Source organism: Phascolarctos cinereus, unplaced genomic scaffold, assembly GCF_003287225.1.
Source record: "Phascolarctos cinereus isolate Bilbo 61053 unplaced genomic scaffold, phaCin_HiC Scaffold_5;HRSCAF=322, whole genome shotgun sequence".
Classification (NCBI taxonomy): domain Eukaryota; kingdom Metazoa; phylum Chordata; class Mammalia; order Diprotodontia; family Phascolarctidae; genus Phascolarctos; species Phascolarctos cinereus.
Genome location: NW_027555958.1, coordinates 466148590 through 466220678, shown reverse-complemented (window position 1 = coordinate 466220678; position 72089 = coordinate 466148590). Strand labels below are relative to the sequence as shown.

The following is a 72089-nucleotide window of genomic DNA, read 5'->3' as shown; positions in this document are numbered from 1 at the left end:
CACCTGGAGCGGTACACACACGCGCGCGCGCGCGCATACACACACACACATCCTTCCTTTGGAGTTGGGTCTCATCCTCTTTTGTTTTTCTCTGTTCCTGGTCATGAGACCCGGAAGTTTAGGGTTTTTTTCCCCCTTCTCCTCCTCCTCCCCTGTTCTTTCTCTTTTTTCCTCCCCCTAAGTCTATCACATGGCCGAGATATAATAAAAACAGAAAAATGGCGACGGTCACGTTGTGGCGAGCTTTGCTGCGTCATTAGATAATCTTCGTGCAAATATCGGGAAGAACAAAGGGAGAGGGGGGCCCGGAGCCCTCGGGGGGCGCAGGTGGGTTAGGGGCAGTCGGTCGGGGACTTGGCCCGGGGCTCAGTGGGCCAGGGGCAGTGTGTGCGGGGCTCAGCTTGTGCCCGCGCGCGCCTAGTTTTGTGTGTGTGTGTGTGCGTGTGTATGCACGCGCGCGCGTGGGGCTCGCCAGCCGTTGCGCTCCAGCGGGGTCTGGGCCCGGGTGCCGCCAGTCCGCCAACCCGCGCCCTGGCCACCTTGGGCATAGCGGCTGTAGGGTCGGGCCAGCGCGGGCCAGCGCAGCCCAGCTCACTCTGCGCCCGGAGCCGGGTCACTCCGTGCGCGCGCTCACGCACACAGACACACCCCCCCCCGGGGCGGCTGCGCTGGGGGCGGGGACGTGTGTGTAGTGTGGTGTTGTGTTGCGTTGTGATGTGGTGGCCACTGCCCTGGCTGTACACCCGGCCAGGGTACACTTCATCACGCCGCCCCCCCCCCCGCATAAAGAACCGGCAGTCGTCCTGCACGCAGGGGCCACCCCCGCACTCTGCCCCCCCCCCGCCCCGGGCTGGGGCGGGCGGGGCAGTCCAAGCGACTCCCCTAGACCCCCAGCTCCGGACCATGCTTCCTGGCCGAGGGGCGCCCGCCCGCTCGCCGCCACTCAGCCTGGCCCGCTGGCACTGCCCCCGGTGCCTAGGAGCGCCCCCCCGGGGCTCCAGCGGGCAGGGCGCGGCGACTAGCGGGCAAACGTGCGCGGGGGGCGGTTGGGGGCAGCACCGCTCCCTCCCCAGGATCGAGCCCCGGCTCGTGCCCACGGGTGGGGGGGGGCGCGGAGGGGGCCCCAGCGGGGGGCTGCGTGGGGCTCAGCGTTGCGCACTCGCTTTCGTTCCCCCCAACCCCCTCCCCCGCCTCCCCGGGGTGCTGGCTGGGCTTCCTCGCTGTCCGCCGGCGGCGGCGGCGGCGGCAGCGACTGTAAATAGAGCCTGCCTGCATGTTGTTTACATGAAGGATCCGGCGGGAGGAGTCTTCGAGGAGGGGCCGAGGAGGAGGAGGAGGAGAAGGAGGAGGAGGAGGAGCGGGGGGCAAGGAGAAGGAAGACAGGAGTGAGTCCCCCGCGGCCACCAGCACTGCCACCGCTGCCGTCGCCACCGCGTACCTGGGCTCCGCGCCAGACTGACGAGACGAGATCTCGCCCCGCACGGACGGACGGACGGACGGACGGAGCGGAGCGGACAGGGCTGGGCCCCAGGGTAGGAAGGAGGGAGAATGGGGGCGGGGTAGGGGAGGAAGAGGAGGGGGAGGGCCAGCCTGACATCTTCAGCCCGGGACCTGCCACGCAGCTTCTCTTGGGGGACGAGGGGGCGCTTGGAAAGAAACGCGAGGGAAACCAGAGACTTCTCTGTGGGTCCGGGAAGCCCCCCTCGACCCTCCCCAACCCCACCCCTCCTCCCTGCTTTCTCCTCTAAGGGATAACCTGTTTATTTCTATTCAGAAGCTCTTGGCAGGCACTGGGGGCTAGTTGTTTTATCCGGATAATTATTTGTGTCTTTAATACTGTGATCCTTGATTGAGTTTTAAGATAGGAGTGGGGAGGGAAGCTGAGGGAGGTCCCCTGCACTTGGTCATTGCTGACCCCTAACTAAGTCCCCTGTGGCTCTTTTCCTGGTGGGGAGTTCACCTCTTTCCTCTCACTCCTGCCCCCCCCCACTGATCTTTTGCTTCCTTTTTCTGTCTTACCAAGGACCACACCTATGCCCCCACTTCCCGGGTCTTAAGTGGGCTGAGAAATACAGGATTCTGGGTCCCCTAGCCCTCCTTCCCAACTGTCCCCATCTTTTTACAGCCAGCAGAAGCCCATTCCTCCTGCTGTTTTGGCCTTCTGGCAGCTTTAACGCTATAAATTTGAGTTGAAGACATAGGTAATATGTGCACATATGTGTAACTGTTGTCCTGTCAGCTAATGAATGGCAGGTGCTCTTAAGGAGGAGGGAGAAATGAAGAATACACTCTTCCCTTACTTTCTCTATGCTGACATCCTAGGGGGTATCCCCAGAGTGTCTAGAGAAGCCCCCTCTTTAAAAGCCCAAACTTCCCCTCCAAGCCACCACCACCATCAGACTTTAACCCATCCTGTCTATCAGACTTTAGCTCTAGAACAGGGAAGGAGCCTCGGAATAGGAGGGTCTTAGGAGCCTGGTGCCTTATCCTGATGGACTTCAAAGTCAGAGAAAAGAGGGTCAGACAGGTAGAAAAGGGAGTTAGCTATAGCATCTGTTGCTGAGCTTATCGGGGAGAGGAAGAAGAAAAACCACATTCTGTGCCTTATTCAGGGAAGGTTCCTGGGGGATGCACTTGGGTACCAAGACCATTGAATGATTGATGTGGTGGTCTAGAGATGTATTGATTGAATTATTCATGTGTTTGGATCTAACAACAGACAGCACTTTGGGGGCTGGATTGGAGAGGCCATTCAGAACATCTTTTCTGAGTCCTGTTATCATTAGAGAGGCATGAAAGAGACTAAAAGAAGCAGTGAGAGGTAGTAGGGGGGTGAGCGTGGCAACTGGTCATCTTTAAGTGAAGCTGTTAAATATAGCTTTCCCAAGATGACTAGGCAAATCTGGAGCCATGTCACTGACTCAGGGATTGCCCAACTTGGTCACCGAAATCTGATCCACATTTTTGGACTTGGATTTCTTGCTCCCTTCCCAGCTGAACAATGCAGAGTGCTCCTCCCTACCAGTAGGCCTGTTAGTATTAATAAATCTTCCTCTAGATCTCTATCATCATTTTCCATCCTGGAGGTACCGAAAAGTAAAGCATTATAAATAAGACAACACCTATTAGCACAATGCTTGACACCGTGGGAGTGCTTGTAAGATATCAGTTGATTGAAATAGGCTGCGCTTGTACTGGACAGTAGAGACTTTGTTTTTAACCATCTGCTGGCTGCCACCGGGCTGAAATGGAAGGCAGTGGCGCCTTGGAATAATTATTATTTCATGTGTATAGCCACCCCTGGTGTGTCCACTGCTGTGTTCTTTATAGATGGATCTTTTTCCATGCTACAATTCAGGGAGCTAGGGAGCTTACCGCCTATTAGGCACACCTTCTGTTTTCCACAAGCCACATTTCTATAGGGCTGCTGTCCTGGCCAGACAGATCGACAAGAAGTGCAGGAAAGGTACCCTTTGGACGGGAGGAGGTCTGGATCTGTGGCTTCCTATAAGTTCTTTGAAGGCAGGGATCATAAAATCAGAGAACTGAAGCGGGAAGGAAACTCAGACGCCATTGAATTAGTGGCATCACCTTCTTTTACATGGAAGCTAGGTTGGGCAGTGGATAGAATGCCAGGCCTGGGGTCAGGAAGACCTCAGTTCAAATCCAGCCTCAGACACTAGCCGTGTCACCCTGGACAAGTCACTTAGCTCTATTTGCCTCACTTTCCTCATCTGCAAAGCGAACGGGAGAAGGAGATGGCAAAGCACTCCAGTATCTTTGCAGAGAAAACCTCAAATGGGCTCTCGAAGTGTTGCATATGACTCAACAACAACTTTTACAGATGAGGAAGTTGAGGCCCACAGAGATTGTGTGATTTGCCCAGTCACACAGGTGATAAATATGAGGGGCAGAATTTGAATTCTTGTGCACCAACTCAGCAATCTCTCCACAGTGCCACGCTATCCTCTTTCTTCCTCCCCCCCTCAGAAAACAAGGATTATTTTTTTGTCTTCGCATACGCAGTACCTGGGACATATAGTCACTGGATAAATTCCCTCCTGCTGAGGAGGAACAGCGCCTTAGCTCTACTGCACAGTCTTGGAGAGGTACCTGGGATGCTGAGAGGTTAGACGATTTGTCGAGGGTTCCCCATCCCCCTAAAGGGTATCATTTCATTGGATCCTTACAGTATTCCTGAGAGGACAGTACTACAGGTGTTGAGATCCTCCCTTTACAGATCAGAGCATTGTAGATTTTGTGTTTGAAGGAACCTTAAAGAGGCAATCAGCTGGTTTAGGGAACAGAGAATTATTCAGGAAGAACCAGGTTGTGGCTCTGGGAAAGTCACTTTTGGTAGCCTGAATTCTCATCTCTAATAGGACCTAGGTCACAGGGTTTTTGTGAGGAAAAAATAAGGATGTAGTCATGTGTGTGTGTACACATATCTACACACATATACATATATACATTTTAAACTTTAAAATGCTGTGCTGATGTTAATTCAAAGGTTGTTTGGCCATTGCCTACATTTTACAGATGGGGAAACTGAGACCCAGAGTACTTAAGTCATGTGTCCAGAGTAACGCCAGGGCTGGAATTTCATAGATTTTGAGATTTTGACATCACTGGGAGTTGGGCTGAATGACGAGGGCTAAGCCCATAAAGTTCAGCCAGTTCATCTCTTCATGTTACAGGTCTGGAGGGAAAAATGGTTTGCCTTAGGACATGTAGTCATTATGTAATTAAGTAGGATTTGAACCAGGGGCCTTAGATTCCAAATCCATCACTCTTTCCACTGAAGATACTGAGGCTTCTTCACACAGTGCTTGACACATTGTAGACACTTAAAGAATGCATGTTCAGTAAATGTCTGCATGTCCCACAGCCAGTCAGTTCCAGAAGCAAAATTCAAACCCAGGTCTTCTTGACTGCAAGGCTGGTCCTCTGCTCACTATCCCATCTTCTCTATTTGGCATTGATCCCTATTTCACTTCTCTCTCTTTCCTCTTTTCTTCACTCTACTTTTTTTGGCCCTCTCACCTCCTTTTTGTCCTGCTTTCCATTCCCATCCTTTTTTTCTTGACCTTTTATTTCCATCTCTCCTTGCTGATGTCGTTGTCGGACTGGGGTTGGGGGGTATCTGGGGCTAGAAATGTTCGGTCCTCTACCACTGTTAGGACCAGACCCTCCCCAGCCATTTAATTCACTTGACCAAGAATGGCCACGAGCTGAAAGATGAAGTAGGGCTGGCAGTAGCTCAGCAGGGACCTCCCCTTGGGACTCTTGCACTTGGGGAGGTTCAGTCTAATCCAAGTGGGGAACAACGGAGGGAACTTGAGCTACAATTTCATAGATGACCACAGCAGAAAAGGACCTTATTGACCATCTAATATGCATTCGTAACCTGGGGTCCACGAATTTTAAACACAAATAAATATAAATATATAAATAACTGTATTTCAGTATAACTGAATTATTTTTTAATCCTATCCATTTAATTTTATGTATTTAAGAACAGGATTCTTAGAAGGAGCCATGGGTTTCACAAGACTGCCAACAAAGGGGTCCAGGACACACACACACACACACACACACACACACACACACACACACACACACACACAGTCTCTCTCTCTCTCTCTCTCTCTCTCTCTCTCTCTCTCTCTCTTCTCTCTCTCTCTCAAAAGATTAAGAAGAGATTAGATCTAATCCAATTCTCTTTCCTAACCCCCTCCTTTCATTTCATAGAAACAAATAAACAAACAAAAAAACAACCCACAAACACTTTATTTGAACCCCAGCATGATCCTGTGAAGTATCATTATGCTCATTTTAATGATTACATTACGGTAGACTTAGAAGTCTAAATGGGACCTCAGACATCACCCATTCCCCGCCCCCCATTTTATAAGTAGAGATGCTAAAGTCAGAAAAAGTAAATGACCTGCCTAAGTTGACATTGATTGACTCATTTGGAATCATTATTTAGGGCAGGTAGCCTTGGATTAGGAAGAGCTGAGTTCAAATTCAGATTCAAGATACTAGCTATGTGATCCTGGGCAAGTCATTCAACCCTGTTTGCCTCAGTTTCCTCATCTGTAAAATGAGCTGGAGAAAGAAATGGCAAACCACTCCAGTATCTTTGCCAAGAAAACCCCAAATGGGCTGACGAAGAGATGGACATGACGGAAAAATGACTCAACAGCGAAGGATAGCACCCCTTTGAACCTCCCCTCCGCAAGAATCCCCTCCACACCATACCTGACAAAGAGACATCTTAGTGATGATCTCTATACTTTCCTTACATGTGTATTGCCCATGTTTTAAGAGTAGAGAAATTGAGGCTCAGAGAATGTATGGCCCAACTCTCCACAGAAACCAGGTGTCCTGAGTTCAAGGTCAGTGAATCTCAGTGAATTTGCCAGTACCCACCATGACTCTCCATTAGGGGCTGGCTGTGAATGCCAGAGCCTTTGTACGCAGTAGTCTTCCAGTGCTGGGGAAGTGACTGGTAATTGAAGACAGGCTTGGCTGTATTAACTAAGGATGGGTCATTTTGAAATGGAGCCTGAAGAGCCCTTAAGCAGCCCCTTCCAGAAGATTACTACCCAGAAGGGAAATAAGAATAAGAGGGACAGATGAGCGGCCCAAAAACTGGACTTTGGAGGAAAAAAAAAAGAATGAAACTTGGGTGTGGTAGAAAGCTGAACTAAAAATATTCCAACTAAATACTTCTATGTTTAAATGAGGTAGGGAAAAAATACTGTGTTATATAATGAAGTAAATTTGGCCCAGTCCTCTGTTTTGAGCACATTTTTAGCTTTATTAGAGATATTTTGTTTGACCTCAGATCCCAAAGTCCTGTCCAGCATTGAAGGAGAAGTTTATTTCCCATTCTCTCCTGCTGTACTGAAATAACAATAACATTTACTATAGATTTCTTTTTAGCACTACCATTTATGTAACCCTTTTTTAAAGTTTGCAGAGCATTGTATATACATGTAATATATTATACATGTATAATATATATAACTATATTTATATGTTACTAATATATAAAACATATTACATATATAAATATACATGCATTTTATAATATATTTAAGCATATTTTAATAAAGTATGTTCTATATATACATGTATGTATGAAATCTCACTTGAGCCTCAGAACGCTGTAAAGTCAGTACAAAGGTAATATTATCCCTATTTAAAAAAAAAAACAGAGGCTCAGAGATGTTAAATTCTATACCTCACCTCACCCAACTACTAAGCTTCAGAAGTAGGATTTGAATTTGGGGCTCCCTGCCTTAAAGTGCCAGCACTCAAGCCAGGGCATCCACACACCCTTGCAGGAGGGACAGGCTTGTTATCTGAGCTCACCACTTGTCCACGATCAGCTCTTTTTTCAGGATAAGAGTAATCAGGATCTTCAGATAAGATACTCTCTATACAGACTTGTGTTTGAGGTGAGGACCTGACAGGACAATTCAGCCCTTGAGCCTTTGAAGCTCACATTTCTTTTCTGGGCCTGAGAATTGTCTCCTAAAGGGGAGCTGTCCTGGGAGATCTTGGGATCATGGATTCAGAATTGGAAGGAACTTAATCCACCCTCCCTTGGGCAGAAACAGGACAATGTGGCCCATGATCACAGGGGAAGAGGGGCAGAACTGGCCTCTGAACTCTGGTCCATCTAGCTCCAGCCTGCCCCTCTTGGGCAGGTCCCTTTCCTCTTGTCTCTTTAGATGACAAGCTGCTTGGAACCCTGGTTAGGTTTCCTCCTGGCCCCTGTCCTGCACTGTTCCCTTCCCCATTCCCCATACCTTCTTAGCCCTGGGAGGGCTCGGGCTCTGTTAACCTTAGGGAGCAGGAGTGGGATTTTGGTGCCCTGGTGTTTGCAGTGCTGATTTACATTGGCATGCTTTGCATGATTTATTTAATTGGCATAGGTATGCAGATGAGCCTTGTTTGGCTTGGGTCTCTGATTTTTAGGTTGAAAAATAACAATGGCAAAGAATTTGGCTTAAAAAAAAACTCCACCTTGTTACATAAGATCATCCTAAGCAGTTAGTTTAATGGAAATATTTTGCTTAAGCTCAGGTCAGAAAGCACTGTTCCACGTGGAAGTAGTTATTCCGCTTTCTCTCCTAATAAATGTAGAGCAGGTAGGAACGTTGACTATAACTCCCTCATTTTACACAGGATGAAAGTGAGGCACAGAGGTGACTTGCCGGGGATCCCACAGCCAGTCTGCTTCTGAGGCTGGATTTGTACTCAGATCTTCCAGACTTTTTAATCCAGCACTCTGTCTGCTGCTCCCACCCACTTCTGCTTGAAGGTGAACTGGCTTTCTGAGGGCAGTGGAGTTGAGTTTTGTTCAGGGTAGGAATTGCTTGCTCCTAGGACGAGTGGATTAGGTGTGGACAATTTGTTAATTGCTACCTGGTTACCTCTTCCTCAATCTCTACTTCTTTGAACTCCCAGAATCCTTCCAGCATCCCTTCCCACATAAAATTCAGGGGCCTCTGTATTGCCTAAGGGTTACAGACATTGTTTATATATTGTATCTACTTAATGTATACATGTTGGCTCCCTGTTACAATGTATGATCCTTGAAATCAGGACTGTTTCCCTTTTGTCTTTGTATGAGACAGAGTAGGTGCTTAGTAAGTGTTTATTGATTGTGAAGATGCTACTTTGTAATCTATAAAACTATGAGCAACTATTAACATAAGTGATAGGTAGGAACTTGGAAAGTGTTTTCTTGTGGGGCTGGTGTTAGAAGATGATAAGAGCTAGGGTTAGAAGGGCCCTCTAGTCCAATCTCTTCATTTTACAGATAAGTAAACTGAGGCGCAGAGCGAGAGATGACATGCCCAAAATCACTGGTGTAGCAAGCAGCAGAATTAAGATTTAATTCCCAATTCATTCATTTCAATTCAACAAGCATTTATTAAGTGTTTATTCTGTTAGGCCTCGGGGGTACAGAGTCCAAAATGAAATAGCCCCTACCCTCCTCAAGCTTACATCCAAGCAGAGTGGGAGGAGGGCCATAACATGTCACAGCTAAGCCAATAAAAATGTATTTAAAAGAGGTTTTTTTGGTTTGGTTTGTTTTTGACAGCTTGGGCCATTCATTAGCAAACTCTCCAAAGTTTCTGAACATGAGTTTCTTACTAACAGTGCTGTAGAAGCAGTCTCCCTCAGGTCACTTCTTCTATTGAACAATAATAACAGTTTCCATTTCTACAGTGCATTGAGCTTCACAAAGCGTTTGTTTTTTTTTCATGGAAGTTCTGTGAGATAAGGAGTACAAGCATTACCTCCACTCTGTAGATAGGGAAACAGGATCAACTTAAATGGACTTGCCCAAGGTTTCATGGCTAATTGGGGTGCCAGGATTTCAGAACAGGTTATCAAATGCTTGACCACCACACTCTAGAACAGTTCCCCCCACCCCAACATTGCAACCCCACCAGCAGAAGCAGGGGCAGGGAGGGTGGTGGGAACAGGGTTGGGATGGGGGCTCTGGAGTTGAGTCAGGGTCAAGGAAAGGGGACAGAGGAGGAGGTGAGGAGAGCGGTGGGCAGTGGAACACTAAATAGGGGTCTAGTACTTCCTGGGCTGGAGACCAGATTCAAATATTTGAAGGGCCCTCAGGTAGAGAGCTTGATCCCAGAGTGCAGCGAGTAGAAATTGCAGGGAGGCAGATTTTAGCTTGATGTCAGGAAAAGCTTCCTAATGTGATAGTGAGGAGACTATTAGACTTGGAGTGAGGAAGACCTGGGTTCAGATCCTGCTTCACACACTAATTGTGTGACCCTGGGCAAGTCACCTAAGGCTGTAAGGCAAAGCAAGGTAAGAAGCATTTATGAAATACTTACTGTGTACCAGGCACTGTGCTAAGTGAGGTACCTTTTACCCTCTGAACTGAGTTAACCTCTGTTGACCTTAGTTCCTCATGTGTAGAATGAGTGGTTGGCCTAGAAGGCCTGAGGTCACTTCCAGCCCTAAAACCCTGATCCTGTGGCCCCTTTATGAGTCACAGTTTCCTCATCTGTAAAATGGAGGGCTTGGACTAGATGACCTCTGAGTCAGTAAGCATTTATTAAGTGCCTACCATGGACCAGTCCTGGAGATACAAAGAGAGGCAAAAGACAGTCCCTGCCCTCAAGGAGCTCACAGTCTAATAGAGGAGACAACAAGCAAACAAATACGGAAAAACAAGCTACATAGGGAATAAATAAGAAAATAAATCAGAGACAGAAGGCACTAGAATTAAGACAGGTTGGGAAAGGCTTCTTGTAGGAGGTGGGATTTTAGTTGGCACTTGAAGGAAGCCAGAAGGAGGAGATGAGGACAGAGAGCATTCCAGGCTTAGAGCAGGACCAGAGAAAATGCCTGGGGTCAAGAGATGAATATTCCAGCCATCCTAGAAGGGAGTGGACTTCTCCCTATTGGGCAGGTGAGGCCACCACCCTCTTCTGAGGGATGTTGAAAAGAGGGAAAGCTTGGCGAGGTATGGGTTGAACTGACATTCTGTGATTCTGAGCTGGGATTTAAGGAAATGTAAATCTCGGCCTTCCTTTAAGGACCTTTAGCTCCAGGGGCTCCACTTTCATGGAGCTTTCCTTGATCCCACATCCCATGCTTATCTCGTCTTCGAATATTCCCTTGGTGCCTTTGCTTCTGTCTCCTTTGCCCTGATCACATTCTACCTCATACCATATTTACTATAGTCCCAGCACACTGTAAGATTCTCAAGGGCAAGGTCATCTTCACAATGGAACCGTTTGTTTTGTTTTCAACCTTGTATCTTTAGGACAGAGCTTTGCGTACTATGGCTACTTATTCCGTATTAGTGGAATCATTTGCATTCACTTAGAAGGCTCTTTCCTCTGCTGTGTTATTCCAGAATCTCAGAGTGGCCTCCCCTTCCCCTTCCCTTTCAGAACTGGGTCAGGGGTTCATTGGTGTCGAGAGAAACTTTACAGCTGGAAAGGGCTGTAGAGATCATTTTATTCAACCCCATTGTTTGACAGATGGGGAAATGATGCCCCCTCCGCCCACCTGCCAGGCAACAAAAGTTGCATCTCCGAGCTGGGCTTTGTCTTCCCTTTCACTTCTGGGCTGCCCCTTTTTTCCTCTGCTTCCGCTTCGTGACTATAGACTTCCCACCCTCCCTCCCCCACTGCTGGGCTCAAGTGGGGGTGGGTAGTTGGAGGTGACATCTGTGAGAGAAAAGAGGAAGGAAATCTGAAGCAGCCCTAGGGAGGGGAGAGGAGGGGAAGAGACAGGAAAGGAAACAAAGGGATGGGAGAGGATGGGAAAAGAGATGGAGGACAGGAGGGGGAGGAGAGAAGGAGGAGAATGGAAGGGAGGAGAGGAAATGAAAGGAAGAGAGGAGATGAAAGGGAGGAGGAGACTAGGAGGGGAGGGGAGGGGAAAGGAAAGGAAACAAAGGCATGGGAGAGGACAAGAAGAGAGATGGAGGACAGGAGGAGAGGACAGGAGGGGGGAGGAGAGAAGGAGGAGAAGAGAAGAGAGGAGAGGAAATGGGAGGGAAAGAGAGAAGATGAGAGGGAGGAGGAGACAAGGAGGAGGGGAGGGGAGGGGAGGAGGATGTGTGGATGACTGCTCATAGAAGCAGAAGGGAGGAAGGTGTCTGTACCATTGCATGGTAAGTTGCTCAAAAGCAGTCTCTTTAGTGTAGAGTATCAATGTGGTTGGTATTGCTAGAGGCCATGTCTGGCTTGGCTCGGGATGCTGCAGGTGAAGAAGTCCATCTCAGTTATGCTACTTTATGGAAATTCATCGATTTGGAGCTGGAAGGGACTTTAGAGGCCATGTCCTCCAACTCCCTCCTCTTACAGAGGAGGAAACTGAGGCCCAGAAAGAGTAAGTAATTTCCTAGGATTCCAGCTCAGGTCCTTAGATTCTAAATCCAGGGCTCTTAACACTGTGCTGTGCCATCTCCCTAACAAAAGTGGAAGGTTTAAAAAATGAATTTGCTCCCAAGAGGAAAAACCGTTGCAAATCACCACTGTCACTCCCCTCTCCTTTATTGTTTATAATTATACAGTAAGAGGCAATGTTGCATAGTGAATAGGTGGCTGAACTTCAACTGGGGAAGTCCTGGGTTTGAATCCCACTTCTTACACATGGTGGCGGTGTGACGCCAGCCAAGTTACCTCAGCTTTCATTCTCTCCAGCAATTTGCTGAGACCATAAGTTGCTGACGAATCCAGGTCTGCATCAGCAGAGGGAGTTTTCACAAACTATATATTGTTATATATACATGCTTGGCCCGATAGAAAAAACAGATTTCTATTCATGCCAAGGAAATCTGCAGAAAAGACAATAAAAGATTCTGTTTGGGGGGTTAAAGTACCAACATTTATAAGGAATAATTTCTCTGAATAAAACTTAGAGTAACAACATAGTGCAGTTGATTGAATGCTAGCCTTGGTGTTAGTACTACCTTTGTTCCAGTCCTCTTTGACCCAGACTGATGGACTGAGTGAGCCTGGGCAAATCACATAACCTTATAACACCCCTGGGCGACCTCCAGAATACCATTGGCTAGTCTGCTTCTACAGAGGGACTTTCCTCACTAGGCATTGCCTGCATGATTGAGATTGCAGGTCTGGAATAATAACAATAAATGAAATTTCTAAGCTTATAATAAGTTCTGTGAGCCTGTTAATTTTCTTTCTGGAATTTATTAGAGCCATTCCGTGAATAGTGTTCTTCTGAGTCCATTCATAGCCACAGAATGAAGATGGTTTAACTTTTTTTTTGCTTATTCTATGTATTCTTAAAAATAAGTGATTTCCCAGAGAGGCCAAAGAGTGCAAGGGGTATAGGGCCAGTTTTAGTGTTGGGAATATCTAGGTTGAAATCATAACACATGCCAGCTATATGACCAGGGACAAATCGCTTCACATTTAAGTGCCCCGGGCAACTGGGTAAGTCTGTGCCAAACAGGTTGCCACTTATATAAGTAGAGGGAGCTTTTTCCCACACTGTGAGTTCCTTATATCAAAGAAAGCACAAGTCCCTACAAAAAACAAACCCAGAAAAAAGAGGATACCCCATGATAGGAGAAAAGAGAAAGAAAAACAAATGTCTGGTTGACAGGATGGTTCAGTGAGTTACTGCGAGCATTTGGCATTTGCTGCCAGGTTCATAGAAGGCATTTCAGCTTTACAGAGGCATTATGGAGGCGGTAAAATGCTTGCTAATGGCCAGGCAGATAACTGTTAAGTAGCTCTGATCGTTTATTTGCTGGAAGAAGTCAATTTTTTCCCTCCCCCCCCCCCACTATTTCATTATTTCAGGGCCAGGAATTCACTTTTACAAGCGCTGACGATGGTCAGCTTAGAAGCGCGAGGCCACTCTGGGTGAGCCCAGTCATCCATCCTGTTGGGTCAGAGATCTCCAGTGTTATTCCACAGTAATCCCAGGTCTTTGTTTACGTAACACATGTTTATAATTTGGTTAAAAATGTGCAGCGATTTCCAGGAAGCCAGGGGTACCAAGGCCAAGTTTGCATCTTTGGCTCCCTCTCATGTTTCACCAGTGTACTGCAGCCATAGTAGAGTCTAGACTTGTCTGCATTTGAAAGGTTTCTGAGCTTAGGGCAGTAATAGGTTTTACCCCACACAGTAGGGCTTCTTTCTGGAGAAATCACTTTGCTGAAGATCAGATAGGTGTCACTTATGCAAAGTTAATCTCACAGTCCTGATAACTCCTCTTCTACTTAGAGGAAAGAAAAACAAAGAAGAGAGGAAATTAGTCTGGAGCCAGGCACATTTATGCCCCCCCCACCCCGACTTTTATTAGTGGTCAGTATTCTTTAACACGAATTGCTTCATTTATCAAAAACTAAGTCCTTTGAAGTAATATACTAATATTCAGTCTATATAGGCTGTCTTTGAAGGATACTCAATTTCTAATTAAATAATTCACTTTTTAATTAAACAACCTGCAATTCTTTACTTATAAAGCTCCACTGAGAGTTATTTCCACAACAGACATGGAATGAGTCACAGTTTTAAGTGTCCTTTTTGGGGATATATTGCTAATCTATTTGTTAAAAGGAAGAAAAAAAGGCATTCTGGAAATGCCTATTGGGATAGAGTGCTGCTCTTGGAACTGTAAACATCTGGGTCACACCAGCTGTGTATTCCTGGGCAAGTGACATGACCTCGCTGTCCCTCAGTTTTCTCATTTGTATAATGGGGTTAATAATAGCACCCCTCTCACGAGGCTGTTGTAAGGATCAAATCATTTAATTATGTAAAGTGCTGTAAATTATGGAAAGTTGTCTTTTACTACTATCTTGCCTCTCGTTGGTTGGCTGTGTGAGCATGGGCAAATTATTTAATCTCAGCCTCTGTTTCTTCTTTTGTAAGATGGGGATAACAATGCTTGAAGTGCCTACTTTGCAGATTTGGGTGTGTGTGTGTGTGTGTGTGTGTGTGTGTGTGTGTGTGTGTGTGTGTAAAGTACTTTGCAGGCTTTTAAAGACTCTCTAAATGTTAGATATTTATATAAATAAAGATATGTCATGTCAACAAGAAGTTGCCTGATACTAGGTAAAACACAGGGTTTGGGGAGTCAAAGGACCAGGATTCAAATCCTGGCTCTTTTGCTTACTGTGTTTGGGATGGTGGGAAAATCACTAAGTCTCTCTGGCTCTCAGTTCCCTTCTCTGTTAAATGAGATTAGACTTGTTGTTCAGTCATTTATTCAGTCATGTTTGACTTTCAGTGGCCCCATTTGGGTTGGTTTGTTTGTTTTTTGCTAAAGATACTGGAGTGGTTTGCCATACCCTCTCCTGCTCATTTTACAGATGAGGAAACTGAAGCAAACAGTGTGAAGTGACTTGCCCAGGGTCACACAGCTAGGAAGTGTCCGAGTCCAGATTTGAACTTAGGAAGATGAGTTTTCCTGACTCCAGGCATGGTGCTCTATCCACTGTACCACCCAGCTCTCTGATTATGGTATTTCAGAGTGGGACAGGATCTTAGAGGCCATTCAGGCCAATCCGTATCCTAAAAAGACTCCCCTCTCCACTGTACCTGGCAGGTGATTATCCAGCTTCCGCTGAAAAACTTCCGGGGAGGGAGAAGCCACCAGCTCTGAGGCCAACTAGGCCACTTTGGAGCAGCCCTCATTTCTAGGCAGTGTTTCCTGACATGCAGCTCTTTGCATGTCCCCCTGTTGCTCCTGTCTCTGTCCTCTGGGGCCAATCAGAACAGAGCTCTCTCTTCTGCAGGATTCACACCTCCAGGGTGTGAATGTACATCTTTGTACCGCTGGCTTGCCATGTTTATTGATGATGGTCAATTCTGCCAACCATTTCCGTGCCCCCTTCTGTGTAGAACTTTGGTACAGTCAAGCACCTCACCTACCTTTCTTTAGCTGGTCTCCACGACAGCCTTGTGAGGTTGATACTCTATGAGGCTTAGAAACGTAGAAGCATCCTGGGGTTCCTTTCAGCTTGAAGTCTACAAGCTTCATCTTAGACCATGTAAACATATACTAGACAGTTAGAAGCAAGTCACCAGACAGTCACTCATAGAATCACAGATTTAGAGCTGGAAGGGACCTAAGGGGCCACCTAGCCGACCTCCCTCATTTTACAAGAGAGGAAACTAAGGTTCGGAAGGGTGAAGTGACCTGCTTATGCCAACATGAACAATGCACTCCAAGGTTTAGAGACTCGTCTCTCACATGCCCTGGAAGTTGAATGTATGATAGCAAATGATGCATGTGCATATCTATACACACATATACATCTTATATCTATGTATATGTATGTATATACATTTCATATCATATGTTTATTTATATTTTCATGTATTAAATACTTAAATATGTAATATAATATATACAGAATATAATATATTTGTATATAATGTATATTTATGTACATTCATATATATGTGTATATACATATATACATACACATATATGTATATATATTATATATATATTATATATACAGAGAGAGACAGAGAATATGTTTATTAAGCAGCTAGGTGGTACAGTGGATAGAGTGCCAGGCCTGAAGTCAGGAGGACCTGAGTTCAAATCCGGCCTCAGACCGAACACTTGACACTTAGTAGCTCTGTGACCCTGGGCAAGTCACTTAACCCCAATTGCCTTAAAAAAGAAAAAAAATGTTTCAAATCTGGCTTCAGACACTTACTAGCTGTGTTACCCTGGGCAAGTCACTTCACTGCCTCAGTTTTCTCATCTGTAAAATAAGAAGGAAATGGCAAGCCATTCCAGTTATCTTTGACAAAACAAAATAAAATAAATGGGATCATGAAGAGTTGGACACAATCGAACAACAACAACAAACAAAAACTGTGATAAATTCTGCAGGTAGAAGAGCAGGCAAGCAGGACAGCCCCTGCGCTCCAGGGGAGGAATCTACACGTCTAGGTATGGCATGCAGTGGCAGTATAGTGTGGGGAGGACAGAGAAGAGAGATGGAGACCTGAGCCCAGGCAAAACAAGGCAAGAGCTCACCAGGAGATTGTTTCCTTTCTGGTTGGTTTTTAGGAATTCTGGAGGTTGCCAGGCACACTTTGACCACAGTGCATTTGTGGCCCTTGAACACAGAGGACTGAGATTAACATAAAAGTCGCAAAAGATGACTGTGACTAAGAGGGGTAGAGTTTGTCGTTTTCAGCATCATTAGCTGCATTGTTGGCCTTTTCTATATAATGGTTATAATAATTGATGCTTAATAATTTTCTTTATTTTTTTCCTTCCTAGAAGCACTTGCAATTCTGACAGTTGACATTTTACCTGCCAGAAGCTCTATATGTGTGACCTTCCCCCCTCACGAACAAAGCACCTGCCTGGGGAGTCTGGGAGCTCGTGTGTATCTGCATATTTGGGGCTGTCCAGTGCAACCTCTGGGATTGGGGGTCTAAGTTTCCTGGTTTCCCAGTTTGAGATCAGGGAGATGCTGCTGAAGAAAGCAGTGCGTTGCAGAGGTGGAACAATGAATGAAACAGCCGGAGCGCCTCGTGCTTCGCTGCTGTATTATCAGCGGCAGAATCTGCGCTGGCTCACCTCATCAATGAGTGAGTATACTCGTGCACTTGACCCATCATCCGTCCCATCCATTTCTTTGTGATTCGGCTGGGCTGTTGCCGATTTCAGCCTCACCACTTGCGGAGCTGCTCCCCTTTCTGCCACCAGGGAGCCACGGACTACAGCCCGCAAAGTCTAGGAAAGCCAGCGAGCCTGGCGATGGAATTCGTCCACGCTTTGGCGGCCGAGCAGACGCGATGACTGACGGGCTGCCCTGGCTCAGTTATCACAGTGCTGATGCTGTCCGTTCTCAAGGTACAGTACTGTGATAACTGAAGGATGGTAGCCATCTTGCCACCTGGTCACTTGGAGGCAGGAGCTGAGGCAGAGGCGAAAGGAGTGGGCGGTGAGGTGAGTAGGGGGAGAGGCCCAGAGCCAGCAAGCCAGCTGGCTTGTTCCTGGCCTCTACCGCTGGGTCACTTGGGGTAAGTGCACCTCTTCTTTAAGTCTCTCTGCTTCCAGGCCATCGCCCTTCTAATCCATCCTTCCCAACTGGTGAATCAGTATTCCCAAGACATTAATCTGACCATGCCACTCTATCCCCTTCTCAGACTCCTACTCAAAAACCACTAGTAGCTCCCTATTACCTCTAGGATAAAATACAAAAATCCTCAAACTGGCATTGAAAGCCTTCTCAAACTTAATCTCCCTCCCTTTTCTTTCTCTCCCTTTTTAAACCCAGTGTTGTAAGGATCAAATGAGATAATATTTGTAAAGCAGCTAGCACATGCAATATGTGGCATACAGTAGGTGCGGAATAAGTGCTTATTCCCCTTAAATTTTTTCATTCAACAAAAATCTATTTTTCCCTCTCCAGCCTTTCGTTGTGGTGGGCGTGGGGGAGTATTGAGCAATAGCTCAATCTTTGTAACAAATTATGCATGGTCAAACAATACAGATTTCCTGCATTGGCCATGGGCAAAATAAGCCTCAGTCTACACTACATCCTAAAGCTCATTATCTCCCTTTCAACTGGTTTTTTTTCCCCTATTATATGCCCTCACACACTCTAAATTCCAGCCCGCCAATGTGTTTCCCACACCTGACATTCCAGTCTCCTGTTTCCCTGTCTTACACAGGCTTCCCCCATGCATAGAATGCCCTGCCCTCTCATTAACACCTCTTAGGGTCCTTAGCTTCCTGAAAAGCACATCTGAGGTGCCACCTTTTACACAAAACTTTTCCTCAATCCCACCCCACTCCACCCTGGTTGTTAATACCTTTCCTTTCCCCAAATTATCTTGTATTTATCTATATATGTGTTATGTTATCCCAGTAAAGTAAAAGGTCCTTGAGGGCAGGGACTGTCTCATTTTTGCCTTTGTATCCACAGTGCCTGACACATAGTAGGTACTTTTTAAATGTCTGTTGAATTTGATCTAATAGAGGATGAAAATAAAATGTGGTCCTTGTTCATTTTGCAGCAAAAGCAGTGAGACCTGCTGAGCAAAAGCACCTCAGTGCTTTAAAATCACCAGGAGAGGAAGGCCAGCAAAGGATGCTTTTCTTTTCTTTTTTCTTTTCTTTTTTTCTTTCTTTTCTTTTCTTTTCTTTTCTTTTCTTTTCTTTTCTTTTCTTTTCTTTTTTTTCTTCTTTTCTTTTCTTCTTTTTCTTTTTTTAAATATAAATTTATTTATTTGTAGTTTTCAACATTCATTTCCACAAGTTTTTGAGTTCCAAATTTTCACGCCGTCTCAACCCTCCCCCCACCCCAAGATGGCATTCACTCTGAATATTCCTTCCCCTAGTCTGTCCTCTTTTCTTTCTCTCCCCCCTTCTCTTATCCCCTTCCCCTTCTATTTTCCTGTAGGGCAGGATAGACTTCTGTACCCCATTTCCTGTATTTCTTATTTCCGGGTAGCATGTGAAAACATTTTTTTAAACATATGTTTTTAAAACTTTAGGTTTCAAATTTTCTCTCTTCCTCCCTCCCCACCCACCCTCATTGAAAAGGCAAGCAACTCAATATAGGTTGTACATGTGCAGTTATGCAAAACACTTCCATAGTAGACATGTTGTGAAAAACTAACTCTATTTCCCTTAATCCTATTCTGCCCTCCCATTTATTCTATTCTTTCTTTTGACCCTGTTCCTCCTCAGAAGTATTTACTTCTGATTACACCCTTTTCCAATCTGCCCTCCTCTCTATTATCCCCCTGCTCTCTTGTCCCCTTTTCCCCCTATTTTCTTGTAGGGTAAGACAAATTTCCATACCCAACTGAATGTGTATGTTATTCCCTCCTTAAGCCAAATCCTATGAGAATAAGATTCACTCATTCCCTCTCACCTTCCCCTTTCCCCTCCACTGTAAGAGACTTTTCTTTTCTGTTTTTTTTGTGAGATAATTTACCCCATTCTACCTCTCCCTTTCTTCTTCTCTGAGTATAATCCTCCCTCATCCCTTAATTTTATTCTCCAGATATGACCCCTTAATCTTCAACTCACCCTGTGCCTTCTATCTATCTATCTATCTGTCTATCTATCTATCTATCTATCTATCTATCTATCTATCCATACATATAATTTTTTTCCTCCAACTACCCTAATACTGACAAAGGTCTCATGAGTTATGTCATCTTTCCATGCAGGAATGTAAACAGTTCAATCTTAATAAGTCTCTTATGATTTCTCTTTCCTGTTTACCTCTTCATGTTCCACTTGAGTCCTGTATTTGAAAGTCAAATTTTCTATTCAGCTCTGGTCTTTTCATCAGGAATGCTTGAAAGTCCTCTATTTCACTGAATGACCATTTTTTCCCCTGAAGGATTATACTCAGTTTTGCTGGGTAGGTGATTCTTGGTTGTAATCCTATCTCCTTTGCCCTCCAGAATATTATATTCCATGCCCTGCGGTCCTTTAATGTAGAAGCTGCTAAATCTTGTGTTATCCTGATTGTGTTTCCACAGTACTTGAATTGTTTCCTTCTGGCAGCTTGTAATATTTTCTCCTTGACCTGGGAACTCTGGAATTTGGCTACACTATTCCTAGGAGTTTTCCTTTGGGGATCTCTTTCAGGAGGAGATCTGTGGATTCTTTCAATTTCTATTGTGCCCTCTGGTTCAACTATATCAGGGCAGTTTTCCTTGATAATTTCTTGAAAGATGATGTCTAGGCTCTTTTTTTGATCATGGCTTTCAGATAGTCCAATAATTTTTAAATTCTCTCTCCTGGATCTATTTTCCAGGTCAGTTGTTTTTCCAATGAGATATTTCACATTGTTTTCTAATTTTTCATTCTTTTGGATTTGTTTTACAGTGTCTTGATTTCTCATAAAGTCACTAGCTTCCAATTGCTCTATTCTAATTTTTAAGGAAGTATTTTCTTCAGTAGTCTTTTGGACTTCCTTTTCCATTTGGCCAATTTTTCTTTTTAGGGCATTTTTCTCCTCATTGGCTTTTTGGACCTCTTTTGCCATTTGGGTTAGGCTATTTTTTAAGGTGTTATTTTCTTCAGTATTTTTTTGGGTCTCCTTTAGCAAGCTGTTGACTTGTTTTTCATGATTTTCTTGCATCACTCTCATTTCTCTTTCCAGTTTTTTCCTCTGCTTCCCTTACTTGCTTCTCAAAATCCCTTTTGAGCTCTTCCAAGGCCTGGGACTGATTCATATTTTTCTTGGAGGCTTTGGATGTAGGAGCTTTGACTTTGTTGTCTTCTTCTGGTTGTATATTTTGATCTTCTTTTCACCAAAGTAAGATAATATAGTCTGACTCTTTTTGCGCTGCTTGCTCATGATCCCGGCCAATTACTTGAGTTTTAAACTCTTTGTTAAGGTAAGAGTCTGCTTCCAATGTGGAGAATGTACTGTCCCAAGCTTCGGGGTTTGTACAGCTGTTTTCAGAGATACTTGTAGGGACCTGTAAATTTTCAGTTCTTCCAAGGTGGTATGATAAGGGGCGAGGTGTTTACTCCTTTCCTGGCCTGCGACTACAAGTACTCCTTTCTGTCCTGTAACTGTGAGGAAGGGTTCCTCTCCACAGCCCACTCTAAGCTCCACCACACCAGCGCTCCTCCTCACCCCAACACTGCCACCCAGAACTGTGACCCAGATCCCACACAGGCAAAGCAAGAGATTCCTGCCCAGCACTGGCAAAGAGATCCCTGCAGTCCCTCTCTGATCAGCCACTGGATTCCCCCTCAGTCTGTGGGCCAGAAGCTCGGGAAGCAGCTGCCCCCCCCCCCGGGCCACACTCTTGGGGAATGGAGCTGAGACCCCGCCTTCCTTTCTCAGCACCGACAGAAACAGACTTTTCCCACTGACTTTGTAAGTTGTCTTTGGCATTCGTGAATTGAGGAGTCTGGAAACCTCCACAGCTGCCCGAGATTCATTCCTCTGAGGCCTGCTCCAGGTTCGCTGCGCCCTCTCCCCCAGCCCGGCGTGATACACCTTTCTAATCAATCTTCCAGGTTGTCTTGGGCTGGAAATTTGTTTCACTCTGTCTTTTTGTGGGTTCTGCTGCGTCAGGATTTATTTAGAGCCATTTTTAATGAGTATTTGGAGGGGTTTGGGGGGAGAGCTTAAGCAAGTCACTGCTTCGCTCAGCCATCTTTGCTCCACCCCGATGCTTTTCACAAATAAGAATTCTATCACAGCTTTCTCCTGCTCATTATTGTGGAAGCCTGAGGCGGCTTCCAGCTTGAGCTGCTGGAGCGGGAGAGGACACTTCCCCTTTCTGAAAAGGCTGCCTGAAGAAAGAAAGTAGCATTGCCCCAAGGAGGGGCCTGCTAATCCTACCTCAATGAGGTTCCCCCCTGCCTTGCCAGGTCACAAAGGGTTACCTTTCACTGTTCTTTGATGAGCTCACAAAGAAAAAACAATCCCGCACCTCTGATGTTTCCAAGGAAATCGTGTCTGTGAAAGTGTGTGACAGAGGGAGAGTGTGTACATGAGTGTGTCAGTGTGTGTTTTGTAAGTGTATGTGAGTGTGTATGTGTGACTGTGTGCATGTGTATGTGTGAGTGCATATGACAATGTGTGTGTGTATGTGTGACTGTGTGAGTGTGTATGTGTGAGTGTGTGTGAGTATGAGTCGTGTGAGTGTGAGAAAGAGTTATGTCAGTGTGTGAGGAGTGTGAGTGTGTTTTGTGAATGTATGTGTGAGTGGTGCGAGTGTTGCAAGTGTATATGAGAGCATGAGTTGTTTGTGTGAATTGTGTCAGTGTGTGAGGAGTGTGTGCGTATGTGTTATGAGAGTGTGTATGCGTGAGTGTAGTGTGAGAATATGTGTGTGTAGTGTGAAAGTGCATTCATGAGTGTGTGAGTATATGTATGTATGAGTGTGAGTGTACATCATTTTGAAACCTTAAATATCTATTATTATTATTATTGAGGGTCAAAACTTAATGAAGAGGCAGTCTGGCACCATTTCTAGAGGCCATTTCTAGAAGTCCTGGGTTCAAGTTCTGCCTCAGACATATCCTAGTTGTGGCTAATTTGCTTGTGTGTATACTCATATGTATGTAATGTGCACACATGTGCATTGTCATACACACATGTGTATGTCTCCAGGCCTGTGAGACTCCCCTTCTTGGGGAGGCAATTCCCTTCACCAGGGCTGATCAACAACTGTTTTACAACTATTAGCACTTACAAAATTGCTTTAAGGTTTGCAAAGCACTTTACAAATATTTCCTCCCCACAACAGCCCCAGGAGGTAGGTACTGTTGTTATCCCCATTTTACAGATGATTAAAACCGAGCTTACAGTACATTAAGTGATTTACTCAAGATCACACAGCCAGGAAGCATCTGGGGCTGGATCTGAATGGAAGTCTTCCTGACCTGAAAGTTAGCTGACTTTAATTAGAGGTTAAGTTATTTACCCACGGGTCACATGACCCAAGTGTGTCTGAGGCAGGACTGGAATCCCGTTCCACTATATCACACTATGTCTTTAATGAGGCTGATGAAGATGATGTTACAACAATAATGGCAATGATTAATTAGTGTCCAAGCATTGAGCTTATAGTCAAGAAGTCTTACCTGCGGCACTTACTAGCTGTGGTTATCTCCCTAGGACTTGCTTAATAAGAGTGATTGATCTCCTAGCTTTGTGACCCTGGGCAAGTCCCTTAACTTATATCAGCTTCAGTTTCCTCCTTTGTGAAATTAGGATAATAATGGCACTGTGAGGAAGATTAAATGAGATAATGTATGTAAATTATCACTTTGCAAACCTTAAGATACTCTAGAAATGTTAGTTGTTATTTTCACATAGCCTTTTCAAGGTTTGCAAAGCACTTTACATTGCCTCATTTGATCTTTTTAATAACCTTGAGAGATAGGAACTATTCTCATCGTTGCCAGTTAACAGATAAGGAAACTGAGGCAGACAGGTTAAGTGACTTACCCAGGATCATAATACACCTAGTATCAGATGTTTCATTTGAACCCAAGTCTTCCTGATTCTTAGTCCAGCTCTCTACCGACAGCTTCACCCTGCTTCTGTCCTGAGTCACAGACAGTTGCTATTGGTGTTGGTCAAGAGAGTTCCCACACTGGGAGTTCCCTACTCAGATGAAAACATGGACTCTTCCCATATTTTTCCTGGAACACTATATCTCTGGTGAATCACAAATCCATTCCATACTCCCATAAATGACAATGATAATTGACATCGATACGGATTGTGATGGTTGGCAAAGCACTGATATGTTGTGGCTTTTGACCCTCATGGTGACTGTGTGAGGCAGGTGTTACAGGTATTATTGTCCCTTTTTTACAGATGAGGAGACTGAGGCCCTGGGAAATGAAGCCACTTGCCCATGTTCACACTTAGCAAGTGTCAGTCAGGATTTGATAGGTCTTCCTGATTCCAAGTCCAAAACCCCATCCACTATGACTTTTTTTTTTTAGTATTTCAAACCACAGCATGAGAAAAGCCTGTAGTGATACGTGACCCAGGCTAATTTCAAGAAATCGATAGCTTATGTCCTTGTGGCAGTGAGACCTTACATGTTAATCACAACATCTGCTTCCCCAGTGATGGAGACCTTCTCCATAAGACTAACAGACGTAAGGAAGATTCAGAAGAGGGCAGGGTAAGAGACCCCACCCAGCAACTTCTGTCATCGTTGCCAGGAGGCGACAGTAGTTTCGGTCCCTTCAGAACATCCATTTCCCAGAAGAAGGATCTGATTTGTAAAACTAGTGTTGGGGTTCAACCACTAACCAGATACAGGAAGCCCTCACCTATCAGCAGCGTACTGTGGAAGGGAAGTGGAATGTGCAGCCGGAGGTTCTGACTTCATTTGTCTGTGTGACGCTGTGCACCTCAGTCATTCTCTGTTGGCCGCTGTTTCCACATCTATGAAATGAAAGGGTTTGGTCTGTACAGCTTCTAGGGTTCGTTTTAACTCTGAATCTATCATCCTTTGGCTCTGAACGAAGGAAGCTTCCTCAAGTGTGGCCCACGGTTCCCTGCCTTATGAAACCAAGTGACACTCATTCATTAAATGCCTTGAGGGAAGGATCAGTGTTCTTACATCAGTCATTGCCTTGTGAATGCTCGTCTCTGCACCTTGTGCTTTCAGGGAGTTTAGGGGGTTTTGTCTTTCTGTTCTGTAGCTATAGACTGGGAGTTTTATGGTCTTCTTCCTTAGAATCACAGATTTCAAGCTCAGAGGGCCAGCAGAGATCTTAGGGTCCTACACTCTCAGTTTACAGATAGGGAAACTGAGGCCCACCATATATGAGTAGCAGAACCTCAATGAATACCCAGGCCTTAGGACTCCAAATTCAGACCTCTTTCTTCTATGCCCTACTGGCCTTTCTGATTTTCTGCTTCTGGTCAGAGAATAATAGATTTAGAATGGGCAGGGATCTTGGAGGTCAGTTAGTCCAACCCCCTCATTTTAGAGAGAAGGAAACAGGCCCAGAGAGGTTGAGCAACTCACCCCACATCACACAGCTAGTGAAGAGCAGAGCCAGATCTGATGGCAGACGCAGTGCTGTTTCTGTCCTGCCGTCATGCAAAAGGCCAGGCTTCAATGGCCTGGAAAATCAGATTTCTCATTAGAATTTTGCCTAAAATATGAGTGAAGAGTAAGAGCCTGGTAAGGTCTCCTGTGTATACAGTGAGTGAGATTCGGGACATCCCCTTTTGATTCCCAGGCAGTTTTTTTTTCTACTCTTGGAGTTTTCTACCACATTGAAAATCATTCCAGTTAAATGGCTTTGGGGTCAACAAAGTTTGAATAAGAGTATTCTCTGGCTTAACAAAGACCCTGGGCTTTGACTCCCAGGGTGAGTCTCACTGGAGGACTCCGTGCGTCCCTGACTTCCCAAAGTCTCACCACTCTCCAAGCCATTCTGAGGTAAGTTTCTTTGAAGGTCATCACTTAGAGTCATTCCCATCTGTCCTGGTCCATCCCTCAAGCACCTTCAGAAGTAAAAGGAAACAAGTCTAGGTCATAGTTTATACACTCTGGCCATTCCCCAAGGCAACGGTGAGTGAGCCTTCGTTGGAGTCTTGGCTTGGCTTTGAACTAGTCGAGTGGGCTTGGGAGAGTCATTCCTACCTCATTCCCCCTCCCTCCTGAAATGAGTCCTTTGGGCAAAATGGTCCCTAAGGGCTTATCCAGCTCTTCCCATTTGGTGTTGTTTTCCCAGACATCCTTTCCACATTCTTGGCCCCTGCATCCACTGCAGAAGCCTCTGCCCCATTTCCTGTCTTAAGCCACGAGAACTGAGAATTCCTTCAACTGTTCCAGCTGTGTGCTTTATGTAAGAAGGTTGAGTCCCACTCTCCTTGGCCAGAAAAGAAAAGGCACTCTGACCATATTAGTGAAGAGGAATTGAGCCCTGGGATGGAGGCAGTGGAAATTTACAAAGATGCCTTAAGGAAGAAATGACTTACAGTCTTTTGATTTCTTGAAAGATCCTACACGGGGGTGTTTTGTCTTGTGGCATAAAAATAATAGCTGACCTTTTTTGGAGCCCCTTAAAATTTGGGCAGCTAGGTGGCACAGTGGGTTGAGTATGGGCCTGAAATCAGGAAGACTCATCTTCCTGAGTTCAAATCTGGCCTGCAACACTTCCTAGCTCTGTGACCCTGGGCAAGTCATTTAACACTGCCTCAGTTTCCTCATCTGTACAATCAGCTGAAGAAGGGAATGGCAAACCACTCCAGGATCCTTGCCAAGAAAACCCCAAATGGGATCACATCGAGGTGGACATGACTGAACAACCAAAAAATTGACAAAGCACTTTTTATTTATTACCTGTCTTCTTTGACCCTCCCAACAACCCTGTGGGGTAGATATCACTGACATCACTATTCTCGTTTCACAGATAAAGAAACTGAGTCTTAGAGACAGCATGTCTTGTTCATCATCACTGTTCAGTATCAAAGGTAGAATTAGAACCCAGGTCTTCGTAAAGCATGTGCACATGCAGACAACATTCTTATTACTGGTCATTCTCTGGTGCCTGAAATACACCTCTTTCTCATTTCCAACTCAAGGCCTCCCAGTGCTTAGCACCACGCCTGGCACACGGGAGCACATGCTTGGCGCATGCTTTTTCATTAAAATGCATGTTGAATGACTCCATTCAAATGCCACCTTTGACACCCGGTCTTGCTTGTCCCCATTGCCAGGAAGCCCCCTCCCTAATTGCACTGTATTTATTTGATATCCATTCTGCATGTATGTAAATATGTCCACGGCATCACCCCGAAGGGGTGGGAGCTCTTTGAGTGTAGGGATTGTTTCATCATTTAATCATGTAGTGCAGTGCCTGGCACTTAGGAGGCACCTGTTAATGGATAGCTCTAGCTGCTACCCCATGGGGGAAGATGTTCTGCTTAGACAGAACGCCTTGCATGTCCCTAGCTGCAATGGTGGTCCTACTTCTGTGTCCTGCCCTGCTCTGGCCTCACCAGCCCTTAAGTTCAGCAATGCCATCAGTTAGGTCAAGTTCTTCATCTTTGGGGCTCCACTGTATGACAATGACCAAGGGCCAGGCTCAGTGATCTGTGAAGGCAATGACAGATCCGAGGGCTGGAGCTGGTCTGGAATCCTCCTTGGGCTTTTTCCTACCCAAGCAAGATCCTACTGGCTCCCATTTCCTGTAAACAGCAACAAAGGCCAAGACTTTGGGTCTATGGAAGGAACATAGGAAGACTTGCCTAGGCCTGGAAGCCCTTGGCATCTTCAGAACAGCAGCTAATGAGACCTTGAGGGGGTGGGAAAGTGACTCATTTTTAAAGAATCTGCCTTCTGGTATTCTAATAGGGTTAGTGTGAAGTGATGAAAGGGGGAAATCTGATGGGATTTTTTCCACTGACTTGGATTTTCTAAACAAGTGTTGGGGTGGAGTGGGACTTTTTTTTTTTTGGTTGCTGTTTTCTCTGTGTTCCTTTGGTGGGTAAGGACACGGCATAGCATTGTGGGTAGAAGGTAAGCTTCCAAGGCAAAAAGACAGGTTCAAATCCAGCCTTTAATACAGTCTTGCCACATGATCCCAGCCAGTCAGTTCCCCCCAGGAAACTCCCTAAGGCTCTAAATCCAATTTAATAATAATTATGAAGTGCCTACTATGTGTCTAGCACCATACTAGGTTATGGGGATGCAAAGAACAAGATATAGCTTCTGCCCTCAAGGAGCTGGCGTCCTATTGGGAGGAAACGATATGTCCACAGATAGTCGCTCCCCCACACTCAGGCCCAATATCTTCATCTGTAAAATAAGGATGGACTAGGTGCCCTCTAGGACCCATTTCTATGTCTTGATTTCTGATCCTGTAACTAAATCCAAGACAAATCCCGACTGGATTTCTTTAGCTGTTCTTCCATGGGGAAAGATGTCCATTCTGCCACAAGTAATTTGGAGAGCACAAGGACAACAACGGGAGGGCTTGGGAAAGGCCTCTGGGAGGAGCTGAGGAGGTGGGAGCCTGAGGGGAGGAGGGAGAGCACTGCAGGGCTGGGGAGGAGGGACAGCCTAGGCAAAGACACAGGAGAGGCCAAACGTGGAGGAACAGGTGGCATGTGTCTGCTGCATGAGGACAGCCGGAGAATACTGTAGCCAGCCACACCCACTGAGCTGCTTTCTCAGCTGGTTTTCCTCCTCAGTGAGGAGTCCATGTGACAGTGACAAGCATGGTCAGTCAGTTTAAGGACGTTGTTTCCAAAGTAGGCCCTCCCTGCACCGATAGATACTGCAGTCCCTGCTGTGACGGCAGGTGGGCTTTGAGAATGGACACTTGAGGTTGATTTCCCAGAGCCAAGATTTGAAGCCAGGTCCTGGGGCTCCAATTTCTATGCTCTTTCCACAGTCCTGGAAGGGCAGCTAGGTGGCTCAGTGGATAGAGCACCAAGCCTAGAGTCAGGAAGACTCATCTTCCTGGTTCAAATCTGTCCTCAGACACTTCCTAGCTGTGTGACCCTGGGAAGTTATTTACCCCTATTTGCCTCAGTTTCCTTATCTGAAAACATGAGCTAGAGAAGGAAATGGCAAACCGCTTCAATATCTTTGCCAAGAAAACCCTAAATGGGGCCATGAAGAGTCAAACATGACTGAAAAATGATTAAATGTCCTGAGTTGCCTCTTGGCTGTTTTAGAGGGGATTTGTGCTCAGGCCTGCGTTGGACTCTGAGTTCTCTTCCAGCACAAAGATTCTGAGGCTCTGTTAGTTATGCTTTGCCTTCTACATTTGAAGGGCTCCTGCTGTTTTATCTTTTTACAGGAGACTGAAGCAAGATGGACTTGGAGATCATGGTCTTTCACACTGGGAGCAGCAGAGGACAGCCGAGGACAGCATACAGCCTGGAAGTACCAGTATAGAACAAGAAAGCTCATGCAGTCTGTGCCACCAATTTCCTTAATGTTCCCCCAGGCAAGTCATGAAGTCTCCCTGGGCTCAATTTTTCTCACTTTGAAAATGAGTAGACTTTATGCGCCACTCTTGTTTTTCAAGCTGAGATGCTGTAGTTTTCTGAACATCTGCTCTGCATTGCTCTACTCTGGTGTTCTCTACAGGGTAAATCACAGGCGGTGTTTTTTATGAGGGGGAAGAGGAGAGAAAAATTGGGAATCATAGGAACATAGATTAAGAACCTTAGGACCTTAGAAATCTGCCTTCATTTTATAGTGAGGAAACAGAAAGATTCAGAGAGTTTAAGTGATTTGCCCAGGGTCGCACAGTAAGGCCTAACGCAGGAATTAGACCAGGTTTTGCTGATTCAGAAGTCCAGCTCTCTATTGCCTCTTGATTTAGTCATAGAATCATAGAGCATCAGGGTTGGAAGGAGTCTCAGAGATGAGCAAACCCAGCCCATGCCTGGCCAATACTGTCTATAATATCTGATAAAGAGGTAAAGAACATCAAGGAGCAGTGGATTAGCAGAGTTGGTTGCTGTTACATAGCAGCATTGGGCTGGGGAACCCGTGACACCAAGGCCACATCTGGCTGGCCCTGGAGAACAGAACTAGGAACAGAGTGTGGAAATTGTCATGAGGCCACTTTAGGCTGGATAGCAGGAAGAACTTCCTATCATTGAGAGCTGACCAGAAAGAAATGGGCTGCCTCTAGAGGGGGATGAGTCCCCTCTCCTCTAAGGGCTCTGAGCAGAGCTTTGGTGGCTACCTGCTGGGTAAATCATAGTGGGGATCCATTTGGGGGTACATGTTGTACTAGATGGGCACTGAGGTCCCTTCCAATTCTAGAATTTTCTGACTCTGTAAAATTGAGGCATAATTCCAAAGCACTGGCTTTTGGAGTGAAAAAAAAAAGATTTGAAATCTCACTTTTGTCATTTAATAGCTGTATGACCTTGGACTTACCCTCCCGAGGGCTCAGTTTCCTTATGTGTAAAATAAAGAAGTTGGACTCGGTGACCACTAAGATCCCTTCTAGCCCTAGATCTGCGATGCTATGAAGTTTACCTATATGTAATCTTATGTAATATATTTCAACATCTCTGACTTCCCAGATCAAGGCATCGTCCTTGGCCACCTTCCCCATCATTTGTATTTTCTTCCCTCATTAGAACGTGGTCTCCTGAAGAACAGGAACGATCTTGACTTGGTATTTGTGTCTTTAGTGCTTGACAGACTAAGCGTTACTGAATGTTTTGTCAATCACTCATTTGTTCACTGACTCAACATGGATAAACACTACATTTTCTCAAAGTGATGGTGGCTGGGTAGCCATCATGTTTTTTATTTCATTTAATTTAAATCTTTCTCAATTACATGTAAACAAAAATTTTTAACATTCATTTTTTTAAAAATTGAGTTTCAAATTCTCTTCTCTCCCCCACCCCAAGAAGGCAAGCAATTTGATACAGATTATACATGTGCAGTCATGTAAAACGTTTCCATGTTACCCATGTTACAAAAGAAAATGCAGACCAAAAAAACAAGAATAATAAAGAAAGTTTTTTAAAAGTATGCTTTAACCTGTATTCAGACTCCATCGGGTCTTTCTCTGGGCGTGGGTAACATTTTTCATCATGTGTCGTTCGGATTGATCTTGGATCATTGTATTGCTAGGAATAGCTAGGTCATTCACGGTTGATCATTGTGCAATATTGCTGTTACTGTGTACAATGTGTGCTCACTTCACTCTGTATTAGTTCACGTGAGTCTTCCCAGGACTTTCTGAAAGCATCCTGCTGGTTATTTTTTAATGGCACAATAGTGTTCCATCACGATCATATACCAAAACTCATTTAGCTATTCCTCAATCGATGGACATCCCCTCCATTTCCAATTCTTTGCCGCCACAAAAAGAACAACTAGAAATATTTTTGCACACGTGGGTCCTTTTCCTTAAAAAATCTTTTGGGGATACAGACCTAGTAATGGTATTGCTGGATTAAAGGATATGCACAGTTTTGTAGCCCTTAGGACATAGTTCCAAATTGCTTTCCAGAATGATTGGATCAGTTCACAACTCCACCAACAGTGCTTTAGTGTCCCTGTTTTTCCACATCCTCTACAACATATGCCATTTTTTTTTTTGTCAATCTGATATGTGGTACCTCAGAGTTGTTTGAATTTGTGTTTCTCTAATTAACAGTGATTTGGAATATTTTTTCATGTGACCATAGATAGCTTTAATTTCTTCATCTGAACGCTGCGTGTTCATATCCTTTGGCCATTTATCAATTGGGGAATGATTCATATTCTTAGAAATTTGACTCCATTCTCTGTATACTTGAAAAATGAGGCCTTTATCGGAGAAACTTGCTGTGAAAAAATTTTCCCTCTGTCCGGTTTCCCTTCTAATCTTGGCTGCACTGGTTTTGTTTGTGTAAAATCTTTTTAATTTGACACGACCGAAATTATCCATTTTATATCCCATAGTGCTCTCTGTCTCTTGCTTGCTCATAAATTCTTCCCTTATTCATAAATCTGACAGGTAAAATATTCCATGCTCCCCTAATTTTCTTATATTACCCTTTATGTTTAAATCATGTACCCATTTTGACCTTATCTTGGTATACAGTATGAGATGTTGGTCTACTATACATTCCCAAAGTGGGTGCAGTGGAATGATCCAGGGGGGGAAGTAGTAGCCTCGGGTGCAATTAGGGGGCATTGAATAAAAATAAGAAAGAGAAGAAGAGAAGAAAGTACAATAGTTTGAAAAAACGCTCATACATGTTTCATCTGTTATATAACAGAGTTAAAGTTGCAGTGATTACATTATATTCCAAATAAACACACAAAATGCAAGTTATAATCAATCAGTGGTCAAGTCCACCAATGGGTCTTAACAAGCAAGTGTTTACAGTCATGTGATGCAATATTGCATCATCAAAGTTTCAATACAGGAAAAAACCACAAATTTACAATAAATTATTAAATTTAAGATGTATCATTTTTTAAAAATATTTTTAAATGATGCAAATTTTAAAAAAATGCTAAAGGGTTAAAGAAAGTAGATTTTCAAGAGGGCACTGAATAATTTTTTTAAAGGGGGTAGTAGGCCAAATAAGTTTGGGAGCCTCTGGCCTATACCTAGTTTCTGCTATACTGCTTTCCAGTTCTCCCAACAGTTTTTGCCAAATACTGAATTCTTGCTAAAATCTTGGATCTTTGGGTATATCAAATACTAGATTATTATGGTCATTTACTACTTTGTAGTGTATTTTTTTTTATCAATGCCTTAGAAAAAAGCTCATCAAATTTGTAGCTGGTGCAAAGCTGGGAAGGCTGACGTATATGTGATAGATAGCAAAGTCAGAACTCAAAATTTTAATAGGCTGGGGGCATTGGATTGAATCCAATAAGATGAAATTGAAAAAAGATAAATGTAGTATTACATTGGCACTTAGATTCCAAAAAATCAACCATACAAGTGTGAGATGAGGGAAACAGGACTAGATAGTGATTAATCTGAAAAAGATCAGGGGGTTTCAGTGGTCGGTAATCTTGATATGAGTCAACAATGACATGCAAGAAAGCTAATATGATGCTATGGAAGAAGTCATGCTATGTTGCCCCTGTCTTCTCCAGGCTAGACAGCCTCATTTCCTTTACCCCATCTTCACATGGCATAGACTGGAAGCCCTTCACCATTCTGGCTGCCTTCTACTAACCAATTACCATCTTGCTGATGTCCTTCCTAAATCATAGGTCCCGGGACAGAACTCACGTTTATAATATCTGTAAAATGAAGACTTGATCTAGTTGACTTCAAAGGTTCCTTCTAGCTCTGACATTCTATGAATCTTTTTTATAATGCCAGTAACCCTGGAGGAGACAGTCTTTGAGCCAATCCCAGGCCTTTAACAACAGAGATTAGTTGTGCTATACTTACACTTAGCATTAATAAAAGCTGGCCTTTGCATTAAGAACCACATTCAATGGTTCAAACGAACAAACAAAACCTTCCAAAGCTGAATGTAACCTTAAATCCCCCAAGGTAGAACACTGGTAGATGATGTGGAATTTGTCCAGCAGGTCTCATTTCCCCTAAGAATCCTCAAGAAAATAGCAAAAGCTTCATGGAAAGCTGAATGGCCCCTGGGAGAAAAAGTTCTAAGCAGGATAAATTAAATTATCATTTCCCAAGCTAGAGCTAGAAGAACAGGAGGGAAACGACTCCCTAGATTCTTGGGAGAGCAGAGCCCATGGAAAAACAATCTGCTTATCACCTTGTCAAATCCCATGGAAGGAAACACTCTCCAATGTCTCTGTGGGTTTTCTTGCTTCTTGGTCAAATCCTGCCCTAGAGAAGAACTGCTTTGGGCCAATCAGTCTATAATCGGTGCACAGATACTTCCAGCGACCCCATGAAACTCACTGACACTTCTTATTTATGTGAACCTGAATCAATTATGAGTCAGTTAGCTATTATGAACTTCAGTTTATTCCTCTGTAAAGTGGGGATAACAGTATCTGTTGTTTGTCCTTCTTGAAAAGAACTATGACATCAGGAAGGTGATGTCATGACTCAAAAGTGAATTGGATCTAAATTAATCAGGGCTGTGCAAAGTCACCACTCTCACTCTCTCCTCTGGAGCCATCTAGGTCCAGTGGCAAGATATAGATCGGGATGACTGGAGATGGTCCCCATGCAGTGGGAGACCTTGACCTTTTTAAGCTAAGGTCTTTCACAGGTGTCAGTTTGTCTGAGGCAACACCCCTTCAGTAATTAAGGTGAGGTAAGAAGAAATGAGACAAAAAATGACCTCTTTTATCTACTAAAAAAAAATTCAATCTGATTGGGAAAGACCCTCAGGCTTTCTGGCCAAAACAGAAACAATTGCTATTTACACTCACTCTAAGCCATCAGAGGCCAATGATCAAATGAGGCTTGGGCTGGGACCTATTATTGGCCAATCAGTGAGAGCCAGAGTGATTTGGGTTTAAGGCATGGTCCTTAAAAAAGAAGTCTAGCCCCCAAACTCCAAGATATCTTGTGAGGTTTCAGTGATCAACATTTATATTCTTTTGGGAAGAGCAACTAAAGGTAAGGGTATGATTCCTTGTGTGGACAGAGGGAGAAGAAGAAGGAAGGAAGGAAGGAAGGAAGGAAGGAAGGAAGGAAGGAAGGAAGGAAGGAAGGAAAGAAAGAAAGAAAGAAAGAAAGAAAGAAGCGAGGGAGAGAGGGAGTTGTTTTGCCCAGCTGGAACTGACCAGTTGGGTCTCCAGCAGGGCAGCTACTCCTATTGGAAAGGTGATATCAAGACTTGGGAGCAAATTGGATTAAGTCAATTATGAGTCAATTAGCCATTATGAACTTTAGTTTATTGTTCTCTAAAGTGGGGATGACAATATCTGCAATACTTACCTGGCAAAGGTGAGTTCTGAGGCGCAGATGAGGTGATGCATGTAAAGCTGTTAGTCGTCCTTCACATGACAGACCTTGGCTGTTCTTCATGCTGACAGCCCTCCACCTCTGAGTTCTGACTGGTGAGTTAATTGCTGGACCCTCATTTGAGAAAGCCCTCATGCCATCCACTCTCACTAAGATACTGGCTCAGCCTGTGATGCTCAGGATTCCTTCTGGACCCCCCCCCCTTTTCAGCTCCCATTTTGTCTTCTCCCATTAGAATGTAAGCTCCCTGAAGGCACAGGCCGTATCTTTGTTTGTACCTATATTCTTGGCACTCAGGAAAGCGCCTTGCCCACAGTAAGTGCTTAATAATTGCTCTCTTTTTCCCTCTGCCCTCCCTCCTTTCTTCTCTTTCTTCCTCTAAGCCCACTTTAAACTCCTATCTTCAGCCACAGTGTAGCAGAAGGGCCAGTGTACTGGAAACATGGAAGTTTGGGGTTCAAATCCAACCACAGGTTCTTACTAGCTATGAGACTCTGGGAAAACCACTCTATCTCTTGGTCCTCAGTTTCCTTACCTAAAAAGTGATTTGGACTCAGTTGCCTCCAAGGTCCTTTCTAGCTCTAAATGTATAGTCTTATGAATGTCTTCTTTGGAGAGACTTAAGTCTTACTATGTCAGATAATTGGTCAATAAGCATTTATTATTATGAGACTCAAAGGAGAAAATAGGCCCAAATGCCTACTGTGTGCTGGCTGCTGTGCTAAGCACTGAAGATATGAAGAAAGGAAAAAGCAAAACCAGCAAAAGCCAGTTCCTTCCCTCCAAGAGCTCATAGTTTAATGAGGGAGACAACACGAAAACTTCCTCGTACTGCATCTAAACAAGATACATTTGGGATAAATGGGAGATAATCACAGAGGGACGGCGCTGGGGTGGAGAAGGGAGTCGGGGGAACCAAAGAGACTGCCTGTAAGGAATGGGCTCTGAGGTGAGCCTTGAAGTCCAGGAAAGCCAGGAGGCTGAGGCGAGGGGGTAGGGCATTCCAGGCACAGGGCATAGCCAGTGGAAAGGCATAGAGTTAAGAGGTCACATTCAAGGAACATCCAGGAGGCCAGTGTCACTGGACTGTAGAATTCATGGAAGGGAGCAAAGTGTCAGAAGAGGGAAAGATAGGAAGGGACCAAGTTGTAAAGGGTTTTAAAAGTCAAATAGAGGATTTTTTATTTGATCCTGGAGGGAATGGGGGTGGGGGATATATAACATAGTCAGCTCTCTACTTTAGGTAAATCACTTGGAGAGTTGAGTGGCAGATGGCCTGGAATGAGCAAAGACTTGAAGTAACAAGAGTATCAAGAAAATATTGTAATAACTCAGGCCTGAGGGGATGAGGGCCTCCACTAGGGGGCAACTTATAGCTTCAACACTTAGAGTAATTGGCACTTAAACTTAATGTTTTTTTTTTCATTTATTCATTCATTCACTTACTCATTTATTCATCATTCATTCATTCTTTCACATCTTGCATGAAATTTGCCATTGGCAATATCCTGTAAACCTACTTAAACTTATCATTCATCACTTCATTTCCCTTTAGGTCAACTACAATTTTGAATTTCCAGACATCGTGGTGTTCTATTAGTTGTATGACCCTAGGCAAATCATTTTCTTCTCTGAGTCTCAGCTTTCTCATCTGAAAAATGAGGATAATAATATAGTACTTCATTCATAGGGTTGTGGTGAGGCTCAAATAATGTAATATATGTAAAGCTCTTCATAATCCTTAAAGTCCTTTATAAATATTCATTATCATCATCATCATCATCGTCATCATAATCATTTTTAGAGGGCTGGCTTTCAGAAGTTGGAGGGCTTAGGCCAGCCCGGGTCTTACCTGTAGGTTGTACTAAGCCGACAGCTGTGAAACTCAGGATGTGGGCTCACCACCCCCCTGTTCGTCTCTTGAGAACAGGATGCAGGAAGGGAGGAAACGGATGGGGTACAGGACAGGATGCAGGAAAGAAAGTGACAGACTAGGTACAAGGAAGTAAGGAAATTACTTAATTAGGTTTGTGCTTTTCATGGAAAATAATGTTACTGTGGCTTGATCCAATGCTATATAAGCCCGAGCCCTGAGATCAATAAACGAAGTTTGTTCTTCACATCTTCCACCTGGCCCGTGATTCTTTCTCTCTTCACACTCTGCCGGCATCAGACCATGGCTGGGGACGCAGGCACTCCCAACAATCATTAGTATTATTCTACCTTCCATCTAATATATATAATATATATTTTTTCATTCACACGCAGAACATATATGTCTATCTTCTACATACCTAGTAATGGACTGATTTTCTTCATTTATCAAACACTGGAGTATACTGGGCTTCATGTTGCGGTAGCTCATGTCTCCTCCATTAGATTGTAAGCTTCTTGAGGGTAGGGACTGTCTTTGCCTTTCTTTGTGTCTTTAGAACTAAGTATGGTACTTGGTACATAGGAAATATTTAATAAATGCATGTTGAATGACTCATAGCCATGTAGCATAATTGAGAGAATATTGGCATTTTTAAAGAAATTGATTTTTGTGTGATGGCACAACTGAGAATTATTACAAGCATGATGAATTTTTGCACAATTCCTCCCTCAGTGGTGCTCATTTTGACCTGGAAGATCCACCTGACAAGATGTCCCATATCTGAATTCATGGGCAAAAATTCTCTGAGGGAAAAATGGATGAATGAAAAGGTCTCAAAAATGGGGATCTACAAACACAAAGAGAAATAGCTCAGATGAAGAGGAAAACCATGGGCTAGCTAAAGAAATTGTTGTCTATACAGAGATAACATTAACCAACTTCAGTTTTAAAAGGACAGTCTCTCCCATCTTGTACTTGCATAATGAATTTTTAAACCCCAGGGTAGGACTTCATAATCCTTCCTACTAAATTCCATCTCATTAGATTTGGCTCCTTGTTCCAACCTATGGAGATCTTTTAAGATAAAGTTGTTCTGAGGGGCGCTGAGGGATTGTGGATAAAATGGCTGACTTGGAGTCTGGAAATCTGAGGTTCAAACCCTGCCTGTGTTTCTTAATTACTTTGTGACCTGAGCCAAGTTATTTAAACGTTTTTAGACACAAATAATTCTCAAATACTTACTGATGAATTAGAATTGTTCTCCATTATGATTGTGCTGCTATTTACACTGATGAAATATTGATGAATGTCATCCAATTTATTAGCTATCCCTTCTAACTTTGCATAACTGTAAACTTGATCAGTGTGTCTTGATTGAAGCCAACGATCACAATTTAAAATAAGACAGGACTAATCAATCAATCAATAATTCAATAAGCATTTATTAAGTCCCTGCTATTAGCTAGGCACTGTTAGGTGCTGAAGGTACAATGACAAAAATGAAACAGTGCTTACCCTCAAGAAGCTTCTGATCTTTTGGTAGTGACAGCACACACACACAAACATACACACAATGTCCCAAAAGTCTTAGTTCAGTTTTAAACTCTTAAAGTTTGAACTTAAAAAGAAAAACTTTTTAAAAGCATTAAAAGCTTAAAACCTCATTAAGATTTTTGAAGCTCTGTGTGTGTGTATGTGTGTGTGTGTGTGTGTGTGTGTGTGTGTGTATGTGTGTGTGTTTATAAAATAAGGCTTTGGACTTGGAACTTGGTGGGATTAATGCCATATAAGAACTGAGCTAAACTGTGAGTCCAATTTCCCCTCCCCTCACCAGAGCTCAAGGTGAAGTAGGGGCTATTATGCCCCTAAGTTGTTGGGGGGATGTTAGCTTGTTTCTTTGTAAAAGTTAATCTGAACATTAAATGAGTAAGTGGAATTGGGTTGCCAGGGACCGCTAAAATTGGAGGAACATGATTGGTGAGGGCTTGAGCCAATAGCAGAGATGAAAGACACGCCCCCAGCCTCCTAAGGGTACCACCACAGGGTGGAAGGAGTGAAAATGTACCTCCTCTGGCTCTCAGGCAATGGGGGCCACAGTAATTGCTGTTACATATATATGTATCTGTACATATTGTTGTTTGTCCTTCATTCTTGAAGAGGACCAATGACATCAGGAGGGTGATGCCATGACTGGCAAGTGAATTGGACTTAGGTGAGGGAGGGCTGTGCCAGGTCACCAGCCTCACTCTCTCCTCAGGAGCCATCTGGGTCCAGTCGCAAGATATGAATCAGAACAACAGGAGATGGCCCCGGATGCAGTGGGAGACCTTGGCCTTTTTAAGCTAAGGTCTTTCCCAGGGCTCAGTTTCACTGCAGTGCCTCATTCAGTGATTAAGGCTGGGTAAGAAAAGATGAAGACAATGGTTTCTTTTACCTAGTCAAAAAAAAAATCAATCTAGGAAGGGGAAGACCCTCAAGATTTCTGGACAAAACAGAAACAATTGCTATTTACACTAACTCTGAGCCATCAGAGCTGAAACAGTGTGTGTGTGTGTGTGTGTGTGTGTGTGTGTGTGTGTGTGTATGAAATCTATACAAAGTAGATAGGGACAGCAGACACTAGCAGTTGGGAATCAGAAAGGGCTTCGTGTAAAAGAAGGTGGTGCTTGAGCTCCTTGAAGGTAGTGAGGGATCCTCTGAGACCTTCCGGCATGGGGGACATGGAGTGCAGTAGTAGAGAGACAGAAAATGGAGTGTCATGTATGAGCAACAGTAAGAAAGCACCTTTGCCTGAACCAACGAGAACAGGAGGGGAAATAATATGTCATAATTCTGCAGAAGGAGGTTGAGGTCAAGTTGAGAGGAGTTTTCAATGCCTTAAAGAGAAGTTTAGATTTGATCCTAGAATTATCAAGAAACCAATGGAGTTATTGAGTGGGGAGCAGGAGGGAAAATGGCATACTGTATTCAGACTTGCACTTTAGGAAAATTAGAAACTGTATGGAGGAAGGATTGGAGTGTAGAAAGACTGGAGGCAGGGAGAAATGTTGGAAGGGTAATGCAGTAGTCCAGATAAGAGCCAATGAGGTCTTGACCTAGGGTTATGGCTGGTGAGAGGAGAGAAGGGGACAGATTTGTGAGATATTGTAGAGACATAATTGGTAAGTTTGGGCAGCTGAGTGGATGTATGGTATGAGTGCGGGTAAGAGTAAAGGGTTCAAATCTGGATGCCTAGAAGGAAGTGGTAGTTTGGCTGAAATAGGGGAATGTGGAAGAAGGACGAGTTTAATAAGGGGAAAGGGAATGAGTTCTCTTTTAGATGTGTTGAAATTCTGATGCTTACAGGTTATCCAGTTTAATATGTCCAGTAGGCAGGTCATGATGTGTGACTAAAGCTCAGGGGAAAGAGTAGAGCTGCATTTGGAGACATGAATCATGTGCATGGAGGGGATAAGTGAATCATGGGAGCTGATGAGGGCACCAAGTGAAAGAGTGTAAAGAGAGGAGACGACCCTAGAGGGAGCCTTGAGAGTGGCTGCAGTTAGGAGGAGTGAGTCAGAGGATAATCCAGCAGAGGTGACTACGAAGGAGCAGACATGCAGATGGTGACCCAAGAGAAGCAGATACAGAGCCCTGTGGCTCAGCCTTAGAAACCTCCCACCCTTCAGATTGACAGGAAAACTCTTCTGGACACAGTCATCCAAACAGCAATGAATCGCCTGGATCTAATGATGGTGCTGTGAAGAGGGCTCCGTTGTATCTCTGCCTTGTGCGTGAATGCTCTGGATAAGGTTTTACAATGAGGATTCACCAGAAGGCCCAAGGTCCTGGCACATCTCAGGCTTGGGTCACCATAGAGAGGCAGTGCAGCTCAAAAGAAAGAGCCCAGAACAAGCCAAAGACACTGAATTTGAAGTCTAGCCTGGACTCTTACAACTTGGGCAAATCACTTCCTCTTCATGACTTTCAGTTTCCTCATCTCTAAAACGAAAGAGGTAAAACCATTTGAAGAAACTAGGCAGAGGAGGCAGAGTCCCCAGGATTTGGAGCCAGGAAGACCTGGGCTTGAATCCAACCTCAGACACTATCTGTGTGACCCTGGGTAAGTCACTTAACAACTCTCGGCCTCAGATTCCTTAGCTGTAAAATGGGGAAGATAATGGCATCTACCTCCTAGGGTTGTTATGAGGATCAAAGAGAAAATATAGGCAAAGTACTTTGCAAATCTTAAAGCACTCTACAAAAGTTAGCTATTAGTCTGGTCAGTTATCTGAGAGAAGTGAGTTAGCTGTTCATCCGTTGTGACACAGGGGTCCTGCTACTGGGCATGTGCCCCAAGGATGTCAAAGATGGGAGAGAAAGAAAAGGAACCAGATGTGCCCACATAGGCACACTAGTGCTTTTGCTTGTTGTCGCTGTTGTTACAAAGAACTGGAAATGAAGTGGGTGCCCAGCCAGCTTGGCAATGGCTGAACAAATTGTGGTAGAATAGATGAATGAAGTGGAAATGTGCTGTATGGCATGACAAATACAAGGATTCAGAGAAACATAAGAAGACAGGTGAGAACTGATGCAGCATGAAGTAAGCAGAACCAGGAGCACCAGCCAGTGAGGTGGCTCCACAGTGGATAGAGCCCTGGGTTGACGTCAGGAAGACCCAAGTGCAGATCTAGCCTCAGATGTAGCTGGGCCCCAGCCATGTCACTTAACCTCTATCTGCCTCTGTTGCCTCACTGTTAAATGGGAATGATACCAGCACCTCCACCCTAGGGCTGTTGTGAGGACCAAATGAGATATAAGTTGTAAAGCACTTAGCACAGTACAGGCACACAGTAAGCACTATAGAAATGTTAGTTACTATCATCATTATTATTATAAGTGAAGACCAACTCTTGGGTAATTATAATCACACATTTCAGTCCCAGGAAACATATAAAGACATGTATTTCCTTTCTATCAGCCAGATGTGCAGGTCACGGCCACATGCGGTCATTTTACTCTTTGGTTTTTCTTATTTTTTAATGAGGGAGGGTTTGATTGAGGCAGGAGAGCAAGGCAGAATGGCTGTGATACAAAAACAGAAGGCATCAATCCATTTATTTTTCATGAATTAGGGAGGAACTGAAAAGGTTGGGTGAGATGATCTTCCTAAGCCTGTTGCCTCCCCTGTCAAGTCAAGGACTTTGACTAGACTATCCCCCTGGCCACTTCTGGATCTAAATTTATCATTTTGCCACCGCATCATCTTTCCCATTCCCTACCATAGGCTTATTTCCTGTTATAGTCAGTCCTTTCTTTGTACTTTTGCCCCCGGTGTCTAGCAAGGTGCCTGGCACACAGATGATGTTTAATAAATAAATATTTGATTATTTGATTGATGCCTCTGTAAAGTGCCGCTTATCAGGGATCTTTATTTGAACAGTGTGGACACATCTGGTCACAGAAGCTGGACTGATATAATTTCCTGGCTAATTTATAGGACAGCCTTTACTTGGGGAATACTAGCAGTATTTCTGTTGAAGCCTGGGTGCTTTCATATAGATGAGTCTAGTAAGTCATAAGATCATTGACAAAGCTGGATGGGACCTTGGAGGTCCTCTGGTCCAACTCTTCTTTTTTATAGAAGAGGTAACTGAGATTCAAAAGCAAGAAGAGACTTGCCCTGCATCACACTGATGGTCAATAACAAAGACATCATTCCGGCCCTCTGTAGTAGGGTAGAAAGAGTGATGAATTTGGTGTCAGAGCACACGCCTTCGAACCCTAGCTCTACCACTTACTACATAGCCTAGGGCAAATGTTTTTCTCTCCCTGGGCTTCAGTTTGCTCCTATGGAAAAGGAATGGATTGGACTAGAGGTCGATGACCTCTGAAGTCCCTTCTGGTGCATTCAAGTCCACGATCCCGCGGTATTCTGACTCCAGTCTCAGGCTGCTCTCCTTTCCTTTTCCATATCCCCTTGGCTCCCAAGTGCATTTCACCATTGCATAGCCATATGCAAGTTTCCAGTTGGCACAGAGTGGCATCTTCTGCAGTGACAGCTGAGTGGACTCAAGCCAGGTTGGGACCCCCAAGGTTCCAGCTCTCATTCCCTGGCTCACCCGGCTTTTCACAAGATGGGAATGAATGTGTTTTGATTTTCGTCAGTTCCCCACTGCACTCCAACATGTCTCTTCTCTGCAGAAGCAATAGCAGCATGCTCGCCTGCCCATCTTGCCATGGCAGCTTTCATTAAGAGGCAGACGTTGCGTCTGGTCTCAGAGGTGATTCATCAGCCAGGCACATGCAACCTCACTGTGTCCACTAGAGAGCAGAGCTCACTGAAGAACTGTCCTGGAAACACCACCTTTCTCCAGGTTCCCCCGAAGAAAGGAGCCTCTCCCAAGACTCTGGCAAGACCAGTTCATTAATGACCAAAAACAATGAGATTTCAAGTCTTGTTCCTCCAACCTGTTTATTCCTTCCAGTTCAGGGCTGATCAGGAACGTGGAACCACAAATCCTAGCATGCAGCTCAGTTCACAAACCCTTATAACATTTGTTCTGTGAAGTTTGGATTCCACCAAAGGGCCACAGGTGGCTTTGAGTCTGCCCCCAGCCCCCACCCTGTGTGCTTCTCATGGATTATCAGTTAACTAGCCTGAGTTAGTTGCAGTTGTTAATAGAAGCATTTCCCCAAACTATACATTCTCCTCTTCCATAGATGCAAGGTCCCAGAGGGAGAGAGCGTTGAAACATAAGATTCCTGTGGCCAAAGGAGAGACACACAGCTCCTGAAATTGGCAGTCCTCTTCTCCCTTCACGTGGCCCTCATGAAGATTCCTTCAGGTGTAGCTGTCTGCAGGGTTCTGCAGATATGAGGCAAGAGAGCTTGCTGCTGGCTCCAGTGGACTCTGCTGCAAGGCAGATGGACAGTCCAGATGCTGTGACCTTTCCAAGTTCACAAGGTCTTCACCTGCTTTATAGAGTGTGTGTGTGTGTGTGTGTGTGTGTGTGTGTATATACATATAACATCCCTATAGGACTAAATCTCCCCACTTTGTTGTCCTATTTTATGAGTGAAAGGATCTGCCTCCTCAAGAAGCCCTCAAGCCTAGTATACATAGGTTCAGAGGAGTGTCTGACTCTTCCTGTGTGGCCTTGTCTGATGATATCCAATGGCTGGGCTTCTCTCCTCCCCAGCTGGGTCATACTGATTAGAGCAAGTCTAAGCCTTCTGCAATTGGGTTAATGGGAGGGGGGCAGAACCCTCCCTTCACACATAAAAAAACTAATAAAACTTTAATCTAATAAAGTAAATGGTAAGTGTGTGATGACTGATGGTGACTAAATAAAAAAAGGCTTCAGCAAAAGAACACAACCTCATGGGCCTGCCAGGTTCATCACAGAGGCTGGGAGACTCAGGCTGTTCACAGCACTCCACATTCAGACTCCCTTGGTTGCCCAGATGGTCTGGACCTCATGCCCTCTTCAGTTCTATTTTAAGTAGCTTCTTTCAAGATAGCCCAGGAACATTCCTTATTTAAGGCCTTCTCTGGTCCCGTCAACTAATAGCACTCTCTCCATCTTGAAATTACTTTGTATTTTTTTTGTAAAATCTTTGTATTTACTTATCTGTGGACACACATCTCCTCAAGGAGAATGTAAACACCTGGAGAGAAGCGACTGACTTATTTTTGTCCTCGTATTGCTAGTATCCAGTCCTTAGCCTTACCTATAGAAGATGATTAATAAATGTTTGTTGAATTGAATTGACTTATGGTTAGTTATGTCAACAAGTGCTCATAAAAGATGCAGAAATCCAGCACATGATGTGACAGCTGCACGCATGTGGCTCTCCTTCTTTTCTTCTGTTTATCTCAGTCTAAAAGCATACCCTGATGTTGAAAAGGAAATGCCCAAGAAATAGCAAACATTAGGAGATCCCTTGAGCCCAGCTGTGACTTCCTCCAGGGCCTCTTCCCCAGAGAGACTGGCCTCCGGAGGACCTTCTGGAGTCTTTCACAGAGAAACCCTTTTGGACTAGGGATGGGCCCAACTCAGTGCTATGGCTCTGACTGTCTGCCCTAAGGCACGGCTTTGTTTCCCCGCCACATAAAGGGCAGGGGCTTTCATTTGGATTTTTGGATCCTCAGTGCCTCATGCTCAATAAACAGTTGGTGACGGAGTGATTGATTGAAGGATTGGAGGGCGTTTTCCTTTTCAATGTACACAGTTCAATGTACACAGGATGTGCTTGCATATCCTATTCCTAGTCAAAACAGTAGTGTCAGCCTCATGGGGAGTTCAATCAGTTCGCCCAAATCAAGGAGCAATTATTAAGCACCCACTGCATGCCAGGCACAGTGCTAGGTGCTGGGGAGACAAAGATACAAGTGAGACAGTCTGCCTTCATGGATCTTCCAATCTATTGGAGAGCAGAAACATACATATATAGGTATAGACAAACTAGATAAAAGCTGACTTTGATGGAGAGGTCTGCAGCAACTGAGGGTATCAGGGGAGGTTTCATGTAGACGGTGGTACTTGGGTAGAATCTCAAAGGAAACACAGGATACAAAGACATAATGGTGAGTATGCCTGGAGGCCAACATTTAGTGTAAAAATGGTATTGAAACTAGAGACTAGAACATTCACCCCCTTTGACCCAGTGATGCCACTGCCTGGACTGGATGGCTTAGATGTTCAAAGAAATGGAAACAAAAAATGATGCAACATATTGTAGCATATGAATGTAACTGAATATTATTATTGTACCATGTTCTCTCCATGCGTGAAATTGTTTTCCAGTTGTGTCCAACTGTCCGTGACCCCCTTTGGGGTTTTCTTGGCACAAATACTGGAGTGGTTTGCCATTTCCTTCTCCAGTTCATTTTACAGATGAGGAAACTGAGGCAAATAGGGTTTAAGTGACTTGTTCAGGGTCGCAAAGCTACTAAGTGTCTGAGGCCAGATTTGAACTCAGAAAATGAGTCCTCATGATTCCAAGCCTGGCACTCGATCTACTGTGCTGCCTAGCTGACCACTAACTTGGTAGTTACTAATAAAAATGCCAGCTGGCACCTGTTTCTGCACCTAGCTGCAGCTCTCCTGTATGTGATGGGTGGCTCTTCATACTCTGCTACAGTCCCTCCCTATGCTGGAATGCGCTACTGTTTCTTACTAGATCCCCTTCCCAGCCTTCAAGGAACTCTCTTTTAGTTTTCTTACGGTGACCTGAGTCAGAAAAATGATTCACTGTGATTTTTTTCTTGGATTTCCTGATTAGAATGCAGGCTGGTGCTTTTTCTAATTCTGTTTGAATGAGTGGTGAGAACCTCAACTTCACTTCTTCCTGATACTCTGCCACCTTGACTCGACACACCCAGTCATAGGTTTTGAAAGAGAGCTCAAATAGACCTCAGGTCATATTGGTCTGGAGGTTCCACCCAGATCACATTCCATCCTTTGATATCCATCCTTTGTGGGTTTTGTCCAAGGCCTCCTGTAACCATGCCTGGTGTGCTGGAGGCAAAGGGTTATGGGATCGAGAGAGCACAGATTTGGAACTAAAAGGGAACCTAGAGGTTATCGAGTCCCAATTCCTTTTTTTCACAGATGAGGAAACTGAGCTCATAGAGGTTAACTAATTTGCCCAGGGTCACAGCTTCAAGGAAGGCCTTCCTCACTTTCTCTTAAGATCATAAAGACACCAGTGGATCACCAGAACTGTTCCCCAGTCATCCTTTTTTGTTGTCATGTGGCCAGCCAAAGTTCCTTTTTGTTCATGTGTTTCCTTGGTGATATTCTTTACTCCTAATATGGGCAACCAACAGTTTTCATCCACTTAGTTTTTCCTATCTGGATGGTTAGGTCAAACTCTTGAGCAGTTACAGATCTCATTAAGATACTGCAATATTACAGGACTTAATTCAGGCAGAATTATGCCATATATAGACAAAAAATATCTGAAGGAACTCATCATCTATAAATATTTGCTCCTGAATTTTGACTGTGCACTGGATTTCTTCCATGACAAGGGCAAAAGTCTTTGTCAAGCTTACCTGTCCTCATTTTTTGGCCTCACCTAATATTTACATACAGAAAGTTATTGAAGAAGGTCATATCTGTTATAAAAATTATAAAAAACAAATTATGTAAAACTATATAAAAACAAAAGATGTCAATAAAAATTTTAAAGCCTTCAGAGTTATAAAAATTATGAAAAACAAATTATGTAAAATTATGTAAAAACAAAAGATGTCAATAAAATTGTTAAAGCCTTTGGACTATACAATAGATTTGGAGTTAGGAAGACACAAATTTGAATATCACCTCAGACACTTAGCTTTGTTACCCTGGGCAAGGCAATATATCTCCACCAGTCTCAGTTTCCTTATCTATAAAAGAGGGATGGTAATAATTGTATTGACCTTACAAGGCTGTTGGATTAATTGAAATGATATTCATAAAGTGTTTTGTGAACCACAAAGTACTATGTGAATGCTGGTGATTATTACTCCTTATATTTATCTCAATTCATTTTCATTTTATTAGATTGGGTTCCCATGGGTTAAGATCTTTTTAGAACCTGACTCTGTCGTCCAATGAGCTAACTTGTTCTCTCTCCATTTTGTCACCTGACAACTGGATGTACATCTTCTCTATGTCTATATCTCATTAAAAAATCAATACACGAGGTCTGACACCAAATAGAAAGAGCAGATTTCAACTGGTGGCCTTCTTGTCTTCCACACTCCAGGTAGCAAGACCTGGTTTCAGTCAAGGTTTCTGAAGAAGAGATCCTTCTCCACCACGTCATAATAGCAGCGGGGCTACTGCTTCCCTTAGGGAGTGGGACCTGAATCAGCCAAACTTATGATGAGGCTCCTGCCTCTGCCTCCCCTGTAAGTTTCCTTCCATTAGCATCAACTTTGGGAGCACTGAAAGCTCGTTGAAGGACTGCAAGTGTGTTGAGAAGTTACGGCAGCAGCTGGGGCAGATTCTGGTTCAACAGCCATGGGAGCAACATGGTGGTAAGGAAAGAGTCACCATCAGAGAGAAAAGAAGGCCACTGGAAAGATCTGGTTTGGTGTTTGATTGGATTGCGCTTAATGGGAAATGCACGATGACCAATTAATAGCCTTGTAAAGAAACTGTATCCCGATGAGTCTTGGATATTAGCCTCCTAACTAATTGTGGTAAGTTACTGGATTTTGTTCTACTCATTCTATCATTTTTTTATTGCTTAGCATTTCATTTGCTGCATAGGAATGAACTACCCAATTCATGTTTCTATACTCAGTACCTATTTTTTACTCTCTCTCTCTCTCTCTCTCTCTCTCTCTCTCTCTCTCTCTCTCTCTCTCTCTCTCCTGCCCAATTCAGGAAAACCCTGGATTTTAAGCCCATAACCATTTCTATGGTTAGCAACTCCATAAATAGCATCTTTCTTTGAGAATTCAAGTTTGGGAGTGGAATGAAGCATTGAGGAGCCTAAATCCCCTATTAAGAAGTCAGGCTTCCTCCAGAGCTGAACCCTGGGTAAATCATGGTGGCAGATATTAATAATTATAAGAATAACTAACATTTACACTTTGCTTGCTATGTGCCAGGTACTGTGCTAAGCACTTTACAGATATTATCTCACTTCACCCTCACAACAACCAGGGGAGGTAGATGCTATTATTATCCCCATTTTATAGTTGGGGGAACTGAGGCAAACAGAGATTAAGTGACTTGCCCAGGGGCCCACAACTAATAGTGTCTGAGGCTTGATTTGAACTCAAGTCTTCCAGACTCCAGACCTGGCACTCTATCTATTGCACCACCTAGTTGACTCTAAAGTAAAGAGAATGAACTGGCATAGGTCATCCTGTGGCATCAGCCAAGCAGTGCCTAGCTAGCCACTATGTTGGAGCTTCTTGATCATTATTGTTTCTTCAATCTAGGGACTGTTTTGTTTCTGTCTCTACCCCCAGTGATCACATATCCTGGTACAGTGCCTTGCATATAGTAGGTGTTTAAGAAATCTTTGTTGATTAGCAAATGAATGTGTGATGTTTGGTAATAGTTGATGCATTGATTTAAATTCGTAGGAATAAGAGCCATTCCACAATTGATAAATGGTCTAAAAATCCAAATCATTGATATTCATATGAAAAAAGTTTCAAATTGCTAATTAGTAGAGAAATGCAAATTAAAATAATTCTGAAATTTCACCTCACACCTTAGATTAGCAAAGCTGACAAAAATGGAAAATGACAAATGTTAATGGGGCTGTGGGAAAACACATTGTTGGTGGAACTGTGAACGGTCCAACCACTGGGGAAAGCAGCTTAGAATTATGACCCAACAGTTACTGAACGATGCATGCCTATGCTCCATATAGATTTTTAAAAGAGAAAAAGGACCCATATGCCCAAAAATATAGTTGCTCTTTTTGAAGAAGAATGTTGCCTTCCTTATGGTAGAGAAATGATAAATTAATAAGCACACTGTTTTGGATATAAACAATATGGGAATTTGTTTTGCTTAATTATGTTTATAATATTTCTTCTTCCCTCTCTCCTCCTTCTCCTCCTTCTCCAACATGTCATCTGATTCTAAGACCAACATTCTTCCCCCAACCTAACAGTGTCTCCTTCCTTTTTATGGTTTTATGACCAGATATAGATGGTGAAGGAAGAAAACATCACCACAGGCAATTAGAAGAAAAATGGGCCCATAAAATAATGAACACTATTCCTGATAACATGATTGTATTGGAATTACATAGTATTAATTTTTTTAATTTTACAATGTGATGATATCAGAGCATTTTTTTAAACTGAGCATTTAGAAAATACTTTCTCCCAAAACACTCAGGGCTCTTCATATATTTTCTTGCATTGACTCCCATGAGTCCTGGCCTACAGGAAACTGAGAAAGAAGGAAGTGGGGGATCCAATGAGAAGTGGAAACAATGCCCTATCATCTCTAGGGTCTTGAGGAATGTCTTGTGTGAGATAGTCAGGAAATTCAAGAACAAACCAGAAATCCAGGTCATGTCACCATGGACTTTCCCCTACATACTGGGTTCTTATTTGCTTAGATGAAGAATGTCTCTGTTTATTTTTGTTCACCTTAATGTCACTGCTAGTTTTTAAGTGCACTCTAGCAAGTAATTAAACATTTCACTTTCAAAAGTTTGAGTTATGTTTATAGACGCTCTATTTGTATTGGCATGGTACCCATCAATTGAGTAATGGCTAAACCAATTCTAGTATATGAAGGTGATGGAATACTATCGTGCCATAAAAAAATGATGAAGGGAATGGTTTCAAAGAAACCTAGGAAGACACGTATAAACTGATGAAGAGTGAAAGGAGCAGAATCAGAAGAGTGATTTCTACAATAATAACAATGTTACAGAGACAATCAGCGTGGAAAGACTTAAGAATTCTGATTAATACAATAACTAACCACGATTCCAGGGAACAAAATTTTGATCAAGGTGGTAGCTGACTATAACTCTAGAGGACCAATGATGAATCATGATATCACCCTCCTGACTGAAAAGTGATGGACTCAAAATGTAGAATAAAGTATGTAACTTGACAAAAGGCCAATGAAGGAATTTGTTTTGCTTGAACTTATATATTCCTTTCATGGGTTTAGATTTGCTTCCCCCACCCCCACATTGGATTGGGGAGAGGTGGAAGAGAGAGGAAACAAATGCTTATTAGTTAACAAAAAGAAATTCCTCAAAGTATGAGGTATGAAATAATCAAAGTATAAGGTATGCTTTTGATCGAAATGCAATGGGGGTATAATGGTTAGAGAACCAGTCTACCTTAGAGTCAGAATGAACACATCCTGGTGGTGTGACCCTGGGCAAGTCATTTAACCTCAAAGAGCTCCAGGCAACTTTCTAAATTTATAGATTACAAAGTAGTGGCTGATCATCTTGGGGGAGGGAGTTGTTCACTCCTGGAGGCTGTGTTCTTCTTATCGCGTGTGATTTAATCTTGATCTTCTTAAAGTATAAGTCTGACCACGTCATTCCTCTGCTCAAGGAGCTCCAGTGAATCCATCTTTCCTCTGGGGTCAAATTCAAACTGCTCCGTCTGGCATTAAAAATCCTTCACAACCGAGCTACCGCCTATCTTCCCTCCATATTTGACATTACCAATGCACACAAGCTCTACGTTTCAGACAAAATGGTCTACTTGCTATCCCTTTTACATGACTTCCCATCCTCTTCCTTCTTGCCTTTGCCCAGGCTGCTTCCCATGCCTGCAATGCATTCTCTCCTCCTCCATGCCACTTAGAACCCCTGATTTTCTTCAAGACTCATTCGAGTGCCACCTACTTCAGGGGCCTAAGCTGACTCTCCCCGTGTCCCAGTGTTTATCATCTGGATTAACTTTTTTATACAGGTTGTTCCCTGAATCTCAGCCCCATTGTAAGCTATTGTACTGAGCTTGAATAGCTTAGAGCTGCACTAAGATTTTTGGGACACCCCCTATTTCATAGGGCCATAGCATCTTCATCACAAATTGGAAGGGACCTCAGAAGTCATGGGATCCAGTCCATTCTCTTTACACATCCATCCACCCTACCTTCCTCCCTCCCTCCCTCTTCCCTCTCTTCCTTCCTTCCTGCTTTCCTTCCATCCTTCCTGCTTTCCCATTACAATTATATGATGATTTCTATTATAGTCTTTCTATTATAATTATTATATTTCTTTCATTCTATGGTTAAATAGAATGTAAGCTGCCTGAGACTAGGGACTATTTCATTACTGTTTTGACATTCCTAGCATTTAGTGTAGTGCCTGGCACATAGCAGGCATGTCTTAAGTACTTGTTGAATGAATGAATGAATGAATGAATGAATGAATGAATGAATGAATGAAAGAACCACCCCCTGGGTGCATTGAAATGTCTTATCATAAAGGTCTCTTGCTTTAGGTGATGTAACTCAGTCTCATTCTTTTCTGAAACCCTCTTGGTCCCGTGGCTGCTGTTAAGGACAGAGCCCACGGTTTAAATAAGGTTTCCCCAGGAGATGCCCCACAATGATGTTTTCAGAGTTGAGCCAGTTTAGCACCTCCACAGTCCCCCCAAATTCCCCAGGTTTCTTGTCAAAGAGAACTTAGATTGCAGTTGTTCAGACCAGATGTGCTCACTTGCTTCCAGTTGAGAAACTTATATTATTTTTCTTTGCCAAGACAGAAACAGTTATTTCCCATAAGGCAACAGTAGCCTACAGTTCTAGGGGTGACCCCACCGCCTTCCCAGGCAATGAATCCATGAGTTTCTATTAAGTGAGGCCTGGATTCTGGCCTCCTTTGTCTTCATTCTGTGCATCGGTTGACCATAAAGGACAGACAAAGAGCGCTCCTCAACAATGTCGTGGGCGCTGTTTCAGGCAGCAGGTGTATTGCATGCATTAGCGATACAGCATCAAGAGCAAACCAGCTATGGTTAGCAGCAGGAGAGCCGTTGTTCAGTCCCACACACACCTCCTGATACATGCGTAACTGACAAATGCAGCGATGTCCCTGTCTTTCAGCTTCCCCAAATCAGCTGTACGATGCAGACTCCGGAGATAACAGCGATATCCAGTCCATTCACATAGTCTGAGAGCCGCCTCAGCTTTCCCATGAACGGAAACTGGCCTAAAGACTGCTTGTTGAGTCATTTCAGTCGTGTCCAGCTCCTCATGGCCCCATCTGGAGTTTTCTTGGCAGAGATCCTGGAGTGGCTTTCCATTTCCTTCTCCAGCCCATTTTACAGATAAGGAAACTGAGGCAAACAGGGTGAAGTGACTTGCCCAGGGTCACCTAACAAGTAAGTGAGGCCAGATTTGAACCCTGGAAGATGAGTCTTCCTTACTTCAGACCTGGCACTCTATCCACTGTTCTGCCTAGCTTCCCCAAAGATTGCTTAGCAGTTCTATTTTTCAACCTGCTAATGAATAGCACCCCTCAACTGTGCCCCCAAAAAAAGATTTTAGCAGCTCAGAAAAATTTATAGCTTAGTAATAGTAGTAGTAATATATATTAAGTGTGCTATATAAACACACATAATATATTAATAGCATAATATATCAATACAATGCATATTACATATTATCACATAATATAATATTAATGGGAATTAATATTATACTATGTTAATAACTAATTATTAATTTGTAACCCATTCTTTTCCTCCTATTTCTATTGAGACCCAACTCCTTAAAAGGTCATGCAGTTTTAGAAGAGTATAACAGTAAGGTAATCTTCTCCTATATGTAATTGAACTTCAAGAAATTTATTATTAATACAATGTTTGTTATTAGCCAGAAGAAAAGTAAATATTTTATATCATGACTAACTCTTCCTTTTCACTGATTGGTTAAGTGGCTAAAAAAAAGTGAATGTCCATATCTCAGCAAGAGAATTTATAAAATTCTCCTACCGTTTTTCACCGCATAGTTGTGTGAGTGAAGATTTTCATTTTATTCTTCTTTTAAATTAAAATTCAGAAATAAACTTGATGCGGAACTAGATTTAAGACTTTGTTCATCTCATGTTGAGCCACACATTGCAAACATTTATTCAAATAAAAAAGTCCAACATCATAATTAAGTTTATAAAATGTTATTATTTTATGTTAAGCACCTTCCAAGTTGTGGCTTCTTTAATTGAAAAGTTGTTTATGTTCAACAAAGTTTTATAAAAATAGGAATGAAGTCATATAGATAATAATAAGCATATTAGGTCTTGCTGTATTCTTTTAATTCTTACAGAATTTACTACAAAAAATAGTCATAATTATTTTATAATTAGAGTTTTAGAATTTTACATTTGGAGTTTTCATAATTATAAAGAGAACACTTCATAATTGTAATTACAAACGTTTATTTTCATTTGGAGCTGTTGGGGGCAAAAGCTAACATTGTAGTTATTGTAAGAACTTAATGAATAAAGCTGAAAGAATATAATGAATACTATATTAAATTACCCTGGGGATTCACAACACATTATTTTGTTGTTTAAAGGGCTTCAACCGTGGAATAAAAAACATTATAGAACACTTTGGAAGAAAAATATAACTCCTTAAAGGCAGACACTGCCCTCCATTTTTGTCCCTATATATCCAGTGCCTATAGGGAGCCATGTTTCATCTTACTTTGATACCTTGAAGGACCTTTGAACCAGCAGGGGTGGGCATTCCATCTCTAAAACAGATAAAATGTGATTTTAGGTTATGAATTGCAGTGACAGAAGAAGAGATCCAGATCAAAGCGGGAAGCTAACGTTTATTAAGTGCCTACTCTATGCATGAATTCACGCTACTGCTGGAACACAGGCCAGGCTAATCAGGTGAACAAATGAACATCAGTTACAGACAGCCTCTGGCTGGAGTCTCAGCATCACTGCTGTGGAGTATTTCAAAACAAACGCCCCCAAAATAGATCTTTCATAGAATCAACAAGATGAAAAGGCCAAGAGAAAAACTTGTAAAACACAAAAGGTGAAGGAAGGATAGCTGACCCCTTGGACCAGCCTCAAGACTCCCCTCTTGTCTTTTGTGTGTCTCTTCTGGGGCCATCTCCAGTCGTAATGATCTATATCTGGCCACTGGACCCAGATGGCTTTGGAGGAGAGACTGAGGCTGGTGACTTTGCACAGTCCTCCCTCACTTAGATCCGATTCACTTGTAAGTCACAGCATCACCTTCCTGATGTCATGGTCCTTTTCGAGAAAGAAGGACAAACTACAACCAGAGAAATAGTTTCCCCCACATAGCTTTCTCCTTTAATTTGTTACGCTGCCTAAAACTACTCTAAGAGGCAGGTTGGGTTTTTTTTTTAATTAGTAAGTATACACTTTATGAAAATGTAACTTCATCCCTTCTTTGCAGAATGGGTCGGGGACAATGGTTGTAGGAAATTACATACATTGTTATGCTTGGTTGATATGCTAATTAGTTTTGTTGAACTTTTTTCCCCACTTCATTCTTTTTCATTCTTTGTTGTTAGGTATGTTGAATTAGTTTTGCTGAACTGTTTTCCCCACTTCGTGCTTTTTTCATTCTTTGTTATTAGGAATGGTGGAAGAAAGGGGAAAGTTATACTGCTTTGTGTGACCCTGACGAATTGTATGTGCCCCACTCCTCCCCCACTCACTTGACGTAATTACAGGATGTAGGGGGAAGTAACAGAAGATGAGGTGATAAGGTTTTGCCCCTTTCAAACTTTGAGCAATTGTATTTTTCCCCTTTCAAACTTTGAAGGCTGCCTTCAAAGTTTGCCAAGGGCATGAAACCTCAAATGACTCACATTTAGAGTGACCTATTCTGAGACTAAAATGTGAGAAACTGGGAGTGACCCATTCTTACTTCTATAAGAAGCTTAAGTGTTGGGGCAGCTAGGTGGCTCAGCGGATAGAGCACCGGCCTGAGGTCAGGAGGACCTGAGTTCAAATGCGGCCTCAGACCAAACACTTGATATTTCCTAGCTGTGTGACCCTGGGCAAGTCACTTAACCCCAATTGCCTAAAAGCAAAACAAAAAAAAAGAAGCTTAAGTGTTTTCAGTGTTTGTACCGAAGGACTCCTTTAGGAAGTATAAGGAAATTCTTTAATCATATTTGACGGAATGATATGGCCGCTCCTCACTGGTTAGAAGAGGTGTTAGCCATATCTCTCCTGGCCTTTAAAAAGTCAGCGCACTCTCCAGTGAGTCAGTCTGGGAGTCATCTCCGGCAATCCTTGCACAAGAGAGGCAGCTGTGTAGGAAGAACCAAGCTCTTGAGAAAGACTAACTCTTTGACTTTTCTTTTGTGCCCCTTCCAGCAACAGCATCTGCATTTACCCAAGAGACACCCAAAGAATCCAGCTGTGCAATTAAGTTGGACTGAAAATCAACAGGCCCAGGGAGCCCTGCTCAGTGACAAACCCAGCATGGAAACAGTGCAGAAGCTGCTGCCATGGGGGCAGCCATAAGAAAAACGCAATGGCAGAGGTGGGAATCTTCCTAGACTGTGGGTTCATGCTACAGATACATCTCTGCTAGTATATTCTACGCGTGTGCTTCCATTTCTCACAGATACTCTTTAACTTTGTGGGAAAGTGAGCCCAGATTTGGGTACGGGGCAGGAGTCTGCCACTGCTCTTCATAGATAACATTCAGTAAAGGTATTTGCTATGACCTAACGGTGCCACCTGGCTGACTAGTAACGGTGAGAGTACCACGTGGGGCTTGTGAGATAGAGTTTTAGGAATTCAGACCCATAGAGTATTTTGAACCTTGGTGGTTGTCCCCTGGGGGGCTCAGCCAATGAATGCAAATGAAGGGGTTAGGCTGGGGGAGGGAGGATGACACCACACTGATAAATGAAAGTTATGCAAGCACAAAGCATCAATAGAAGTTCACCTTTAGAAGCATCCTCTTTTCAAAGTGCCTTCCTGATCAGAAGGAGAGGTACCGTACTGTTGGGATTAGGTCGGTATGAGGGTGCTGGGTAAAGAAGCCTAGGAAAGGAGGACAGCAGGAGGTCGGACAGAGACGCGGGAAGGGAGGCAAATGGGAGAATCTCCAAGTAAAAACTAAATAACTGATTACGCTTAACTTCCCAGACATCTTTTCAACAAGTGCCTTTTGCACACCTCTAATAGTCGCCTTCCCCACTCCCTCCCTCCCCCTCACCTCATACAAGTCTTCCAATTCTGGGACCATAATCAAATCAAATCAATATAGCCACTGCTACCAGAAGGGGTGCGTCAATATACTCCCCTATTGTTTCCTTCTCCACCCTTCCACTTTCCCGCCAAAATCCCAGTCCCAGGCCACTGTTCTTGGTACGTGATTTCTTCTCTTGAAGATGCTCTACAGGGACACTCTCCAAGTCTCCCCGAAGAGCTTTGGAATCAATTGTGAGACACAGGAGACACCGGCAAAAGACTGCCCGGCCTGGATTGCCTGTTAAAGAAGGCACTGTGCTCTACGAGCAAAGCAGAATTGCAATAGCTCAAAAGAATGCACACACTTAGAGACATCTCTACTCTAAATGTTCACGTGGACTCTTCGTGCCCAGCCTGTGGTAGAGCCTTTTGAGCTCCTATTAGCCTGATCAACCACCATCAGACGCACGGTACTTGACATGGTGACATCATTTTGCTCCTCTTCCAGTAAGAAAGACCAGAAAGTTTTCTCCTACAAAAGTGCAAGCTCCTCAAGGGCAGGCGCTATCTTTTGTTTTGTATTTGTATCCTCAAACCTTACCGCAGTGCTTGACGTACGGGGTGTTCTTAAGAAATGCTTTGTTATTCGTTCCTTCATTCATTCACCCAGCTATTGTCAGACCTGCCTCAAAGTTAGTTCAGTGATTTTTTTCATAACACTATCCTAGATTTATATTCTTATGAAGGATCATATATTAGAGCTAGATAGGACCTCAGAGACCATCAGTCTGACCATCTATTTTATAGACAAGAAAGCTAAGGCCTAGGGAGATTAAATAACTTGAATTAAATGATAATTTATTAAATGACAATCATTTTGTTGTTCAGTTCTTTCAGTCATGTCTGACTCTCTGTAACCCCATTTGAGGTTTTCTTGGCAAAGACACTGGAGTGGTTTGCCATTTCCTTCTCCAGCCAATTTTACAAATGAGGAAACGGAGGCAGACCGTGATAAGTGACTTGCCCAGGGTCACACAGGCAGTAGGGCCAGATTGATCATTTAATCATAGAACTGAGATGGTGGAGCTACTAAGTGGCAGAGGTGGGATTAAAAGCCAGGTCACTTGCCTTCAAACACAGAGATAAGTACAGCAGGTCTTGCACACACTCCACTGTTTATTGGTAATTCCTCCAAGGTAGGGGCCATGGCATAGAATCCTAGATTTCATGCTAAGAGAGACTTTAAAGCCTGTTCTTTAGCCCTCAGAAATTGCCTCTCAGTTTCATGACATGTGGAATACTCAAAGAAATCCAGAATGTTTTATCCAGAGAAGACTCAGCAAAGACAGAAAACCTGTTTGCAAATAATGCTAAATATTAAATGCGTAACTCTAAATTAAATCTGCATTTGGAATAAAGGTATATGTGAGGAGGGGGGGAGGGAACGGACAAAGCCATGCATGGCTTAAGTAACTATGCTGTTAATGGCTTCTGTTGCGTGTAGAGAGCATTTGGTCTGTAAGGCAATTTCTTTTCCAAGAGTATTTTGCCAAAGAGCAGTTATTTCCAAAAGACTGACATTGGAACCCACTTCTTTACTACAGATGGGCCACTAGGTGGTGCAATGGATAAAGCATCAGGCCCAGAGTCCGGAAGACTTATCTTCCTGAGTTCAAATCTGGCCTCAGACACTTCCTAGCTGTGTGACCTTGGGAAAGTCACTTCACCCTGTTTGCCTCAGTTTCCTTTTCTGTAAAATTAATTGGAAAATGAAATGGCAAACCACTCCAGTATGTTTGCCGAGAAAACCCCAAATAGGGTCAAGAAGAGTTGGCCATGGCTGAACAACAACTATTCTATACTCCATCATTTGCTATGTTAGACAGTTTTACTGACCATCGAGTTCAACCCCTTCATTTTATGGATGAGCAAAATGAGGCCAAAAGAGCTTAAGTGATTCCCAGAAGCCACACAGGTCGCACGGGAGGGACATTATTTAAACTTGAGTCTTCTTACTTCAGAGACAGCATGGAAATGGAACCCTCCTGTCAAGTCAACTATGATGAGAAAATCCATTTGAGAGCAGGAAGGGGAACTTAAAAAACTAAAGTAATGAAATCACTGAACAGAAATATCGAGTGACTGGGACCCAGTTCTTCAGGCACTAGAGGTAAATATCCTTAGTAGTTCCATTGTTCAAACAACCTTGAAGTCAAAGTACATTTCACCTATGGGAGGGTTCCAGTAGCAACATCAAGGTAGAGGAAATGAGGTCTGGGCTCTGATGTTATCTCTCATTTAAGAGAATTCAAGCAAACTCAGTGTAAACAACCCAAACCAGCAGCTTCTGAGTGGCTTAGGGTTAGTGTAGAGGAGATATCTGATCAAGATGGTAGAAAGAAAAAAAAATCAGTGGCCAGCATTTCCTGAGGAGATTCTGCTCTTCACCTCTCCAGGCCTCTAGTTGCCTTCATTAGAATTGCAAAGTGGTTCAGCCATTTAAAAGGAACTCTTCAGTCTTCACCTAAAACCCTGGAAATATCTGCCCATAGACATCAGTGTGATGGAGAAGGATTAAATGTTTAAAATCATATTGCAAGAGAGGCAAAGTATGACACTCAACAAACAGTCTCTATAGCTTCACAAAAATGACTTCACTGGGTAAGCGATAGGAACAAAGAGTTTTCAGTTCTTTTCAATTTTCTTTTAAATATTTTTAATTTAATATTTTTGTTAATAATCTTTGGTTTTGTATCAGCTTTATTTCCAGATATACCCTCTCCCATCACAATAGATTTCAAATGAAGAAATTCAAGCCATCAATTATGGTATAAAATTTTCCTAATTCATCAATAATGAGAGAAACACAAATCAAAACAACTCTAAGGGCTCACTTGACACTCAGCACATCTTCAACGGTGGGGGAAGAAAATGAAAGAGTCAGCACTGGAAGAAATATAGGAAGACAGGCACACATACATTGCTAGTGGATCTGTGAATTGGCCAGACAAGTCTGGTGAACAAGTTTGATTTTCTTGCTTTTAGCAGGGCAGGTCAGGGGAAGTTCTGATCTTTTGAAATAGGGCCACCTCCTATGTTGCTGGACATGAGCTTTGGTCCCTTACTGATCTAGGCAATAGGTGGCTCAATGGCCAGAATACTTGGCCTGCAATCAGAAAGATCTGAGTTCAAATCCAGCTTCACTTCATAGCTATGTGAGCCTGGGCCAATGCTTAGTAAAATACTTAGCATCTCTTAGCTTTAGTTTCCTCATCTGTAAAATGGATACAACAGTAGCACCTACCTCTGAGGGCTGTAAGAATCAAGTGAGATGGCATTTGTGATGTGCTCAGCACAGTGCCTGGCACATAGTAGGCACTTAATAAATGCTGGTTTCCTTCTTTCCCCTCCTTGGAGCTAAGGCTGGATTACCACTTGTTGAGTATGCTATGGGAAAGATTCTGACTCGGGTACAAATGCTCTGACATCCTTTCCAATTCAGATGGTGTACTTGGTGAATGTGTAAAAGAAACAGAAAGACTGTTGAATTATACAGGGAATAAGAAAAATAAAAACATTTAGAAAGGGCAACATAGCAAATAGCTGTTGTTCAGTCATGTCCAGTTGTCTATACTGTCTATGAGGTTTTCTAGGCAAAGATACTTGAGTGGTTTGCCATTTTCTTCTCCATTGGATTAAGCCGAACAGAGTTCAAGTGACTTTCCCAGGGTCACACAGCTAGGGAGCATCTGAGGCTGAATTTAAAGTCAGAGCTTCCTTACTCCAGACCTAGCATTCTAACCACTGAACCACCTAGCTACCTCCAGCTGGTAATAGCAAATATTATCCCCTCTAGATAATTTTACCCCGAAACCATTTGTTAGATGAACAACTCCTCCTGAACCTGCAGCAGGGAGAAGTAAATGTTATTAAAGAGGAAAGAAAGAAGCTGGAAGGAGCTTTGGAAGGATATTGGAGCAGGACTGGTCAACCACAAAGGGACTGAATATCCTTTGTTATTCAGTCATTTCCAACGCTTCATGACCGCATTTGAAGTTTTCCTTGCCAAAGATACTGGAGTAGTTTGCCATTTCCTTCTCCAGCTCATTTTACAAATGGGGAACTAAAGCAAAAAGAGTTTAGTGACTTTCACAGGGTCACACAGCTAGTGAGCTGTCTAAGGCTGGATTTGAACTCAGGAAGATGAGTCTTCCTGACTCTAAGCCTCATACTCTATCCATCTAGCTTCCCCACTGGGAGGAGCTTAGGCACATAGAATCTAGAACCAGTAGAAATCTTAGAGGTCAACTAGTCCAATCCCCTCAATCTAATTTTTTTTTAATCTAGAAACCAGGGGACAGCTAGGTGGCACAGTGGATAGAGCACTGGCCTTGGATTCAGGAAGACCTGAGTTCAAATCCGGCCTCAGACACATAACACTCACTAGCTGTGTCACCCTGGGCAAGTCACTTAACCCCAATTCCTCACCAAAAAAAAAGCCAAAAAAAATCTAGAAACCAGAAGTGAGGCAGTTTGGGTGATAGAGAGAGCTCTGGTCTGACTTCCAGTATTGGCTCGGTCACTGACTGGCCTTTTCCCATTGCCTTGGACAGCAGATCTTGTGTAGATCTAATAGACTTCTAGTCTGGAAGACCTGTGTTTGAATTCTCCCTTAGACATTTACTAGCTTCGTGAACCCAGGCAAGCTGCTTTACCTCTACCTGCCTCAATTTCCCCATCTGTAAAATGGGGTGATGATAGCACCTACCTCCCAGGGTGGTTGTGAAGATCAAACAAGATAATGTCTGTAAAGTGCATGGCATATAGTAGATGCTATATAAATGCTAGCTATTATTATTATGATTATGTCCCTTAACCTCTTTCCAAATCTGCAAAATGGGAAGAACATTCACCTCACAAGGTTGTTGTGAGGACCAAACAAGATAACGCTTCTCAAGTATCATGTAAAACTGAGAACCTGCAAACCTATATTGTTTTCCAGAAAGTCATTTCATTTCCTTGGACCTTATCTATAAGACGAGGAGGTTGCCTTAGATGAGACAATGTGGCAGAGTGGACTCTTTGTAGTCAGGAAACGGGGTAAACCTGACCTCTACTACATATGTGACCTTAGACAAGTCACTTAAGCTGCTGAGCTTCAATTTCTTTATCTGTCAAATTAGGTGATTGTACTACCTGGCCTCTGAGACCCCTTCCAGTGTGGGAGCTAGGATCCTATGGAACAGTGGGCTTTACCCCCTTCCCAGAAGGACGCTGAGTTATCTTTCGTGATGACCAAGGCCCCTTCTAGCTCTGATTTCCCTGGGTGAATCATCTCTGAGTCTCAGTATCCTCATCTGTAAGAACTCTTCTGAGGCTTAAATGAAATAATGAAGACTTTGAAAACTCAAAATGCAATAGGAAAATCAGCTCTGTGTCATTAGGAAAGCTGAGGTGGGCATCGTCTTTGCAGACTCACCTTCTGCTTTGGCTAAGTCACCGCCTCATTAATTCCCCACCTTCTCTTACTGAGTTGCTCAATGGGTCCCAAAGGGCCGTTGAAAGCCCTATGATACAGGCCTGGCCTTATGGATTCCCTTTGCCATCAGTTCCATTGGCCCCCAGTGGGATGACTGGAGCATCTTGGTGGGATGGTGTGACATTGGATGGAAGGCTAAGTATGAGCTCCCTGGTCACCACGAGCACTTGGAACTCTCCTGGGGGCTCAAGGAATGCCATTAGGAAAGCAAAGCCATCTCCTGGGCAAGACCAAAGGGAATTCATCACCAAGTGCATTAGAATGTGTGAGAGTTCTCTGAGAAACAGTGGAGAATGTCCCCACCACCCACAAGCATCTCTCATCCTTCAGTCCAGCACCAGGCAAAGGCAGGTAGGATGATAAAGGTTTTCCTCTTCTATAACAAGGGTCATATTTCCCTGAAGGGTCTGATTGTGTTCCCTCCCCTCCCCCATCACACCTATGCACCATCTTCACCACACAGTCTTAGCATCTTCTCAGTGGGGACATGCTAGCTTCTTATGGCCAGTGTTGGCTACTGTGGATCATGGAAACCCCCCTGGCTTTGGCATCAGATTTCCTACATTCAAAACCTGCATCTCTGGCTTTCTACCTATATGACCTTCACCAAACTGCTTCACCTCTCTTGGCCTTAGGTTCTGGTCCTGATCTCCTGGGCCTCACTACTGTCCCCAGAACTCATCTTCTAGCAAGATTGAATCAACTCTGAAACTCATTCCTCAGGCAGTCCCTGGCTCTGGGGTCTCACCTCCCTCTGATTGGAGGGAGTAGAGGGTGGACATGGGATTATTCCTCCTAGATTCACCATTTAAAATTTTTTAAAATATATTTCCCCAATTACATGTTAAAACATTTTAACATTTTTTAAAAAGTTTTGAGTTCCAAATTCTCTCTCTCCCTCCTTCCTCTCCCCTTCTACTTCCCTAAGACAGTAAGTAATCAGATATAGGTTATACATGTGCAACCATATAAAACATTTCTATATTAGTTAAGTTGTACAAAAAGACTTGAATAAAAGAAAAAGAATGAAAGAAAGAAAATGAAAAATAGCATGCTTCAGGCTGTATTGAAACAATATCAGTTCTTTCTCTGAAGGTGGATAGTGTGCATCATTAGTCCTTCAGGATTCTCTTCAATCATTGTATTGCTGAGAATAGCTAAGCCATTCACAATTCTTCATCATACAATATTGCTGTTACTTTGTACAGGGTTCTCTTGGTTCTGCTCACTTCACTTTGTATCAGTTCATGTAAGTCTTTCCCAGTTTTTCTGAAATCAGCCTGCTTGTCATTTCTTACAGCACAATAATATCCCATTACAATCATACACCACAGCTTGGTTAGCCATTCCCCAATTGATGGACAGCCTTTCAATTTCCAATTCTTAGCCACCATGACAGAGCTGCTATGAATATTTTTGTACAAATAGATCGTCCTTTCCCCCCACCTCTTTTTTGATATCTCTGGGATACAGACCTAGCAGTGGTATTGCTGGATCAAAGGGTATGCACAGTTATAGCCCTTTGGGTGTAGTTCCAAATTGCTCTCCCAACTGGTTGCATCAGTTCACAATTCCACCAACAATGCATTAGTGTCCCAGTTTTCCCACATCCCCTTCAACAGCCATCATTTTCCTTTTTTTGCCATATTACCTAATCTGACAGGTATGAGGTGGCACCTCAGAGTTATTTTGATTTGCATTTCTCTAATCAGCAGTGATTTAGAACATTTTTTCATATGACTATAGATAGCTTTAATTTCTTCATCTGAAAAGAGCCTGTTCTTATCCTTTGACCATTTATCAATTGGGGGAATGAATTATATTTTTATAAATTTGACTCAGTTCTCTATATATTTGAGAAATGAGGCCTTTATCAGGGATTCTTGTTACAAAATTTCCCCTCAGTTTTCTGCTTTCCTTTTAATTTTGGCTGCATTGGCTTTGTTTTGCAAAAACTTCTTAATTTTATATAATCAAAATGATTTATTTAAGGAGGGAGCCCAACGCAGGTGCCTCACCATCTCCCAATCAGCTACAGGTCTTCATCATGCCTCCTGGGTAGGCACCTTCCCTTTATTCCCTCATTTTTCAGCTACTTTTTATGGGTTGTCTTTTCCCATTTAGATTGTGAGCTCCTTGAGGGCAGGACCTCTTCTTTACCTTTCTTTGTACCTCTAGTGCTTAGCCTAGCACCTGGGATATAGTAGGCACTCAGTAAAGGTTTACTGATTGACTGTTTCCTTATCTTAACATAAGGAAATTAAACTATAATTGTGGTACTATCTAACTCTAAATCCACAATTCTGTGATGGCCTCCATTTGGTCAGTTGAGAAGGAGCAGATCTGAAGTCAGAGCGCTGAGGATTCAGTGTTCCCTCTGGGTCCTACTGCCTTCCCTTCTGTGGCTTATCTCCCATTTAATCCTGTATGTATGCAATTTATTTGTATGCTGTTTCCTCCATTAGATTTCGAGTTCTTTGAGAGTTTGGACTGTCTTTTACTTTGCTATGTATTCCTAGGGCTTAGCATAGTGCTTGGCATGTGGTAGGCACTTATTAAATGTTTATTGACTGATTTCTAAAACTGACTGTATGATGTTGGGGAACTCACTTCCCTTCGGTGGACCTGTTTCCTCATTTGTAAAATAGGGAAAAAAATATTCCTTACCTTTGTACTCCACAGGGTTGTTGTAGGGATTAAATGAGCTTATGTGTATTTTGGAAATTCCTCTGAAAATAATGCTAGTACAAAAATCTAGACTCAGTTCCTTCTGAAGAGATGGCACAAAAGACTATAAGGTAGCAAGGTAGAATGCCGAACTTGGAGCCAGGAAAACTTGGAGTTCAAATTCTATCTCTTATGCTTACTCACCATATGCTCAGTCTCTTAAACTCTATGAGCCTCAGTTTGCTAATCTGTCAAATGGCATGACAGCATGCACTTCACAGGGTTGTTGTATTAAATGAGATGAAAAGAACTTGGCAAAGTTTCAAGGGCTACAGAAATTTTAGCTATTCTTAGCTGAAATGGTGAGTTTCTTCACCTTACCTTCCATCCTCCTCTGACAACATGTACTCTGAAGAAATGATCTCTTAATACAATGGAGGCCCACTGCAAATTGGGCACTGCCAAACTGGAGCAGAGAAGAAATGAGGATGGATTTTCTGATTCTATTAGGGTGGCAAGTTACAAAAAAAAATACATTAATAATGGGACGGCATGGGATTTAAAGCTGTAAGAGGCTGTAGAGATCACTTAATCCAAACCTCCCATTGCACAGATGAGGAAGTTGAGGCCTGGAACAGTTAGGTGACTTGTTTCAGGTCACAGAATACATATGTGGGAGGGCACCATGGCTGTGTCCTCTCTGGGGACTTAAAAAGAAAGGAGCAAGCTGTTATCTTTGGGAAGTTGTACATTCCTCAGGGATAGCACACGTAGACAGAGGAAGCATTATCTTTCCAAGTCTTTTTCAGTCCTGTGACATTGAAATAAATTTCTCGTAAGATCAGCACAGAGGAGCAGCAGAGCATGGCGTCCTGTGGACTCCTGGAATGTAAAGGTGAGCTCATTTTCCTTGATCCTTGGAAAATGATCTTCAGAGAAGCTCCCACCTAGAGCTTCTTGAGGAGAGCCCAACATACTTGCCAAGTTCGTGGTTGCCCAACCTCTAGAGCATGACAAGACAAAGCCTCACTCTCAGCCAAAGTTTTGGTTAGTTTCTCATCATGGACAGCCTGAGGCAAAGGCAATGGAAGCAGAGAGACTCAGGTGATGCTGGAATAAACTCAGAATAATTCTCTTCTCCATTAGCTCTTGGAATTCACTGAGATGACAGGACACATTACAGGCATAGCACTTTAAAAAGGTTTATTTAATGCTTTTTGTTTTTCATCACAGTCATTTCAAGATATGATCCCCACCCCTGCCTAATGAGCCTTCTCTTATAATAAACAGTTAAGCAAAATCAATTGACACTGTGATAGCAAATACAATATTCTGCACCCATAGCCTGCCCCTCCCCATGTCCTCGTCCAGAGATCCAAAGAGTGGTTATTACTAATAAGCTGTGTTCAATTTCATTTTAGTGTTCCCTTTCCTTATTGTAATTATTGTGCATGTTATTCTCTTCATCAGCTCCTACAAACCTTCCCATGCTTCTCTGTTTTCATCATAGTGATAACTTCCTATTGTATGATAACATTCCATTACTTTCATATATCACAATTTGTTCAGCCATCTCTCCCAACTGATGGGCATTATTACCAGTTTTTGGGGGGGTTTTTTTGCCACTACAAAAGTACTATCATGGATTTTTGCTATATATAGAATCTTTCTGAATTTCATCTTCTTGGGATCAGCAGTAATCAGCTCAGCAGTGAGATTTCTGGGTCAAAAATATGAATGATTCAGTAATTTTTTTCCCAATAATTCCCAATAATTTCAGGAATGGCTGTACCAGTTCATAGGTTTATCAACAGTGTCTCACTGTGTCTGACTTTCCACAGCCCCTCCAACATTGACTATGTCTATTTCTTGATCATATTTGTAAAGAGGTGTCCTAGAAATCCTCAATTATTCCAACAATTACGCAGGCCCCTTATTTGTCCTCTTCCTCCCCCTAGTTCCGAGTTCTTTGCTGATTCTCTTCTCACTGATGCTTTCATCAGAAGGCAGCCATGAGAATTTGAGGAACAGGAACACAGATCAGAAATGTTTTACTGCTTTTTAGTAACAGCTTTAAGATCCCATCATTTACTGGAAGCTTTCCCCAGTCCCTCTTAATTCAAGTGCCTTCTCTGTTGATTATTTTCTATTTAAGCTGTAAAAAGCTTGCTTTGTATATATTGTTTATATGTTGTCTCTTGTGTTAAATTGTAAGCTCCTTGAGGGCAGAGACTATCTTTTGCCTCTTTTTGTATCTGCAGTACTTAGCACAATTCCTGGAACATAGTAGCTCTTAATAAATATTTGTTGATTTATTAATTGATTTATTGGAGGACAGGTTGAAATTTCTGGTTAAAATGAGATGAATAATTCCTAAACCTTCTGTGGCATCCCCTTGCCAATCATAAGCATTTCTTTGTCCCTTGGCCCACTCCATTCCTGACTCTCTGGACTTCACCATGACCCAGCAGCTTTCTCCCCCTAGAAGCTGCTGCTATTCACCCTGAAAGATTCCTTTGCCCCTGTATCTCTTCCCTAATTCATGAGTTCCTCCTGGAGCCTCCATGATGAAGTGCCCAAGCCAGCCATGCTCAGTCCATCACTTCTTTCCTGATTCTGAATCTGACATTGCATCCTTCTTCTCCTGACTTTTCTTTCATCAGACCTTAAGCTCCCTGAGGGCAGGGGCTGTCTTTTGCCTTTCTTTGTATTCCCAGTACTTAGCACAGTGCCTGGCACACAGTAGGTGCTTAATAAATGCTTGTGTTTCTGGGAGATCAGGAATCTGGAGGTGGAGAGGGTGGGAGGTGGGGGAGAAGGCTGCAACCAGTATGCTGTCAAGGAGCCAGGAAAATTGGCATGACCTAGTTTGGCTGCTAAGAGTGAGAGATACCAACCAGAACTGGCCCCAGACACGGTTAATTAGGTGTCTCTGTTATGAAAGGGAAAATACCTGAGGAAGAAGACAGTGCCTTCTCAGTGTGTGTCTTTTGAAGCTGACATTTATTTTTCAAGGAAATATTTGCAAACCCCTATTCTAACTTTCATGAATTTTGTGAAAATTGATCCTCCAATCAATCAATAATAATTAATTGGCTACCTAGTGGGTCAAATTTTTTAAACTGGTGAAATAAACAAAATTCCTCAGCCCAGCTCAGGGCTCTTGTTCAGGAATCGTGGTCCTTATGAGGAATAGTTTCTGAGGGGCAGAGAGTATAGGCACCTCAGGAATAGGCTGCTATCTCAAAGAGGAGATGATAGAATCATGGATTTCCAAGGAGAAGGCACCTCAGAAGTCATTCAGTCTAAAGCCTTCACTTTAAAGATAAGGAAACTAAGACCCCAAGAGGGTAAATTACTTTCCCAAGGTCACACGGAATTGGGGTTTGAAGCTCACTCTTCTAACTCCCAGTCTAGTCCACGGTGATGCAGATGAACCATCCTACTCTGATACTACATAACTCATTCTTGGCTAAGAAATTTGAACTCTAGCCGGATGCCTAGTTCTGCCCTACTGTCTATAGCGTAACAAAGATTAACAGGGAGCTTTATCCAAGTTTGCCGTTCTCCAGGTAACATAGAGACAAAATACCCATTCCTCAGGTAACATTCATTGGAGGTAACCGTCTCAGATACTTCAAGAGTAAATGAGTGAGGACAAGATTCTCAGGCCACTGCAAGTGGACTCTTCTCTAGGGTCTGCAGCTTTCTTACAGGATGTGGCTAACAATTTGTATTTACCTCATCCCTGAAGGACAGTCTGATGATGCAGCGAGGCAAACAGAGTTCCTGGACCTGGAGTAGGAAACCTGAGTTCAAATCCCACCTCAGACTTTTACTAGCTGTGTGAGTCACTTCACCTCTGCCTGCCTCAGTTTCCTCATGTGTAAAACAGTGATAACACTTACCTTGAAGGGCTGAGAGTCAAATGAGATAACATCTCTAAAGTGCTGTAGCTTCATAGATGTGATGAAAATGACGAGGAGGTAAGTTAACAACCTCAAATCTCAATCCACCAACTGTGACCTGGCTGGGCTGACTTCAAACCCACAGCAGTGTCACCTTCAGCTAAGTGGCAGGGACTGTTAGGTGCAATGCAAGATAAGCAACCTCTCCGAGCAGAACACTGAATGAAGAAAACTGTCACCTGAGTGCAACAAATGCCCACTCTGGTTCTATCCCCATGCTATTTCCTGAGCATGCTCTGATCTCAACACCACGATGTCTCACTCACTCGGCCCCCAAGACCCATCAGTTGCCAAATCATATCATTTCTACTTCCACTTGCCTTCTCCTACTCATTGCCTTCCATCCACTTTACTTAAGGTTCTCATCACCTCTTACCTAGATTATTTCAATAGCTTCCAATTCCATCTTCCAATCTCAAGTATTCTCTTCCTCTATTTCATTCTTGATACACCTGACAAATTGATTTTCCTTAAAGTACAGGTGTAAATATGTCATTGCCCTACTGAATAAGTTCTAGGGCCTCCCTATTATCGGTAGGATCAAATAAGAACTCTTTGTTTTGCATTTAAAGCCCTTTCTAACCTGATCTAAATGGATCTTTCTATCATTCTTACACTCTTTACCCACACCATGGCCCAGTCAAATAGGCCTTCCAATTCTTCCTCAAAGACAGAGTACCCTATCTCCTATTCAGTGCCCTTGCATTAGCTGTCCCCTATGCCTGAATGAGCTCCTTCCTCACCTCCTTCTCTCAGGTAGTGTGAATGCTTCTCTGAAATACTCATCCCGATTCCCATCTGCCCAATGAGTTCGGTCTCTAGAACACAGCTACTACATTCCCTGAGAGAAGCCTTGAGGGGTTGCCATAGTGCTGTAGCTGATGAGCCCCCGCTGGTGGTCTTTTCACCATTATTGTCCCTTAAGAAAAAATTTCATTAACCAGTCTTAAATAACTTTTAGAAAGGGGTATTTACTGGGGTAGTAAAGTAAAACAGACAGGATAAAATATCACCTCCTAAAGTCTGTGAAATACTTTCCAATTAATACACGCAAAGTCCGGGGAAAAGTGGGCTTAAGATTAGCAAGTACACGTGACTAAAATGTGGAGGGAATAACACACCTCTTGACCACTGGAAGCTTTTTTTCTCCCCTTTGTGAGGTGCTCAAAAAGTTCCCCTAATGCCATGCATAATTTCTTTGCTAGATCCTTTATAGAGCTCTGAATCTGTCACCAGTCTGCTCTTGGCTCCTGAAGAAGACATAGCCATCACTTGTAGCAGGGACATTGCTAGGATGCTGATGGGAAGATGAAAAGTCCTCTGGATCTCCAAAATTCACGAGGTCCTCTCCTGGTCAATGTTGGGGTGGGGGAGGTAAAAATGACTGAGGACAGGCTGCCACGCTCTCCTCCTCATTCCCTAAGCAGCTATTTTAGGGAGTTGGGGGAAGAAATTAATCAAAATGCTCTCTCCTCATTTGTAGTTCACTAGAATCTCTGTCTCAGCCAGATGATCAAATAACTTGTGCTTTGAACTGGTCTTGTGTTTCATAGACAGCCCAAAAGACATGACTACGTTTCCTCAGGCAAGCTAGTACATCTTGGGTCTTTTCCCACTTAATCTGAAGTATTTGATTGATTGGTTAACAGAGACTTGTTCTCCCCTAGTCAAGGTATCAGGACATCATTTTACTTACTTTAAGGGGGGGGGACTTGACAGATTTATTCAATCAACTCCACCCTTATTTCAAGCACTGCCTTCTTCATAAATCCTTTCTTGAGCAACCATCTCTTTCATATCCATTTAAATACATACATGTCATCTTTCCTGATAGAATGCAACTTGTTACTCATCTGCTTTTGGAGTTATTTACTGTCTTTGTATTCATATTTGCATTTCTCATACGATGCTCCATCCCTAACCTCTGGGTCTCTGCTTCAGGGACTGTCCCCCATGCTTCCCATGTTCTCTCTTCTCAATTCCCCCTTGGAATCACCAGCTTCCTTAAGGATCCAAGTGCCACCTTCTCCTGGAGGCCTCCGAGTGCTGCAGCTGCCAGCTCCTTCCCCTTTAAAGTTTTCTTTTATCTACTCTGTATGTAATCTTGTATAGAATATCCCTATATACGTACATGTCTCCCCCATTAGAATGCCATGTCCTTGATGACAAGAATCCTTTTAAATTTTTCTTTGTATCCCCAATATTTAGCCCACTGCTTGGCATATTGTAAGAACTTATTAATTGCAGGTGGATAAATGAATTGGACAATGGTCCTCCTTAACTGATACAGATTTTGTTTAATGCCCATGATGTTTAGCAAAGGTTTTAGCTGAGACCTTTCTGATCTCTGTCATATGGAAAGCCCTGGGCAGCCATTAATGTGTGCCGGTGAGATGTAATACTCTGATTTGAATAGACTTCATTTGGGGAAGACATAGCTCATCATTCATTTCCCACAATCCGCCCCCTTTTCCTACCCTGCAGTTTTGAGTTGATGGTCTATCTACTCTAGGGCCTTTGGAACTTGTCCTTCTAAGGCAGGTGAGCTTACCTGCAATATTAATGTTTTTCTGCTGCTATAGCAACCGCCAGGGTTGTTTGCTCAATAGGCTAGGTGTGGCTTTCTCTGCTTGCTAATGATCTATCACCCTGTCTGTGAAGTGGGGGGAGGGAGAGTTCCCTGACTTTAGTTCTTGGCATCTCCAACAGCTCCTTGGCATCTCTACCCTCCCCTTCCATCTTCCCTTCAGGCAAGAGATAGAATTGAACAGTTAATGATCTAGGGCTGGAAGAGACCTACCTTAGTGCTCTCTCTCTCTGTCTTCCTGTTATGATGGGGAAACGGAGACCCAGAAATATTGAGTCATTTGCCCAAAGATGAAGAGGTAAGAAGTAGCACAATGGGAATTCAGCCCCCGATCCTCCAGCTCCAAATCCAGCACTCTTTTCATGGGGCCGTGATGAATAGGGCCCCCACCAAATACTGGGCAACGACATCTGATTGCTTCTATGTTCAGCCTTCTAGACTGTTTTCTCTCTAATTTGGTCCCACCATTACCCCCAGCTATCCCTGAAATGAGAGGCAGCATGGGCTAGTGGGAAAATGAGCAGGGGCTTGGAGGCAGAGGACTTGGATTCAAATGATGCCTCTAATTTACTGCCTGTGTGACCTTTAGCAAGCCAGTAAACCTCAAGTGTGAATGAGGGGATTGAATCAGACAGCCTCTGAGGTATCAGTCAGTTCTAAGTCAATGATCTTAAATCAAGAACCACCTTCCCATATTTTGTGTTCCACTCTTCTACCTAGAATGGGAATAGAACCTTATCTGTCTGCCTGGATAACTGAGGATGAATGTTTATTTTCTAAATGGAGCCTATCGAAGAATGTGTAACTCCTTGGTAATTACCACATATTTTTCTTGAGTTTGGGCACCCACAGCACCCTCTCTCACCCTCCCTATATTCCCTTCTTCACTTCTCTAGAAAGAAATGTATGTAGACATATGTGTGTATATGTCTCTGTATACATATATAATTAATTTTGCTTTTATATTTTGCATATTTTAAATTTATTTATGTAGCCCTTCTCCCTCTTTCCAAGACTACTTTCCCAACTCCCATTCAAATGAGTAGACTAAGTCTCCTGGAGGAGACTGCAACTACTTCACTAAAGGTTTTTGAGGGAACCCTAAGGATATGTCCTTTGCTTGTTTTGCTTTGTTTTAGTAGTTCCTCATGAGCCCCCGCTGGTGTGATTTCCATTATCAATCAGAATCAGTTGAACTCCATTAGCTTTTACAAATGGGATTTACTGAGAAGATATAAAAAAGATACATACTTGGTTCAAAACAATACTCCACACGAGACACACAATGTTCTGGGGTAAATGAGCGCAAACTTATAGTTAAATGGTTACATACGTAACTTATGTGGTAAAGGGGTAACTTATACTTCCTATGAAAGTCCTTTTTCTCCCTTAGTGGAATCCTCATGAAATTTCCCTTAGGCATAGCTC

At 43.3% G+C, this 72089-nt stretch overlaps 2 long non-coding RNA genes across 2 annotated transcripts; both read left to right on the top strand.

Moving 5' to 3' along the window:
* Positions 1–15968: 15968 nt before the first annotated feature.
* LOC110212947 (uncharacterized) lies at positions 15969–30509 on the top strand. The gene is made up of 2 exons (XR_002325811.2): positions 15969–17108; positions 28804–30509. It is a non-coding gene; the product is annotated as an uncharacterized LOC110212947 (long non-coding RNA).
* A 9646-nt stretch (positions 30510–40155) lies between these two features.
* LOC144457446 (uncharacterized) lies at positions 40156–56772 on the top strand. Its single transcript, XR_013486750.1, has 3 exons — positions 40156–40367; positions 47006–47444; positions 55073–56772. It is a non-coding gene; the product is annotated as an uncharacterized LOC144457446 (long non-coding RNA).
* Positions 56773–72089: the final 15317 nt, after the last annotated feature.